Source organism: Musca autumnalis, unplaced genomic scaffold (genome assembly GCF_047663935.1).
Source record: "Musca autumnalis isolate F117 unplaced genomic scaffold, ASM4766393v1 scaffold_3, whole genome shotgun sequence".
Lineage (NCBI taxonomy): Eukaryota > Metazoa > Arthropoda > Insecta > Diptera > Muscidae > Musca > Musca autumnalis.
The window spans coordinates 171,822,687-171,894,775 of record NW_027411866.1 but is presented as its reverse complement, the minus strand read 5'-3'; positions in this window follow the sequence as shown (position 1 = coordinate 171,894,775).

Genomic DNA, 72,089 nt, shown 5'->3' with positions numbered 1-72,089 from the left:
ACACGTTAATAACAAATTTTCTTGGAGGATAGATCCGGTTATCTCAATTTTGGAACCGGATATTCCGACATTAAAACCGATTTTTGAACCGGTTTTAAGTAACCGATTAAACTTATATGTATACCGTTAAAAAGCTTATAGAATTGTCAATCAAATTAAATTAATTCGCTTCTAAAAACTTTGTTAGGTGCAATTCTAGAACAAAAAAACCGTTTTCTTAAACCGTTTTTAAGGAAAAATATCAACACGCGCAAATATGGAGATCAAAGGCTGGGGGGCGAACAATTCTTTTTGGCGATGAAAGTCGATGAATGTAATATTACGAACCCGGAAGGGCAGTTATGCCGTAGGTCAAACTTCTGAGTTATGGCGCGATCAAATTTCGTTAGGGTTTTTGTCATGTAGGTATGTATAGTTTGTCAAGAAAGAATTCATTTCGCTATAACTCAGAAGTTTGACCTACGGCATAACTGCCCTTCCGGGTTCGTAAAATTACATTCATCGACTTTCATCGCCAAAAAGAATTGTTCGCCCCCCAGCCTTTGATCTCCATATTTGCGCGTGTTGATATTTTTCCTTAAAAACGGTTTAAGAAAACGGTTTTTTTGTTCTAGAATTGCACCTAACAAAGTTATCAAAAGCGAATTAATTTAATTTGATTGACAACTCTATAAGCTTTTTAACGGTATACATATAAGTTTAATCGGTTACTTAAAACCGGTTCAAAAATCGGTTTTAATGTCGGAATATCCGGTTCCAAAATTGAGATAACCGGATCTATCCTCCAAGAAAATTTGTTATTAACGTGTTCATCATTACAATAGCTATTTGTGGTAAATATTTCAGAAGCACCCCAGATGTCTACATAAGCAATAACCAATAGTTATGTGTACATACCAATAAATACCCAATGACGAATATACAGAAAAACAAAACATAGTTTATTTCTGAACCAAAACCGATTAAATGTCAAAAAGGACAATGAAAACGGGACAAAATCGATTAGTTGTCAAAGGGAACCGTACCTAAAATCTTCTGAGCAACATTTTTGTTGAATATTTGGATGCTGAAAAATCTCATCTTGTGGTACTTTCACTACGGTTCAAGAAATAAAGGACGAAAAGGACATGAAAGGCATTGAGTTAGAAGAATGTAATGTTCTACAAAAAAATTCGCCAATCGATTTCACTGAAGACATGTCACCACAAAACGAAGCTACAACAACGCCAAACAGAGATATGGAGCTATTTTCCCAAGTATTATAGGGAAAAAATCAAAAACTTCATCGCGCGATATCTCAGAAACTTGACCTATGGCGAAAATTTCCTTTTGGGTTCCTAGTATACTCATCAAGGGCTTTCATATTCAAAAGAAATTTTCCACCCCCCAAAAATGCTGCTGCACAGTGTAATATGTTATACCTCTAAATAATGTTCCTAAAGCTTTCAAAATACAAAAAAGCGGGAGCAACGTTCTGTGGGGGCTGTATCGAAACGTCGACCTGTACCGAAATTTATGGTGGAACGTTTTATACCACCAACGATGACTAATTGCCGAATTTCATTCATTTTGGTTCGATATTTATATACTCCCAACATGAAAATTTTCAGCCACTTAGATGAGATATTGAGGTCACAACCTTCGAAATACTGAAAATCGGTAGGTGCCGTTCTATGGGGACTAAATCAAAGCGTGGAGCGATATAGAGCATTTTCAAAACCAAACATATATACCAAATTATTAATTAGCTATATCTTAAATATTGCGAGCTGTAGCTTGATTTCAGCAGATAGACGGACGGACGCACATGGTTATATCGACTTAGAATTTATTTGTGCTGATAAAGAATATATGGCGATTTTTGAGTGAAAGTGAAAACATTGGAAAACGTGGTTTTTGATTTCGTTTTTTTGCTGCATTGATGCTGCTCCTCAGCAGATTTGTTTTTTTTTTTTGACTAGCTGTTCCAGATATATCACGCCTTGAAAAGGTCGAATTATAAAGAAGTATATAAAAAGAAATACTCATAACTTCTTTAAAATTGGCTGAAATGGTAAAACTCTTTTGGTATTCTGTTTTTTTTTACCAGCTATATAGTGAAAACAAGTGGATATAGTCGGAAAGGGTCGACCGTGTGATGCCCTACACCACTACCCCTGTGTATAAGCTTTTCACTGATAAACATTTCGTTTATGGAGATACTAAGGTAAAAAAGATAAAAACTAAAGTAAAAAACGGAATGTACACCAGCCTATTTCGTATTATTTTAAATTTTGATATTTTCTTCTTCCATTGACGAGCGGAGATATTCGCACAAGAATAAAAAGTTGAATTTTTCTCCACATAAATTTTTTGCGTATTCCGACCGCTGAATAAAGTCCGACCATCAACAACCTCAAAGGCTTCTTCCTCTCTGGGACCCCCAATAAACACCAAAATTTCGTGACGTTTCGATCAAAATTGCGACCTGTAGCGTGATTACAAAAAAATTAAAAAATGGTTTGCATCACCAAATTTTGAGATATATCCGTGTTTGACCACCTACGACATCCTACTTTGCATCAATGTAATGTTGACCTTTTCTTCTTCTAATGATAGGTTTTGCTTTTGGAATACACCTATTAGAAGCAGAGATATTCGCACACGAATAAAACGTTGAATATTCCCTACATACGTTTTTGACCCATTCCGATCTCTGAGACCCCCATCCACAACCAAAATTTCGTGAAGCTAGGATCAAAATTGCGATTACGCAAAAAAGAAAAATGGGATGTATTACCGACTATTGCGATATTTCCCTTGTTTGACCAACCTACTTTGCATTGTTATAAAGCTGCAGTTTTCCACTTTCATTATCAGCTTTTAGAATACTCATAATAGAAGTGGATATATTCGTATTAAAATAAAAACTTGACTATTTTCCTCACAGAAGATTTTCGCCCATTTCGACCCGTGAATATTATTCAACCATTACCCAAATCAATATGCTTCGATCCGAACAAAATTGCGACCTGTAGAGTGGTTACAAAGTGTCTAAACTAGTTTAAACTTATATCATTGAATTTCCTTATTTACCCATTGTACCAAATTTAGTACCATTTACAATTTTTAGTACCCATAAATACGAATTTCCAAACTACCTCGATTCTACACTCCAACGCAAATCTCAATTCCACATTTCAATATTCCAGTTCTCTCCTTTCACCCACAACGTCATTGTACCAAATTTAGTACGTTTCGTACTCTAAGTAAGAATTTCCAAAACTAACTTAATCCTACACTCCAACGGTAATCTCAATTCCAAATTTCGGGATTCCAGCTCTATCCGTTCACCCAAATCCCCATTGTACCAAATTAAGTACTTTTCGTACCCGTAAGTACGAATTTCCACAACAATCTCAATCCTACATTCCATCAGAAATTTTAATTCCACATTCCCGGATTCCAGCTCTATCCGTTCACCTAAAACCCCATTGTACCAAATTTAGTACCGTTTAGTACTTTTGGTATTCATAAGTACGAATTTCCAAAACTACTTCAATCATACACTCCAACAGTAATCAGAATTCCAAATATCAAGATTCCAGCTCTATCCGTTTACCCAAATCCCTATTGTACCAAATTTAGTACCATTTAGTACTTTTCGTACACATAAGTACAAATTTCGAAAACTACTTCCATGTCACAATCCTACGTTCCTACAGTGATTCTAATTCCAAATTTCAGGATCGCTTCACCCAAATACAAAATGTACCAAATTTAGTACCATTTAGTACTTTTCGTATAAAAGAGTACACATTTTAAAAACAACTTCCTTGTATCAACCCTACTTTTGAACCTTGATTCTCATTTCAAATTTCCAGCTCTTAGCTCTATTCGTTCACATAATACCATGGTGTAAGAAAGAAGGTGATACAATAATACCAACTGATGTCTTCATTTGCTGTCAAAACATATTTTAAATCAAAAATAAATACCAAATATTTCGCTTCTATAAAAAATATCTGTGTACAACATCTTTGTTTAACCTTCGCGAATAATATTTTAACGTTTTCTTCTAAATTTTGTGGATATTTCGCGCAAAAAAATTGACAGCAAATGAAGACTACAACCTAACGTCAACTATTGGATCACCTTGTTAAATTCGCCTTGCATAATACCAAATGATAAAAAATTTAGTACATTTTAGTACATTTATAGTTCTAGTTTTTAAACACTTTTCGGTACTCCATCAGTGACGCTCATTTCAAATTTCAGAAGTCTAACTCTACTGGTTAGCCAAATACAAAAGGTACCATATTTAGTACCTTTTAGTACTTTTAGCACCCTTCTAGTTCGAAAAACCAAGCCTTATCTGACCCCTTCGGACCCCTTCGGACCCAGAATGACCCTCAGCGAACGAAAAATACTTTAAATAACATTTCCAATCGTTTCGTTTCGTATTTTCCATAGGAACAATACAAAACGAACTTAACCCACGCTGGCGGAGTTCGCTGTTTAATTTTGTTTTGTTTACATTCGTGAGTGCGAACAAAACGAAAAGCGAAAAGTACTCAACTCCAGATCATCCATATACGTTAGGGATGCACAAAACAATACATGTGATTGTATTAAAGAAGTAATTTTAAATAACAAACAATAAATTAAAAGTGTTAATACTAATGTTTTGTACATTTAAGTAAAACATAAAGAAAACACTTCGTACATCCGTGCTTGTGCTCGCCAACGATTGAGCGCAAGAGAATAAACAAGTAAAAAAGCGTTAAGTTCGGCCGGGCCGAACTTTTCATACCCTCCACCATAAAATATTCTGAACTAAAATTGAATAATTAGTTTTCATTCCTGTCCCCAACTTTAAGTGGGTACGTTAAAATGTCAGATAATGTACATAAAATGTTTCATTCGGTAGGCCCTTTTTTATGGTGCCTATATCTAACTATGTATGTTGACAATTTTTGGTGGGCTAGAAATTGGGAGGTACCGTTATATAGGGGTTTTGATGGTAGCCTTCAATGCCAAATAACTCCTAATTCGGTTAAAAATTGTAGCTAGAATCCTCAAAATACCGAAAATCGGTACATAAAGTGGGAACTTCAAATGCCATTAACAGCTAGTTCGGAGGTATGTGGGCTATACGAAAATATGAATTTAAATGAACAATTTTTGTTGGCTTTTAAATTTCAAATAACAGAAAGTTCGTCCAAAAAATAAAGCTAAGGTACGGAAAATCGGGAGGTTTGTTTTGGGGCTATACCAAAACATGGACCTACGTTCGGTTAAACATTTTAAGTAAAATCCTCAAAGTACCGAAAATCGGGAAGTATCGTTATAATGGGGCTACGTTGAAAATTGTTGTGTGGTGACCACTACAACCTTCAATTACAGTTAGTTCGGTTAAAAATTTTAGCAAACATTGCCAATTACTGAAAATTGGGAGGTACCGTTATATGGGAGCTATATCCGAACATGGACCAATGTTGACAATTTTTTATGGAGAGGTGTTGTGACCACTAAGAACTTCAAATGTCAAATTACTGCTAGTTCGGTTTAATATTGTAGCTAAAATCATCAAATTACTGAAAATCGGGAGGTACTTTTATATGGGTGGAGAGGTGTGGTGATCACTAAGAATTTCAAATGTCAAATGTTCAAATTACAGATAATTCGGTTAAAACTTGTAGGTAAAATTCTAAAAATATCGAAAATACGTTATATATGGATACCGAAATCCGTTATACCGAGATACCGTTAAATGGGGTTATACCAAAACATGGACCTACGTTCATAATTATTTCGAATATAAGTTTTTTGGTCACTAAGAACCCTAAATATCAAATTATAGCTAATTCCGTCTAGAAATGTGAATTTAAACGTCAAAATACCTGAAATCGGGCGGTAACGTTATATGGGGGCTATTCCAAAACATGGACCTATGTCCACTAGTTATATAAGTTTATTGACATTTAAGAACCCAAAATACCGTAAAACGGGAGTACCGTTATATGGGGGCTATACCAAAACGTGGACCTATGTCCACAACTTTTGTTATATAAGTTTATTTACAATTAAGAACCCTAAATGTCAAATTATAGCTTAATCGACCTGAAAATGTAGCTAAAAACCGTACCGTAAATCGGGGAGCACCGTTATATGGGGGCTATACCAAAACGTGGATCTATGTCCACAAGTTTTGTTACATAAGTTTATTGATATTTAAGAACCCTAAATGTCAAATTATAGCTACATCGGTGTGAAAATGTAGTTAAAAACGTCAAAATACCGTTATATGGGGGCTATACCAAAACGTGGACCGATATAGCTCATCATCGAACTTGACCTGCCTGCAAACAAAAGACGCATTTTCCCAAAATTTCAGACAATTTTGGTGGAGAGGTGTGGTGACCACTCAGAACTTCAAATGTCAAATGTTCAAAGTGCAGCTAATTCGGTTAAAATCTCAAAATACCGAAAATCAGGAGGTACCGTTATATGGGGCCAGGGACGTACGCAGGATTTCATTTAGGGGGGGGGGGGGGGGCAACTTGACCAAAAATTATGAAAATTAAAAATGTGATGTATCGTTACGTAAAGCTATTTTAAAGGTTTTTTGATGATTTTATGTACGAGGGGGGCAGTGTCGCCAGGAGTCATTTGACATTTTTTTTGGAAAGTTTGTCAGTTTTTAGCCTAAGCATACTCAGGTCAGTTTGGCAGTTTCTTCTTTAAAGTACATATATTACACACTAATTTCAGTGCCATTAAAAACGTTTTTTATTATTGTAAGAAAATAATATGTTCTCTTTAAGTGCATAAAAACACCAAAGCTTTACTATTTTACCAGAAGTGATAGAGTCAATGAAAGCCAACTAAACATTCAGAAAGTTACAGGAGCTGGGCGATGCAATCTACGACTCATAGGCTCCGAATCCAACTCATAGTACTGTTTGAGACTTCGCAAAAACATGATCGAAAAAATATCTCTAAAACAAGCTCGGCAACATTTTAGCTAAATCCTGAAAAAATAGGTTGAGTCGAAAAACTCCATCTGATACATCAATGGTTTCCAACAACTAATCACTTCTGTCGGCACAGCAGAGACAAACTTATAAAAATTCATAACTTTTGATTTCTGGAAAACAAGAAAAAGTAACAGTCGGGTTTCCCTACAGAGATATAGCCTCAGGCTGTGTTAGTTGAGACTTTTATATATAGACACATCGGATACGGGCTACATAGCCAATTTTTGTTCTGTAAATTGTATAGCCAGGAAGTTTCAGAATTTCGTCTCCTTTTTTGGACGTATAAACTTTCCGACAATATCTTCAAAATATTTGGGGTTTACAACTTCTCGATTGTTGGCGTTATGATCAAAAATGTGACTTCGATGAAAGCGCAAAAGTTTTGCACTTTTGTACAGACGATACCAGAAAGAATCGACTGATATAGTCCATTTTGGAAGTAGACCTAATTTTGGAAGTCAAATTATTTGGTCGGCGTATGATTTAGAGCTTTTGGGCCAATCCTGATATAACCATTGACCCACCCACGAAAAGTACAATATCGCTGTAAACAAGACCTCAAGTGAGTCGACCCATATTCGAACCTACTCTAGGTCTCGAAAAAATCGAATTGGACTTTGCTCAAGATTTTATGGAAAATATTGCGAGATCCAAATTTTGGACAAAATCTGTTGATCTGTTCGAAAGTTATAATGGGCTCGAGCCATACAGACTGAAGGACGGACGAACTGGGATAAATCGACTCCAAATTGTAACGCGGGTTACATTTTTATCATTAGCCTAACGGCTGAGGGTACAATTTCACGATGGATTCTGAAACAGCAATGTTCATAGATGAGAAAAATCCACAAACAAAAAAAATCGCTGGAGGGATTTTTAAATAAATCGCGGTCAAAGTTCACATTTTTAGGTTTTCGCGACTTTGCTTGGAAACCGCAAGTCCTATCGAAATGGGACTAAGGAAAATATTGTAGCTTTGAAAATTTGTTCCTAGGATTTATCATTTTCGAGATATAGAAGTTCCGGTCACATTTTTAGGTTTTTTGTTAGGTTTTCACGATTTGCTCAAAACAGTAAGTCTTATCGAAATGGGATTACAGAAAATCTTATAGCTGTGAAAATTCTCTACAAGATTGGAATTCGTAATTTTTTCCTCGGTTGTACCATTTTTGAGATATGCAGTGCTTCTCAAAACATTTGCAACTCAGATGCCTATATCACATTTAGACTATTTTTAAGAATTTTTTATGTTTTGGAATACATTTATTTTTACAATTTTATTCTTTATTGACCCTACTTTCAAGATTTTAAATGGTTATTCAGTTCTTAACACTTATGTTACAGAAATGTGTGAAATGTCGGAGGATCACGTGTTTTAGCCTGCTCAAAACATATGCAACTCCGTGGTTCGAATATTTATTTCCTAATTTTTGTTGAGTTTTTTGTATTGTTTTGCTTAAGATGGTTTTTAATCAGAAGAAGGGGGGCAAAAAGCTTTCATTTTATGCCGCCTATGTTTAATTTTGACAGACAAGTATGCAGAAAACAAGACATTTCTAATTTTGTATCAAAGATAGGAAAAATGTTTATTTCTGAAAATTGTGGATCCAACGCAGTCCAGAAATAAATATAAGAAAATGACAATATTTAAAATTGAGATGTATACCGCGTAAAAAGTACTAAAATTGCGGTAAGATGGGAAGGAGGTGTATGTACAACTAGATCTACTGCACGGGATAATCAAATTATGATGCGAATTATTAAGCAGATCCCTCAGAGGATATCAACAGACGTTAAATAAAGGCTTTAAATCGATAAATCTATACAAAACCCTCTGATACATACCATAGATACCGGTGTACCAATATGGGCAAATTTTAGGAAAACAGTAATTTCCAGGAAAAGTTCCATTTGTTATATAAATTTTGCAAAAAATTTTTGGAATTGAATTTGGAGTTATAAAATCTAGTATTTTTCGTCGACTTAAATCAATAATTGAGATATATGACTTGAAAAAATGTACTTGATCGCCAAGTCGAATGATAATCGAATTTGTCCCCTTATACAAAAAAGTTGACCCAAAAGGGCAGAGATGGTACTAGAGGCATGAGGTCGAGATATTTATTGGATTTAAAAACTAACCAGACAGTCGAAATCGCACCACACCACAGATGTCGTATAAAGGCGGTTTTTGGCATAATACCGCCACTAAACGTATGTATAACCACGTGTTCTTATCGGACCCGATCAGCTTAAGTGATCTGAATTTATATGAATTTACGGATAGGCCGATTTTTGTAAAATTTTTTGTCAGTTATTCGTATTTTCGAGGAGAAGGTCTTTACGGAAGAAAATTTTGGAAAATCTCTCTGGAAAAGTCGGAAAATTGGAAAAATCGAAAATTGAGTTTTTGTATGAATTTTTATTCCTTAATAGCGAGACGAAGTTCGCCGGGTCCGCTAGTGTAATATATTTATAAAAGAATATAATTTGAATTTTGGTTTGTACAAAATAGTCTAGCTTAATCTTTTATTTGTTATTTGAATAATAAATAAGGGATTTTATTAAAGCAACTAATTTTCAAGTAGAGAACATTTGGCATTGTTTCCCCAGGGGGTTAGGCAGGCAAAAATAGTTTTGGAACTCAACACATATCACAAATTGCCTAGTTTCATCAGTTATGGCGCCAAAAATCGTCACTTGATATTCATGCAACTTCAACTTTTTTCTTTCTACCAATTTCTTTCATTTGTTGGTAAAATCGCAAATTACATAATTTACATTTATGTCAAGGGAATCGGAAAATGAAAGCTGAATGTGCTTGATTTAGCCGAACATCGATTATCTGGGAATCGATTATCCGTAAACCTCCATTCTCCGGAAAAGAAACACACAGAATTTTTGGTTCATTTTACACCGGTTAAACCTGAAAATCTTTATGATTCGGGATTTTAATTCATTCGACCGAATTTCAATGGACAAAAACAATGCACAAATGAACTGTTTAGAACAGATTCAATTTTTAAGCTTCACATTAAATTCATATTTGGTGTTGTTTATAAATATTTACAAGACCGCATATTTTTTGAACAAAAATATATGAGAAATAATATTACTCCATTATCCGGGAAAATCGGTTATCCGTAATGCCTCCGGTCCCGGCCATTACGCATAATCGAGGTCCGAATAAATTTCCTATATTATGAATGTAGGAAGAATAAGTATGAAATCTTTAAAAGAAATTGTGTTTGTTGTTATGCAAACATCCGTTGAAATAGGAAATATAGCTACCTCAGAAGGTAATAAAACATCTTTCAAAATCCATAGAACCTCATCCCTCATACACTCATGTACAGCAATGCCTATTATAATTTCATCTCATGTCGATTTTATGACAGCTAATTATAAGTTGGAATACCGTAACCATCGAATATTTGCTCGTAAAAATCTTTAAGACAATCTTTATTGGGAATACCCATGGTATTGGTCGTTGATGGCGTACAGCTTTATCATGTTTTACATAACCAGAAGAAGGCTGTCAATGCATATCGTGAAATTCAATATTAATTATGTTACTACAAACAAAAAGTATATCGTTGATGTGTGTCATTCATTAACCGAATATTGGCATTTCGCTTTGTATATTGGAATAAATGGATTTAATGAAATGTTGAAATCGCACATGATCCCATGAAATGTGTTAACAGCTACGCGTGAAAGGATTTTCATGTCAGTGCGGGAATAACGTAAAATACATTGAACAGCTTTTCAAACTTTAAACTTAACAAGTAGGACAAAAGGATAATTAAAAGCTTAAAAGTGTTTAAATGTTGTGCAGTAAATTAAAACAGTTACATATCTGCCATTTACTGAGAATAAGGCTCAAAAGGCTGTGAGTATATATGAACAATTTCGAATCAGAAATTGATAAAAATTTTTTTAGATCGAAAATTTTCATTCAGAAGTTTCCTCCAACTATTACTGAGGCAGTAACATTTTTCTGAAGAAACTATATACAAGAATTATTTAAATTGCTATGATTAGTCGAATTCTTATACCCTTTTTTCTATGTATACCAAATTGAATGTCTCGACGAACAGAGTCGATCAGGATGTGTGTCCGTCCGCCCGTCTGTCCATCTAAATCATGTAATCACGCTGCAGGTCGCATTTTTGATCGAATCATGACGAAAATTTGGGAATCAAAGAGAGAGAGCCTACTGATTTTGGTGATGGTCGGATAATATTCAGGGGTTGGAATGGGCAACAAAACTTCTGTAGATAAAACGTCTCCAAAAGCAAAACAAGTAAAAAAGTTTCCGTCGGCTTTGCCGACAGATATATACATTCTAACTTTCATTTATTAACAATATCGAATCAAATACCGGTTACGCAACCAAACTCTTTTTCCCCAATAGTTATGTATTTAGGACGTTGTCAGATTTTGCATGTATGAACTTGCCGCAAAAAATATATTTGGATTATAACTCAAAGGTGTTGCGGAGGAGGTACTTGAAGGAATGGACCGATAAAGTTTACTTTGGGAGTCAGTTTTTTAATGGATATCGAGCCAACCAGTCATTTGTGTTGGTCTCTGTATAACTTAGATAGGTTGGACTAGAGCTGGCAAAAAATCAATGACACTATCGGTAGTATAAATTATTTTTTAAATATTCAATATAGATAGTTTTTGCTATCGGTATTATCGGATTAAAACCCCCTTACCTAAAATCTATTGAAATGAATAGAAATTAGTCGGATTTTCAATTTTGTAAATGTGAGAAAGTAATTCCGTAAATTGTATTTTTGTGTGTGTTTTTATTAAATAAAAGCAATTGTTTCTTCTCCTTTATATTTCTGTGAAGTACTTGTGCGAAACATCAACAAAAGTCTATGCTTTTTCCGACATTTTTTCTTTCAAATTAATGGCGAAGACAACTTAGCGACAATATCGATAGCTATCGGTCTTATTAATTTAATATCGAAAATATCTAATGTTGGGAATATCGATAGCTCTATTTCGGACCACTATGGTAGGATGCATAGACTTGCCAAGAAAAACATAACATCGCTGTAAACAGGACCACAAGGACTAACAGATCCTAACCTGCACATAAACAAAAATATTGAACTTTGGTGGAGTAGGTACCATAAGGACAAGACCAATAAGGGGGAGGTACCGGAAGGTGCTCACAGATAGTGCCCATCTTTGAACTCAGATTTGGTGTATTCAAAGACCTACAGTAAAATTGTATGACGAATAATTTTGTGGAATATTTTGATCCGATATGATCACATTTAAAAGGTGTTTTTAAACGATTTTCGAAAAAAATAACCAAAAAGACCCCTTTGGTGAACCGCATGAAGGTTAGTGTTTTTAATAAAAACGGTTTTTACATCCTCCTGAGTATAGTAGCCAAAGACACTATATACATACCTAAAATGCATGGGTTCCAAAATATCTTAACTCAAATATTTCGAAAAGAAACTAAATATGGGCGGAACTTGACCCCCTACTTAGGTTACTTCCCAACGTAAACTTTAAAAACGCCGATAAACGTGTCTCATATTTTTAACTCTAATTTCATAATATACTCGGGTTTTCCCATAATTTTGAAACAAATTCAATTTTGTTCCACATTGTAATTTGTAAAATCTTACAATGAACGTAAATGAAACTCCTGCTTACTGGAGAGAGAAACATATTGAGCATTTTTATTGTCTCTTCTTTATTTTCACACATTTTACACAGTTCATCCTTTGGCTTGGTCTTGTGAATGTAGGGATGGTATAACTGCACACATTGCCCAGTATGACAGATGGAATTAAATACAGTTAAGCTTATCTTAATACCAGTAGTGGCTTTGGTAGACAACTGCAACTGTTCAACTATGGATTGGGGTTGTTTAATTACTTCTTAGGATGTAAAGTCGTGTATGTAATTAACATTTGAAAAAGGAGACGAAAAAGTTAAAAAATCATATGTTTAAAATTCAATTGTGAATTGAGTGTTGGGCTACTATCAAAGAAGAGACTCTGAGCTTTAAGTTTATCCCAATTGTGTTACCGAACGTGGTCAAATACTACCGGGAAATGCTCACAGATAGTGCTCATCTTTGAACTCAGATTTGGTGTACAGAAAAAGACGCTCAGGTATCTCAATTTCAAATTTGTAGAATTTTATTTTATTATTTGATGGATTGAAAAAACTTCTTTAACATTATTTTGGCATTAATTAACACATTAGGGCGGCCTAAAAAACTACAGATTTGGTTTTTTATTCTTTTGGAAGCGCCTACCCCATAATTTTTTTCCATTTGATCAAAAAATCTTATATATGTAATCGGTTAACGTTAACCCGTGCCACCCTAGCGATCATTCTTTCCATAGTAATTTGTGTGGGACCAAAGGTGAATTTTCACCAAGAATGCTCCAAAGGCCGTATTTCTGGTCCAATCGATAAAAAAAACTTTACCAGTTCATTGTTGTGGATAAAAAATGGTTTAAACAAATAACCCTACCACCGACCAAAGGCCAAAGAATTTTCAGAAAAAAACGCTCTGCAGGCCGGAATTATACAAATTACTATGGAAATAAAGATCGGTCGGGGAGCTCGGGTTATTATTAACCGATATTTGTAAATTTGTGAAGAAATCGTTTTTTGCAACAACGATGAACTGGTCAAGTTTTTTCATCCATTGGACCATAAATACGGTCTTTAGAGCATTTTCGTGAAAATGCGGCTTTGGTCCAAATTACTACGTATAATTGTTCCACAAACATCCCAGACGGGATCAGGGAGACTTCTCTCATACAAATTACTATAGAAATAAAATAAAATTTCATATATAAAGTTTTTTGATAAAATGGGAAAAATATAGGAGTTATTTAAAAAAAAAATCTCGTTTTTTGGGCCGCCCTAATACACATATTTTAAAATAGCATGTAAGCCTTTTTCACAGACTGCAAAGAATATTGTTCTATAAACTGTAAAATACGAAATAAAATAAATAATCTTATCGAAAATAATTTTTCTGCTTTGTTTTTTTTTTCATTCCAATCATGGCACAATTACCAAGGTAGTGGTATCCACCAGCTGTTCGAATATGAAGTGTCAAATCCCTTTATAAAAAAAAAATATTTTTGTTGTAATTTCCCCAACAACATAAAGAAATTTTTGAAAAAACATATTATAAATATGTCGATGCCACTACCTGGTCGATATGCCTTGATTCCAATCCTATTTTTTTTCTATAAACATATCAATTATATAAATAGTATAAATTAAATGTCCAATGACTGATATCAATCAAGTACGAATTGGATAATCTTTTACTTATAAAATAGATATGACATGATAAATGATTAAAATAATGGATTCTATATATATAACAATTATGTATATATAATAGCTTATCAATTCATTAATTTCTGCAAAAGGAAAATAATAAAATTATTTTTCCAAGAAAATTTATTACTTTCGCATGCAATGATGGTGACAACAAACACTTCTAAATATTATTGAATTAATAAAATTAATCGCTTGTTATGTTAAATCAAAAGGTTGTGTAGGTATATTGAACATATAATTTGGCGATAAAACTAGTATAATTTACACAACAATAAAATAATATCACTAGTAAAAAATAAAATATGAACTTGATACTCGCAGTAAAACACCGTGGTCACATAGCTTAAATGAAAAATATATACGAGTATGGTAACTAAATATCAAGATAGGTGTATCAATTATGTTGCCGTCACAGTTCACATTTTGATTACTGAAAGATGGATAATTTTTGTGATTTCTGATATCAAATCTTAGGTACTGATTTTGTATTTTAATTTTATTAATTAACGTGCGGAGTTGTTTTTTTTTTCTTCATGTTTTTTTTTTCTCCCATCGGACGCCTCCCCAGGTGGTCGATAGGGGAACGCTCATCAGTATGGAAAATTGTACAATATGAACAATGAACAAAATACACGGCCCTCAGTCTTTGGCCAAACGAGGGCGCTAAGAATCCGCGGAGGTAAAAACAAGAAAACTCTAAACATTGGAACATGGAATGCCCGAAGCTTGTATGAGTCTGGAAAATTAAACAATACTATCAATGAAATGAATAGATTAAACATTGATATATTAGGCGTTAGTGAAACATGGTGGACGGAATGTCATACATTTAAATGCCAAAATGCGTCGATATACTCCTCAGGAAATATGGAAGGGACACACAGAAAAGGTGTAGGTGTCATTGTTAGCAAAAATGTTGCTGGATTTGTTCCAATGTCCGACAGGACTATGATGGTCAAAATAAAAGGAAAACCACTTAACTTAAACATTATTCAAGTTTACGCTCCGACATGTGATGGAAACACAGACGAGGTTGAAAAATTCTACGATGAAATCAATAAGTTGCTAAAAATGACGAAATCACATGAAATTACAATAATCCAAGGTGACTTCAACGCCAAAGTAGGAAGCCAAGAGGTATGCAGAGTTACAGGAAGATTTGGTCTCGGCGAACTAAATGAAAGAGGTGACAGATTAATTCAATTCTGTCAAGAAAATGGATTTACTGTCGCCAATACATTATTCCAATTACATACTAGAAGGCTTTATACGTGGAAATCGCCGCAGGATAACATAAATAATATAGTGCGTAATCAAATAGACTATATTATGATTAATAAAAGATATAGGACCTGCGTGACTAAATGCTCAACATATCCAGGAGCAGATGTGCCATCGGATCACAACCTTCTGATGCTGAACATTCGTACAAAACTTGCAACAATTCAAAAAAAGAAGAAACGGCCCCGAATTAATTGTGATAAACTTAATGATCCAATGATTAAAAACCAAGTCAAGGATAACTTAAATAAGGAACTTGAGAAAATCGACTTGAACGATGTGGAAACTCTTTGGCATAATGTGAAAGGTACAATATACAAAATAACAGAAAATTCGCTTGGAAACTGTACTAGAGAAAATAATGAAGAATGGATGACGGATGAAATTTTGCAGCTTCAAGCAGAACGCAGTAAATTTAAAAATGTGGATTATGAGAAATACTGGGAAGTCAACAAAGAAATTCGAGCAGCAACCCGTGCTGCAAAAAATACTCTTATAAATAGAAAATGTCGTGAAATTGAGCATCTACAAAGTTTGCATGATGATTTTAATCTTCATAAAAAATTGAAAGAAGCGGCCGGAATTTATAGAAAATCCACCAAAACCACGCTTTTAGATAATAACAACCAGCCAATTTTTGAGATGGAACAAACAAAAAACCATTGGAAAGAATACATTAAAGAATTGTTTACTTATGAAAGCAGATCGTGCAATGAAAACGTTAATATTGATATTGCTGGAAATCCAATAACGGAGTCTGAAGTAGAACAAGCAATTATAACACTAAAGGACAAGAAATCGACAGGACCTGATCAAATCCCGTCCGAAATGCTGAAGCTAGTAGATGAACGCTATATACCAATAATAGTAAAACTTTTTAATTATGTATATGATACTGGTCAATACCCACATGACTGGTTACTATCGATCTTTGTAGCAATACCAAAGAAGTCTAATGCAAGGAAATGCAGTGAGTACAGGCTCATTAGCCTTATGTGCCACATTCTTAAAATATTTCTGAGAATAATACACACAAGAATATATCCTGCATGTGAAAAAGCTATGGAAGACTCACAGTTTGGGTTCAAAGAAGGCATGGGGACTAGAGAAGCTTTGCTGTCCATGCTGATACTGGTGCAGAAATACAGAGATGTCCACAAAGATGCTTTCCTCTGCTTCATTACGAAAAGGCGTTTGACACCGTTCAGCACGACAAGTTAATCAAAATATTGAAGGACATTGGAGTTGGGAAAAAAGAAATAAGATGCATAAAAAACTTGTATTGGAATCAAAAAGCTCGGATGGAGATAAACAGTGAACCAACAGACGAAATTGAAATATCAAGAGGAGTGAGACAGGGATGCATATTATCCCCTTTGCTGTTCAACATTTATTTCCAGAAAATATTTAAGGAAGCCATTGGAAGTGAACGAATAGGAGTAAAAGTACATGGTGTAATAATCAACAACATACGCTATGCAGATGACACTGCAATAATAGCTGACAGTATATCTGGTCTACAAAAGCTCATAGACAAAGTTACTTGTGCGAGCGAAATGTATGGCCTAAAAATAAACATTAAAAAACCAAATACATGGTTGTGAGAAGGAAGAACGATCAATATAACACCACACTAAAAATTAAATATAATAATATTGAACGAGTCACAAATTTTACATATCTTGGGGTATTATTAAACGAAAAATGGGATTCGTCAAACGAAATTAAACGACGTATGGAGATGGCCAGAGATGCCTTTTTCAAGTATAAAAAAGTATTAACAAACCACGACATAAGCCTCACAACAAAAGCCAGATTTGTGAAATGCTATATCTGGTCTGTACTACTCTACGCAGTTGAGACGTGAACCATCAAAATTACCGATGAGAAAAAGCTTGAATCCTTCGAAATATGGGTCTACCGAAGGATTTTAAAGATACCCTGGACCGACCATGTATCAAACCAGGAGGTTCTAAGAAGAATGGGATTAGAAAGACAACTGCTGCAACATGCCAAATCTCGAAAAATTGCATACCTGGGACATCTCATGAGAAATGACAAATATAAGTTTCTGCAAACCATTATAAAAGGTAAAACAGAAGGAAAAAGAGGAAGAGGTAGAAGAGAACTGAACTGGATGAAAAATATGCAAGACTGGACAGGCTGCCGAGATGAAGGAAATGTGATTTCGGCTGCAAGAAATAGAGAGCTGTTTATGCCTGAATAATCATTATAATATAAATATGAAATTATATTAACACATTTAAAATTCTATTGTATGATCGCTTATATCCGGATAACGGATTTGCAAATAAAGAAGAAGAAGAATTAACGATACTTACTGGAATAATTTAAAAATTTGGAAAGAAAGCAAATGTGAAAAAATCTTTTCCCAAAACCATATACCTATGAATAACTTCAAGTTTTTTTTCCAAATGAAATGTTGACCCTTGAAAAATTTATACACAGAGATAGAGGTGTAAGACATTTTATGTTTGGCCCCTTTCCGAAAAAATTACGGCTTACGTATTTCTTGATACAATATTTGTCCCACTATACTTTCACTTTTGTATATGTTCTATACAAACATAATTATGTTGAAGCCATACGATGTCGCATAATTATTTTGAATATCCTTCCAAGAACAGATAGAATAAAACAAAATAAACTTTTGTTTTCTATTGTTGAATAACGAGGCAAATTAATTACATGGGTGAAGGATGAGCTAAAGAAGCTCACAAAAAAATAATAATATAAAAAGGGGTATCTTGTAATGTTTATAAAAACCGCAGTGATTTTATATTTGTAAAGAAAAGAAAGAAAAAGAAGAATGATGTAATTCGAGGAAGGTCAATTGTGAGACATTCTAAATGATGTATAATAAGAGCATAACAATACAAAAAATGTTACAAGGATACAGAAGGTTATTATGTTTAACGGTTAATAGTATTAATAGTGGAGAAGCAAAAAAATATATATTGTTTATTTTCAAGAAGCTATTTTTATTGTTGTTCTATTTTTTCTAATAATGAAAACAAAAGAAATTTGATATTAATAAAATTATTTAAAAATGTATGGCTTCTAATAAATTACGTTAATTTTTATTATTTGTATATCTATATAAGGATATTTTATTCATTGGCAAGGTGAATCCAATTAATTTCTAACTCTTATAAATAGAAAAGTTACAATAGCAATTATACACAGGATGTGGTTTAACGTAACAACGAGGATGTTTTATTACCAACAGACTCATCAAAGGGTAAACTTTTTTCCAATTAAATGTTGATTTTGCACGTGCTGTTGTAGATGCGCCAATATTTGAGTTGATGGAATTAGAAAAAAAATTGAAAAAATAATTGCCATAGATTTTTCTTTAACGACCACAACAGCAAAAATGTGTGTCGAGAAACACGTGTATTGGATATGGATTTTAAAACCATGTGATTCCACAGGTACAGTCAAATGTGAATGTATTTGACAATAGTATCCTTACAAAAAATTAAGAGCTAAGTCAGGGAACACTTCTCTCATATCAAAAAGTGCAACCGAATTTATATTATCTCAATGTTAACGGCGTACAATAGTTCAGAAATCGATTTTCGCGGGAAAATCTCAATTTTTTGTTGTCACCGAATGTTAGTTTAAATATGGGTAATAGGCCGGGGCGATTTGAAAACCTTAATGGGCCCTTCGCATTTCTGATTCCTGGGATTGAACTGAGCAATAAAGTCCACTATATCATATGTTTACGGTGAAAATCGAGGCTCCCGATTTTGGCTTGAAGTTTTTTATCGAAGTTTTTTTTTGGATATTTTGGCATATAACAGCCAAAATACCTGAATATGGTTGCTACAACAAAACGTGGATCCATGCCCATCATTTTTGGTGGAGACGTTTCTTGATTACTGGTTAATTGATTATAGTTCATTCACCAAAAAATGTAAAAAAACGTCAAAATATCTCAAATCTGGCGGTACCGTTATATGGGGGCAATACGAAACCATGGACCTATGTCCACAACTTTTTAGCTAAAAACCTCAAAATATATCAGATCGGGCGATACCGTTATATGGGGGCTATACCAAAACGTGGACTGATGTAGTCCATCTTCGAACATGACATGCCCCCACACAAAAAACTTATATTTCCAAAATCAGCGTCCTATCTCAATTTTTGTGGATGCTAGAGTGATTACCACAGACAAACGGAGAGGCGGACTTACATAAAAAACAAAAAGTTAAAACACAACCGATTTTTTTTTCAACCGATTTCATTAGTTTTTCCCGTTTTTGGAAGCTAATTAAATCTCCTTTTTGGCGAAAATATCAATTATACTGTGTGGCCTCTTCTAAGCACCCTAGCGCACGAGGAAACTAATTTTCCTGTTTTTTTTTTTTTGGTTCGGTTTTACACTTCAACCAATAGAACATAGTCATTTGTTACCCGATTAAATAAATACAAGTAAAAGAGGGCTATAGTCGGACGGGGCCGACCATGTGATACCCTACACCCCTTGTCACTAGTTTTTCGCAGAATTTATTTATATGATTACGAAGTCTCCCTTTTTCCTGCGGGGATGTTGTGGGAATATATACATACATGTATGTTTGCGATACGTATTATATTTTTTCCATTATTTCGTAATGGAAAGATGGAACATTTTGGCTACACATACATACATACATGCATATTCCTTCAAAAAATTAAAAAATTGTATTAAGAAAGAAAAAATGCCAAACGCATTTAGAAATAGCTTTTGGTGACTTTATCAGTTTCAATCAGTGAAAGAGATCAATATTTCGAGATATTACATAATTCCTCTATCATGTTTTAATACTTTTCTATCCTATAAAGGAAAACATACTTATATCTCACAGTGCGCCTGAACCAACTAGAAATGGAAGGTGTTTACATCTGGAAAGTTTTTGAAACTGTAATGTTCATAGATGAGAAAAATAAAAAAAAAACAACAAAATCGGCCAAGGGAATTTTAAATAAATCGCCGTCAAACGTTTTTATGTTTTTTAGGGTTTCAGGATTTTGTTTGCAAACCGCAAGTCCCATAGAAATTAGACTAAAAAAAATTTATAGCAGTAAAAATTCTCTACAACATTTTCTTTAGTCCCATTTCGATAGGGCGTGCGATTTCCATGCAAAATCCATAAAACCTAAAAAATCCTAAGAATGTGAATTTTGACCGCGATTTATTAAAAATCATTTCATCGATTTTTTGTTTTTTTAGATTTTTCTCATCTATGAACATCGATGTTTCAGAATCTGCAAAAACGTCCAAGGTGCAAGAACGTTCTATTTAAAGTTAGTTAGGGTGCACCGTGCATAACATTGTTTGTAAGGAGGCGATGCCCCAAAAATTGTAGTTTCAGAATCCGTAAAAACTTCCCAGGTGTCAGCACCTTTAATTTTAAGTTGTTTCAGGCGCACTGTGATGTTAGACAGTAGTTCCTTTGTCTAATTGCTACATTGATATAATTTGCATCAAGTGAGAGGTCAAGGATTTGTTCTCAAGTTTAGTTTTCGTAAGTTGTCCGAATATGCCCTCAGAATTTAAATTACTGATTAATAATTCAATTTGAATATTTTTCCCACAAAAGTTGTGGTCACTTTTACACGCTAAATACTTTCCAATCATTATCAACAATTATTGGCACTATCCTTGACCAAAACTATTACCCCGTGCAAACATTTGTCAGTATTGAACTACACCTGCGACCACTAGCGTGATTATGGTTACACTACCCACAATTAAAACTGAGGGATCCCTGTGTATTCTAGGCTGTAACTCTGTTATCTGACCACGTACATCAACATAATATCTCGTCAAGATATGAATTTTGGTATACCATATATACCATATATACTGCGACGAATATTTCGCGGTGTTACACAAATTTTTCGAAAAACAAACTTATAATACCTTTTTCATATTGTGGTGTAGGGTATAATGATAGGCTATTCGAAAGATTTTATTCACTACTTTAAGAGGAAAAAGGAACCATAGAAATCCGTTGTGAAAAAAGAAGATATGCCCGTTTAAATTTGAAAATGTAAGAAACCCAGATTTTCACTGCTTTAACCGTTATAAAACAATAAAACGAAGTGACGTAAACGAACCAAAGGTATTTTCGTTGTGCATGGACCCCAACACGATACAATGTTGTAACAGAACGCTTGAATATTTTTCTGGTCAACTTTTGTAGCACAGTGTCATTTGTCGATATTTGCCGAAAAATTTGCGCAGCCTCATGGCATTAACTGCTTCAAGGAGCATTCCAATACTTTTGCGATGTACTAGAGGGTTCTTAATTATTGTGTTGGCTACCATTTTGGTCTTTGTGATGGAACACAAATCTCAATGGTTTGGCTGTTATATGCCAATATATCCAAAAAATGTCAATAAAAAACTTCAAGTCAAAATCGGGAGGTTTTTTCTTTCCACACAAATCAGCCCGGCATAATGAAAATCATATTGAAACTAAGGAAACTAAACAATAAAGTCAAAATATTGGAAGGTGAAGGCGCGACGAGCGTTTTCCACCATTTTGGAAAGTACGTAATTTTTGCAAATTTCTGGAAACTATTGCAGAAAAGTGTTTATTGTTTTTTTACTAAGTTGGAAGGATAAATTAATTTAATTAAAAAATTGCAGCAGCGTTGACACATAGTGAGTTATTTCATTTTTTCTCAGGTAATAAATTTTAGTAAAATTCCAACATTAATAAGGCAGAACTTTAGGGAACAATACGGAGCAAAGTTTCGGATCCCCTAAAACATGGCTGAGAGTGTCCTTTTTCAGCTCATAAATAATCCTGTACCCGTCCCGTTCCGCCCTTTTAAAATTTATTTAAATTTATTGAAATTACATGGGTAAAAATGTGTACTTTCTCTTACCATTTCCAATATTAACTACACTGGTCAACAAAATGAAAATAGTGGGATTTTTCATTTAATTTTCTTGTGTTTCTAATACAAATTGGCGAGTTATTTTTTAATCCGGAAGTAGTTTTTCTCTTGCTCAGCACTTGTTCTCGAGATATATGACCTCATGGCGCTATTTTACGATTTTTTGCACAGATTTTTAAGTTGTACTTGGCTACTAAAAATATATTTTCAGTGTTGTTTAAACGTGAGATTATTAATATTATGTCGTGTGGTCGATACAAACATTTTTTGCTATATTCATTGAATATATTTGGGGAAAATAAAGAAGATAGTTAATTGTAGTTCCCAAGATGATATCAGTGAGAGATCAGTGTACACTTGAAGAAGTTGAAGTTGAAGTTGAAGACTTACTTACATCGACCTTCCTTTGTATATTCAACCCCTTATATAGTCATTTGTTAATTTTTAATTTTTAAGCATTTTTAAAAAAAAAATACTTTTTTTCTTAAAACTTATAATATTTCCGGAATCGGGTGTCCTTTTCAACGGACTGTGGCAAAAAATAAATTTGTGTGGGAAATTGGTGTTTTTTACAAATATGTATCAAGAAAACTTCATTTTTAGTCGTAAATGCTTTATAATTTTAAAGATATCCTCTATCTTCTTCATTTTATAAAATATTTTCCATCGTACGCGCTAAAAAAACTGAAAGTTTACTTTGCCACTGTAGCTTTAAACGGGCAGCTAAATTTGCAGTGAAATACAGAATAATTCTTGCTTTGTATTCAGAATTTATGTTTTTAGAATAATACTTCCACATCTTTTCTAACTTTTCTCTGCATTGTATGAGTGTATCTTATCTACTTAGGCGTTTTTGTTACCAATGTAAGAAAATCAAAAAATCACTTTAAGAATAGAGTTCTTTGCGACCAGACCGCGTTAAACTATACAGGACAAATGTCACTTTATGAACGGGAAAGGACAATCAGAAAATACAACAAAACCCGCAATAAAACATTTTTGTGAACATTTTTTGCTGGCGTTTAAACGACCAGTTGCTTGAAGCGCGTTAATAAAACGACAGTTTGTTTATACTCCGGAAAGACTACAAATAATAGGAGCGTTGCTATAACAACAATAACATCTAAACACAATAAACATTTTAAAGTAATTGACCCCATCCCAATCCATTGTAAAACAATTCAGTTTACTTATGAAGGACATTTGCTCTTTTCGTTAGCAATTAAAAATAATTTTCTTTTCAATTTCTTAGCTTTTTATTGTTTTTCGGGAAATTAAAGCGATTACTTTTAATGATCAAAAGTAATTGTTTGCGAACTCTTTGATGTGGCAAATGTTTGCTTGGTTTTAAAGCAAAAAATGAATTTTCTAATAAAAAATAATTAAAAAAATTATGTTCCAGTGTTTTATTTATAAATGCATTAAAAACTAGAAAATAATTTTTCATGATGGAATCTCTCAAATAAAACGCTTGCCGTTCGTTGTTGTCACCACTTTTAATTTAAATGCAAGCGTTTTATTTGAGTGATGCTTAAATATTTTGACCACTGAGAACCAAATTACAGCCAATTTAGGCCGAACATGAAGATAAAAACGTTATAATGTCTGAAAAAGTTTGGTACCGTTATATAGGGGCTATACCTAAACCTGGACGTATGTCCACAATTTTTAGTGGGGAAGTTTCAGTACAATTTGGAACTCCAAATGCCAAGTTACTGCCAATTAGAGCTATAAATTAAGATAAAATCCGCAAAATACATGAAATCGAGTGGTACAGCTATTTGGGGCCTATCGGATAAATTGGAAACTTATTTGTTTTGGTTTCATATTCAAATCTGAAAAGTGTGCAAAGTTTTAGTCCGATTGGTCAACTGCAACTGTGTTAAAATGACTTATTAGATTTGAACTAAACAGACAGACAATAAAGCAAGTTAAATAAAACACTGTAAAAAATGCATTAAAAACACAAACATTTTTAGAAAAATTGCAAAACACGAATGAAAAGTAAACGGTTCAGCGATTAGGATATATTCAAAGCATAGTAAATTTTGTATTCGCTTTCATTGCAATAACATAACTAAATCAAACTAAATCAAATGCTTGAAAGTCTGCATAACAAAAAGCTATTATGGCAGGTCTCTCTCTGGTTAATTTTGAAAATAGAAAATTTTAAAAATGTGTTGAAAACACCAAAAACCTTGAGAAAAAATAGGAAACATGAATGAAAAATATGTAATTTAATATTAAATATATATTTGATGAAAGGACGACTACTTTAATTTTCAAGTTCATATCAATTAATTTTGCATATGAACTATGTTAGTATGAAGTATGTACCATGTCTTATGAACAGGTTACTTCGTGTACGTTATTGTGCGATCAAACAATGTAATTAAAGCACTGGTAAGAACATGGCATTACTGAAACAGGCCATAAATTAAAAATTTACATAACAATATTCCAATGTTTCTTATTAATGACATATTTTTGTTTAATTTTAAAATTCATCTTACAATCAAAACGTATTGACGGTTTCAAAACTTTTATAATTAAATTTTATAACTTCGTAATTCACGTTAACGCAACGCAAATAAAAATCTGTTCAGTTCACATTTTATTACTCGCAAAGTATATGGGCAAAAATCTTTGTTGTTCAAAAACAAAGAGTTCGCCAACAATTACTTTTGATCATTAAAAGTAATCGCCTTAATATTCCGAAAAACAATAAAAAGTTAACAAATTGAAAAAATTATGAAAATTGCGTTTTGATGAAAAGGAAATTAATTTTTAATTGCAAACAAAAAGGGCTAATGTCTTTGATAAGTAAATTGAATCGTTTTTAATGGATTGTGATGGGGTCAATTATTTTAAAATTTTTATATTGTTAAGCTGTTATTGTTGTTATAGCTATGCTCCTATTATTTCTAGTCATTCCTGAGAATAAACAAACTGTCGTTGTAACAACAAATGACTACATAAGGGGTGGAAAATACCACGGAAGGAAGGTCGATGTAAGTAAGTCTGAATCTTAAGTGAACACTAGTCTCTCACTATCACAAGTACATAATTACAATTAACTATCTTCTATATTTTCCCCAAATATAAACAATGAATATAGCAAAAATTGTTTGGATTGATCACACGACATCTTATTAACAATCTCATGTTTAAACAACACTGAAAATATATTTTTGCCAAGTATAAGTGGAAAATCTGTGTAAAAATCGTAAAAAAGGGCCATGAGGTACATATATCTCTAAAACAAGAGCTGATAAAGAAAAACTTTTTCCGGATTTAAAAATCACTCGCCATTTTTTATTAGAAACGCCAACAAATTGGATGAACAAATAAAAAAGTATCAGTCGGCTTTGCCGACAGAGATATACCCTCAGCCTGTGTGGATTGAAATACTTTTTTCCCAAAAAAAAACGTATGTATTTAGAGGGGTTTTCAAAATATTGGGCGTATGAGCCGACAAAAATATGGATAAGATTAAAGGTCAAACATTTGCGGGGATATCGAAAGATAGGGCTTTTTTACCATACTAACCTACGAAAAACATAATATCGCTGTAAAAAGGGTCACTAGGAAAACCTTCGGTAAAAATGTCCAAAGGATCCTCGAACAGACCCTTAACCAAACAAAAATTTTGAACATTTGTGTGGGTGGTACCCCAAGGATTAGACAGATAGGGACCAAATTTGAAAATAAAATAATTTTCGACAATATTTAGAGATCCGCGTACCATTTTTGCGAATATTTTCGAAGCTTGATAGGGGAGGTATCAGAAGGAGTGGACCTGACGAACGTGGTATTCGGTTCGAGCTCTCTGGCTACTACATATGGTGTCATAGGGGTTCTTTACAACTTTCGGGCTGTTCTCTCAAGAAGTATGGATTTGCCTCTGAACAAAATTTTATTGTCGTAATTAAGACAGCGAATGTAAGCTGCATCAATAAAAATTAAAGAGATTCGAGAGCAGGCCTTAAAGTGAATGTACCCAAATTTTTGTGTGAGAGGGCAACTATAGTCCAAATTCGAACCTGGTCTATATCTATTAGGTATATTAGAATGTGTAAAGTATGGATCAAATAGGTCAATCCCATCAAGAGTTATCGTGCGCACAATGTTTCCGAACTTTTTGAACTTTTATGGGGGAGGTACCTGAAGGAGTGGACCGATATGGCATATCTTCGAACTTATACTAAGTTTGCACAAATATTACTAAGGCCACATTTGGGACCGTGTCGGCAGATCCTTTCGAGAGTTATCTTGCGCTCCAACCACTACACACGGTGTCATAGGGTTTTTTTTGCAACTTCAGGCTATTTTCTCTGGAAGTGTGGACTTGCGCCTGATGAAACTTGTACCGTCATATGGGGGGCAGTGAATACAAGTTCATGCAACCAAAATCAAAACAATTCAAGAGCAGGTCCTAAACTGAACTTTTTTTTTTGTATGGGAGTCGATGGGAGCCGATTGAGTCCATATTGGAACTTCATCTATGTTTGGTAGAAATTTTACGATTTGCAAAGTATAGACCAAGTCGGTCACTCCCTTCAAGAGTTATCGTGCGCATAAATTTTCCGAACATTTGCGTACATTTGTGGGAGGGGCAACGGAAGAAGTGGTCCGATAAACCCCATCTTCGAACTTAAACAAAATATTACGAAAGCCAAATTTTGGACCGAATCGGTTGATTCGTTCGAGAGTTATCGTGCGCTCCAACCAGACAGACAGACGGACGGACATGGTTAAATCAACTCCAAATTGTCTAAAACACATTTCGTCCAAACATACTTGTGGTCTAAAACCATTATTTCGATGAGGCACATTTTGCCCGTATGAACGTTTATATACCCTCGTTAGCATAAATGCTGAGGGTATAAACATTCAACTTTTTTCAATTTGTTGACCAGTGCAATTAATATTGGAAATGGTAAGAGAAAGCACAAATTTTTACCCATGTAATTTTAATAAATTTAAGGAAGTGTTAAAAAGTCGGAACCGGGCCTGTACAAAAGTATTTATGGGCTGAAAAGGGACACTCTTAGGCATCTTTAAGAGAATCCGGAACTGTGCTCCCTAAAGTTCCCTAAAAGTTATACTCCACTAAATTTAAATTTCACTAAATATTTTTGCCAGAGTTTAATAAAATGACGCACTCACGGTGCGCCTGAACCAACTTTAAATGGATGGTGCTTACACCTGTGAAGTTTTTGCGGATTATGAAGCTGCACTGTTCGTGGATGAGAAAAATAAAAAAACAAACAAAAAAATCGCCGGAGCGCTTTCTAAATTAATTGCGATCAAAGGTTTCTACGATTTTGATTGGAAACCGCAAATCCTATTGATATTGGATTAGTACAAATGTTGCAGTTTGAAAAGTCTTTACAAGACTGACATTTATGATATTTTCGTAGGTTTTACCATTTTTGAGATATAGACTATAGACTGTTTTATAAGGAGGTGATTAAATGAATGTCATGTACGGTGCGCCCCAACTAACTTTAAATGAAAGACGCTTATACCTGGGAAGTTTTTGTAGATTCTGAAACAGCAATCTTCATAGACAAGAAAAAGTCCAAAAACAACAAAAAATAGCTGGAGGGATTTTTAAATAAATCGGGTTCAAAATTCACATTTTTAGGGTTTCTTAGGTTTTCAGGATTTTGCATGAAAACCACAAGCCCTGTCGACTATAGAAAATGTTGTAGAGAATTTTCACTGCTACAACACTCAAAGCAAAATCCTATATACCTAAAAAACTCTAAAAATGTGATCCTTGGCCGCGATTTATTTAAAAATCCCTTCGTCTATTATTCTCATCTATGAATATTGTAGATTCAGAATCTGCAAAAACTTCAGTGTAACTACCATTTAAAGTTCGTTAATGCGCCCTATACATGACATTGTTTTGTAAGAGGCGATACACTCAGTTCATTCTCCCAATTTCAACTTCTGTATCTCAAAATGGTAAAACCTAGGAAAAAGTCACTAAGGTCGATCGTGTGGAGAATTTTCACAGCTACAACATCTGCTTTAATCCCATTCCAATAGGTCTTGCGGTTTCCATGCAAAATTTTGAAAACCTAAAAAACCTAAAAATCTGAACTATGATCTCATCTATGAACATTGTAGTTTCAGAATCCATAAAAACTTCCTAGGTTTAAGCACCTTCCATTTAAAATTGATTCAAGCACACCGCGACATACATGTCGCGGTTTGGTTTGTTTATAAAGAACTACGTTTAGTCCGTGTTTATACGTTCAAACTGGAATGGCAAATTTTCTTCTCAATTTCTTTTAAAATTTCCTTGCGGTTTAGACACGCATTATGATTATTCTTCACACTCATTTTCTTGTTTGATCATGCAACGGCAATACTGAGGCGATATTGTTTATAGAATTTTAATTAAAGTTCATTAAAACTAAATAAATACATATGTGTATGTTTACTATTAGTTTTTACAGATAATTTTTTGTTCAATTTATTTTTCATCACAAAAGTTTTTAATTCAAATGTATGCGTTGTTGTTAATTTGCCGACAAAGAAAATAAAATGAAAGAAAATTCAAAAAAAAAAAAAATCTGCAAAAAAATAAAGAAACAAAACAGAATTTGCGAGTATATGGGTGTGTGTATCCCCTCTTATTCCTCTCTACTCCCTCGCCCATAAACTCAATTTTATTTCCCATGCTGCAAAATTTCCCAACCATGATAGAAAAGTATTCAAATCATGATGGAGGAATTCCCAGTATTTATTATACCCTCAGCTTTTAGGCTAAAGAGGGTATTTACACTTTGATACGACCAAAAATGTGCCTCATCGAAATAATGGTTTTAGACCCCAAGTATGTTTGTACGATATCCGTTTCAGACAATTTTGAGTAGATCTAGCAATGTCCGTCCGTCTGTCTGTCTGTCCGTCTGTCTGGCTGGCTGGTGCGCACGATAACTCTCGAACGGATCAATCGATTCGGTTCAAATTTTGGGTATCGAAATATTTTGTCCAGATTCGATTTAAGTTCGAAGATGGGCCATATAAGTCTACTCCTTCAAGTACCTCCCCCACAAATGTTCAAAAATTGTCGCAAAACTTGTGCGCACGATAACTCTTGTAGGAAATAACCGATTTGGTCCATACTTTAAACATCGTTTAATTTCTACCAAACTTAGAAGAGGTTCCAATATGAACTCAACCGGTAAACTCCTTCGGGTACCTCCCACACAAAATTTCGGAAAAGATCAGTTTAGGACCTGCTCTCGGATCGCTTTGATTATTGTTTACGCAAGTTGTATTCGCTGTCCTCTTTACGACGCTTTACGTTTCATTAGGGGCAAGTCCATACTTCCTGAGAAAATAGCCTGAAAGATAAAAAACCCTATGACACCGTGTGTAGTGGTTGGAGCGCAAGATAACTCAAGAACGGATCTGCCGATTCGGTCCAAAATTTGGCTTTCGTAATATTTTGTCCAAACTTAGTTCAAGTTCAAAGATGAATTATATCGGTCCACTCCTTCCGGTACCTCCCCCACAAAAGTTCGAAAATGTTTGGAAATTTTGTGCGTACGATAACTCTTGAAGGGAGTAACCGATTTGGTCCATACTTTGCACATTATGAAATTTCTACCAGACTTAGATGAGGTTCCAATATGGACTCAATCGGTAAACTCCTTCGAGTACCTCCCACACAATATTTCGGAAAAGTTCAGTTTAGGACCTGCTCTCGAATCGCCTTGGTTTTTGCTGTAACATCTTGTATTCACTGTCCCCTATACGACGGTACAAGTTTCATCAAGGGCAAGTCCATACTTCCTGAGAAAATAGCCTGAAAGTTGCAAAAGGCCCCTATGACACCGTATGTAGAGGTTGGAGCGCAAGATACTCTCGAAGGGATCTGACGATTCGGTCCAAAATTTGGCTTCGTAATATTTTTAAATTTGTCGGAGCACTCCTTCAGGTACCTCCACCACAAAAGTTCAAAAATGTTCGGAAAAATTGTGCGCAAGATAACTCTTGAAGGGAGTGACCGATGTTATCCATACTTTGCACATCCTAATATATCTACCAGATATAGATCAGGTTCGAATATGGACTATATTTGTCTACTCCTTCTAGTACCTCTCACACAAAATTTCGGATAAGTTCACTTTAAGACCTGCTCTCGAATCACTTTGATTTTTGTTGAAGCGATTTGCATTCTCTACCTCCTTTACGACGGTAAAAGTTTTTTCATGGGCAAGTCCATATTTCTTGGGAAAACAAAAAGGTGTAAAAAACCCTATGTCAACATAGGTGGCGGTCGGAGAGCACGATAACTCTCGAACTGTTCAACAGGCTTGGTCCAACATTTGGTCTTCGTCATATTATATCCAAACTTAGTTTCATGAGGCAATACCGGTCCACAACTTCCAGTACTTTTCCCCAATATTTAAAAAATGTCACTAAAATGCTAGGACGATAACACTTGAATGGGCAACCAACTTGGTCCAAACTTTGGATCTCCAAATATTTTGTCAAAATTTAGTTTAACTTCTAAAATGGCCCATATCGTTCCTCCCTAAGGGTACCTCCCCGACAAAGGTTCAACATTTGTGTCTTAGTGCAGTTAATTCCTAATCCAAATTTTTGTCGGCAAGTTCAAATGTGCAAAAAGGGCCACAAAATTTTGAAGAGACCTTAAATACATTCGATCTGTCCGAAGGTGAAAATTTCACTCCACATTGGCTGAGGGTTTATCGGTCGGCAAAGCCGACTGACACTTTTTTACTTGTTTTTAATTGATTCGAATTACGGGGTTTTGAAACTTTTATGCTACACGCAGAAAAATTTATGTTAGAAATATGTTTAGATCCAAACAAATATATGTTTGGGACGGGTTGCAAATTCTGGAATATAATATGTTTGGGTCCAAACAAATATATGTTTGCAACATTTTGTAACATATCTCAATTTGATATGTTTGGGTAAAACATATTTTTTATGTTAGAACATTTTTTCATGGGTGGAGAGAGGATGTTTGTCAACGAGAGTAATAACAGTGCTCTCGCGGCTGTGGAATGCTGCTTTATAATAAAGAGTTGTGTGTATTGTATAATAGAAGACGTAGAAGCGAAGAAGGGGGCTTTGGTGGCGTGTATGCGTCAAACTCGTGTGTTTCTTGTTATGTTGTTGTTAACCAACTTCGCAGGCAAGAAGAAATGATATGAATTATATTTTTTTCTTTCTTCAGTGTTTTAGATGCCTTTGTAGAGTCAAGACGGTAAAGTGAGTGAATAAATCAGTGTTTTGTGTTTTCTTAAAGAAATTGTGCTTTTAAGTAAATTAAATGCCCAATACATTTTATAATTGAATCGGAAAGTTGAATGGAATTATTTTAGTGGATAAGGAAGAAATCGCATTTAATATTGGTAATTACATACATACTTAGGTATATTTGAAATATGGCATATCCATATTTATTTATTACATTACATAATCATTTGATTCTAGATGCCGATTCCCCGCTGATGATTTCAACTATGAGGACAATTTGTTTTATTTCACAGCTAAGGAGAAGCGTTCAACTACGTTTCTATATATTTTTCCTTTTTAAAAGTGTGACTATTTACAAATTATTTCAATCAGTTTTTATACGCTCAGCCTTTAGGCTAGAAAGGGTATATACAATTTCATACGGGCAAAATGTGCCTCACCGAAATAATGGTTTTAGACCGCAAGTATGTTTGGACGAAATGTGTTTCAGACAATTTGGAGTTGATTTAGCAATGTCCGTCCGTCTGTCTGTCTGGCTGGCTGGTGCGAACGATAACTCTCGAACGGATGAACCGATTAGGTTTAAATTTTGGCTTTCGTAATATTTTGTCCAAACTTAGTTTATGTTCGAAGATGAACTATATCGGTCCACTCCTTCCGGTACCTCCCCCACAAAAGTTCCAAAATGTTCGGAAAATTTGTGGGCATGATAGCCCTTGAAGGCAGTAACCGATTTGGTCCATACTTTGCACATCGTGAAATTTCTACCAGACTTAGATGAGGTTCCAATATGGACTCAATCGGTTCACTCCTTCGGGTACCTCCCACACAAAATTTCGGATAAGTTCAGTTTAGGACCTGCCCTCGAATCGCTTTGATTTTTGTTGCAACAACTTGTATTCACTTACCCCCATACGACGGAACAAGTTTCATCAGGAGCAAGGCAATACTTCCTGTGAAAAAGCCGCTATAACTCCTTGTGTAGTGGTTGGAGCGCAAGATAACTCTCGAACGGATCTGTCGATTCGGTCCAAAATTTGGCCTTCGTAATATTTTATCAAGACATAGTATAAATTCGAAGATGGGCTATATCGGTCCACTCCTTCAGGTACCTCCCCCACAAAATTTCAAAAAAGTTCGGAAAAATTTTGCGCGCGATAACTCTTGAAGGGAGAGACCGATGTAATCTATACTTTGCACATCCTAATATATCTACCAGATACAGATCAGGTTCGAATATGGACTATATTTTTCTACTCCTTCTGGTACCTCTCACACAAATTTTCGGATAAGTTCACTTTAAGACCTGCTCTCGAATCAATTTGTTGAAGCGATTTGCATTCGCTACCTCCGTTACGATGGTAAAAGTTTTTTCAAGGGCAATTCCATATTTCTTGGGAAAACAGCCCGAAAGGTGTAAAAAACCCCTATGTCACCATATGTGGCGGTCGGAGAGCACGATAACTCTCGAACTGTTCAACCGAATTTGGTCTTCGTCATATTACAACAGAATTTGGTCTTCGTCATATTATATCCAAACTTAGTTTCATGGGCCATACCGGTCCACAACTTTCGGTACTTCTCCCCAATATTTAAAAATGTCACTAAAATGCTAGGACGATATCACTTGAATGGGGCAACCAATTTGGTCCAAACTTTGGATCTCCTAATATTTTATCAAAATTTAGTTTAACTTCTAAAATGGCCCACACCGGTCCTTCCTAAGGGTACCTGCCCTACAAAAGTTCAACATTTGTGCCTTAGTGCAGTTAATTCCTATTCCACATTTTTGTCGGCAAGTTCAAATGTCCAAAAAGGGCCACACATTTCTGAAGACACCCTAAATACATTGGATCTGTCCGGAGGTGAAAGTTTCGCTTCACATTGGCTGAGGGTATATATCTGTCGGCAAAGCCGACCGACACTTTTTATACCCTCAGCCTTTAGGCTAAAGAGGGTATTTACACTTTGATACGACCAAAAATGTGCCTCATAGAAATAATGGTTTTAGACCCCAAGTATGTTTGTACGATATCCGTTTCAGACAATTTTGAGTAGATCTAGCAATGTCCGTCCGTCTGTCTGTCTGTCCGTCTGTCTGGCTGGCTGGTGCGCACGATAACTCTCGAACGGATCAATCGATTCGGTTCAAATTTTTGGTATCGAAATATGTTGTCCAGATTCGATTTAAGTTCGTAGGTGGGCCATATAGGTCCACTCCTTCAGGTACCTCCCTCACAAATGTTCAAAAATTGTCGCAAAACTTGTGCGCACGATAACTCTTGTAGGGAATAACCGATTTGGTCCATACTTTGCACATCGTGTAATTTCTACCAAACTTAGATGAGGTTCCAATATATACTCAATCGGTCCACTCCTTCGGGTACCTCCCACACAAAATTTCGGAAAAGTTCAGTTTAGGACCTGGTCTCGAATCGCTTTGATTTTTGTTTACGCAAGTTGTATTCGCTGTCCTCTATACGACGCTGTAAGTTTCATAAGGGGCAAGTCCATACTTCATGAGAAAATAGCCTGAAAGTTACAAAAAACCCTATGACACCGTGTGTAGTGGTTGGAGCGCAAGATAACTCTCGAACGGATCTGCCAATTCGGTCCAAAATTTGGCTTTCGTAATATTTTGTCCAAACTTAGTTCAAGTTCAAAGATGGATTATATCGGTCCACTCCTTCCGGTACCTCCCCCACAAAAGTTCGAAAATGTTCGGAAAATTTGTGCGTACGATATCTTTTGAAGGGAGTAACTGATTTGGTCCATACTTTGCACATTATGAAATTTCTACCAGATTTAGATGAGGTTCCAATATGGACTCAATCGTTAAACTCCTTCGAGTACCTCCCACACAAAATTTCGGAAAAGCTCAGTTTAGGACCTGCTCTTGAATCGCCTTGGTTTCGTTGTAACATCTTGTATTCACTGTCCCCTATACGAAGGTACAAGTTTCCCCAGGGGCAAGTCCATACTTCCTGAAAAATAGCCTGAAAGTTGGAAAACAAACCCTATGACACCATGTTTAAGGGTGGAAGCGCAAGATAATTCTCGAACGGAAATGCCGATTCCGGCCAAAATTTGGCTTTCGTAATATTGTTTCCAAACTTAGTTAAAGTGCGTAGATAAGCCATATCGGTCCACTCCTTCAGGTACCTACCCCACAAAAGTTCAAAAATATCCGGAAAAATTGTGCGCACGATAACTATTGATGGGAGTGACCGATTTGGTCCATACTTTACACATTCTCATAATATCTACCAGATATAGATCAGGTTCGAATATGGACTATATTTGTCCACTCCATCCCGTACCTCCCACACAAAATTTTTGATAAGTTCACTTTAAGACCTGCTATTAAATCGCATTGATTTTTGTTGAAGCAACTTACATTCGCTGCCTCAATTACGATGGTAAAAGTTGTTTCAGGGGCAAGTCCATACTTCTTGAGAAAACAGTCCGAAGGGTGTAAAAACCCCCTATGGCACCCCCATGGTATATGTCGGTCCATTCCTTTAAGTTCCTTTTCCGCAAAATTTTTGAACTTTAATCCTAATCAAAAATTCAATCAATCAAAAAACCAAAATTTTGAAACCCCCTAAATACATAAGTTTTTTGTGAAAAAGTGTTTCAATTTGCACAGGCTGAGGGTATATTTCTGTCGGCAAAGCCGACTGATACTTTTTTACTTGTTCTTTTATTAATGCGTTTGGTATTTAATCTTTCTTAATACAAACTTTTAATTTTATGAATAAATATGTATGTATGTATATGTAGTCAAAATGGTCCATCTGTCCATTACGAAATAATGAAAATAATATATAACGTGTCGCAATCAGACATATGTACATACATATATTTCCACAACATCCCTGAAGGAAGAAGGGCTATTTCGCTATCATATAAATACATTCCACGAAAAACTAGTGCCCAGGAGAAGTGGTGTAGTGTACACATAGTCGGCCCGTCAAACTATTGCGCTGTTTCACTTGTTTATTTGTTTTATTTCATTATAAAGTTCATTTAAGTAACTGTCTGCAAGTTGTGGAGCGATAAAAGCAACGCTACCTTAAACATTTTACCGACAAAACGTCAATGTCTGAACATAATGAAATTAAGTTTGCAATCAGGTGAAGTCATCACATTCAATTTTCCGGCAATATTGTGGTAGTCGTGCTCCTGGGCAATCGAACAGTGAACACGTTTCACCACTGTAAACTGCAAATTGTATTGAATGCTGGATAACTTGAATGAAGGCTGCAACAATAACAGAATTGAAAAGTTTATCATTGATTTTGCTGCTGGTATGACTTGCAAAATGTTTTCCTCCTCTCCTGTTGAGTAGACTAGTTTGAAAATATTTTCTTTTGCAAGTCTCTGAAAAACTATTAAGTGATAAAGAAAACCACAAAACGAGCAATATCGATTTAACCAACTCACCTTAAAATGTGTTTGACGTTAGAAACAGAATACGAAATTATGTTATCATCAGAAAGTCGTTGCAGAAATAAAGGGGATAAAAAGGTCCATAAGAAGTTGTTGTATACTTTAGTATATGTTTAACTTTTGAAATGTATTAAATATATGTATGTGAGTTTGTGTAAAGACAACTATGGCCAATTAGACATACATTCATACGTTCATATGTACTCGTATTTATATCTGTGAAATTTTATTTCAATAGTTTAACCTGGTTCGATTAGCAGGCCCGGCAAAATACCACTCCTCCGTGTAAAGTTGGCGACATTTCCTGAGTATTTCAGCCATGTAAAACTTCTTTACTAGTACATAGTGTCTTAACACACGCCATTTGGACTTTGACAGCGGGTCCCAGTATCATTGAGCTAATATGACTTAGGGTGCACTCATTGATAAATGAGAAGTTTCCCTTTTCCCTTTTGGGATAAATGTTATTATAATTATAATGGGTTAAAGGAGAATATTATTTATATATTTAACCAGATCCTCTGATCCCCGGGTTTTCGCTCTCTTAGACAAAACTACTGATGGGAATCGTTCGAAACCTCATGTAAGTCTAAGTCTCCCTGACATGGCGATAGGATTAGGGAAACAATTACCTCCTATGGATTCAAGCTTTAAAGTCAGCAATCACGCACTGGTTAGTAGTTAGGTGGATCCTAACTAAATAATGTGTCTATAATCCTAACTACCAGTAGATATCCAAACCCTCAGATCCTTCATTTTTCTTTTTCAGCTGAGGGTACCATGGCTTTTGATCTTGTCTTTCACTTGTTTACGCCATCAGAGTCTTGGCCTTTCAGCTTTTGCGAGTATCTTCGAAAGTCTCTCTTTAATATGCGTGTTTGCACTCAAAACGAATTTCCTGCATTTAAAGTACCACACATTCACACAAGCAATTAATGGCTCTATCGAAACAAGACATGGCAAAGGAGCATCGACAACACAAAAACCAAAACGCAAACATTTTTCATTTCCTAGGAAAACTTTAGATATTTCACCATTCAATGGTACATCCGTTTCATATCCTTCTTTGAGGTTTACAATTTGCAGAATTGGTGTTTGGGCAAAGTGTTAGAGGATTAATCTCTGGTTACCTAGAGTTTGCTTCAGGGCAGAAGTTCAATTACCTTTATTTTGGTGTAGTTCGTTGTGTTGCATAAATGCACAATTGTATAAAACCAGAAAATCTTTGAGCAAGTTCTGGTTCATTTGAGGATGACGAAAAACTTGAAAATATTTCTTAAGTGTAAACGAAGTGTGAAAAGCTGGTTATCACTCCAGACGAGTTATTTATTTGTGATTATTTCCATAAAATATAAATAAAAATAACGAGCAAGAATGGCGTTAATTTCGGCCGGGTCGATCTTTTAATATCCTCCACCACGAAGTGCCATCATGTCATTTTTCTTCTATCGAAAACATGGACCATGTATGTATATTTATTGTACATTAATTCATATATATTATACTAGCAAAGTGCCCGCTACTTCGTATGCGGAAAGCATGAAAAGCATTGAGTTAGAAGAATAAAATGTTCTACAAAAAGTTTCGCCAATCGATTTGACTGAAGACATGTCATTTCAAAACGAAGCTACAACAACGTCAAACAGAGATATGGAGCTATTTTCCAAAGTATTATAGGGAAAAAATCAAAAACTTCATCGCGCGATATATCAGAAAACTTCACGCAGAGAAAAAATATTGTTGGAACAATCATATTCTAAGAGCAAAATAGTGTATTTTAAAATTTTTAAAATATGTATTGTTGGCGCAACAATATATTTTGTGTCATCATGTTTCCTAATAAAGAATATATGGTTAAAACAAAAATATATATTTTCAGATTTTTAAAATACACTATTTTACTCTTAGAAGATGATTGTTCCAACAATATCTCTTCTCTGTGTGTTGACCTATGGCGACAATTTCCTTTTGGGTTCTTAGTATACTCAGCAAGGGCTTTCATCTCCAATAGAAATGTTTCATCCCCCAGATTTTTAGTTCCATTTTGTGTCGCAGTGTTATTAGTCGGCCAAATGGTACCAGCCACACAAATGGTCAAATTATTAGTACTTTTCGCACCCATCTAGGACTAATTTCCAAAACCCCAGCCCTATCGACCACCTTAACCCCAAAACTAAACACCACCCAAAGTTTCAAGATTCTAGCTTTAGCCGTTTCGTCTGGGCGTTGATTATTAGTCGGTCAGTAGCACAAATTACACAATTTTTAGTACTTTTCGCACCCTTCTTGGACGAATTTCCAAAAACGCAGCCTTATCGACCACCTTCGCCCCAAGATTAACCCCCACCCAATTTCAAGATTCTAGCTTCAGCCGTTTTGTCTGGGCGGTGTAGATCTAGATCTCTCATATATATAAATATATATATATATATATATATATATATATATATATATATATATATATATATATATATATATATATATATATATATATATATATATATCTATATTAATAAAAGAGTAGAGTGACTGATTCACTGACTGACTGATTGACTGATTGATTCATCAACGCCCAGACGAAACGGCTGAAGCTAGAATCTTGAAATTTTGGGTGTGGATCACTCTTGGTCCGAAGGGGTCAGATAAGGCTGAGTTTTTGGAAATTCGAATTGGAAGGGTACGAAAAGTACTAAAATGTACTAAATATGGTACCGTTTGTATTTGGCGAACCGGTAGAGCTAGAACTTTGAAATTTGGAATGAAGGTCACTGATGGAGTGTAGGAAAGATGTGCTAAAGGGTTTTTAGAAATTCTAACTATTAGTGTACGAAAAGTACTAAAGTGTACTAAATTTGGTGCCAATTCGTATTTTGTGAACGGATAAAGGTTAAAGGTTGAAATTTGGTGTGAGAATCAAGGTTAAAAGGTACGGTTGACATAAGGAGGTGGTTTAGGGAAAGTGCACACATGTGTACGAAAAGTACTAAATGGTACTAAATTTGGTACAATTATGATTTGGGCAAACGGATAGAGCTGCAATCCTGAAATTTTGAATTAAGGCTACTGTTGGAGAGTGGAATGGACATAGTTTTGAAAATTCGTACTTATGGGTACGAAAAGTACTAAATGGTACTAAATTTGGTACAATTATGATTTGGGCGAACGTGTAGAGCTGGAATCCGGAAATTTCGAACTAAGGTTACTGTTGAAGAGTGAATGGAAGCAGTTTTGAAAATTCGTACTTATGGGTACGAAGAGTACTAAATGGTACTAAATTTGGTACAATTATGATTTGGGCGAACGGATAGAGCTGGAATCCTGAAATTTTAAACTAAGGCTACTGTTGGAGAGTAAAATGGATGTAGTTTTACAAATTCAAAAAGTACAAAATGGTACTAAATTTGGTACAATTTGGATTTAGGTTGAACGGATAGACCTGGAATTCTGAAATTTTTAATTAAGGCTGCTGTTAGAGAGTAGAATGGAAGTAGTTTTGAAAATTCGTACTTATGGGTACGACAAGTACTAAACGGTACTAAATTTGGTACAATTTGGATTCAGGTTGAACGGATAGAGTTGGAATCCTGAAATTTTGAATTGAGGCTACAGTTGGAGGGTAGAATGGAAGTAGTTTTGAAAATTCGTACTTATGGGTACGAAAAGTATTAAATGGTACTAAATTTGGTACAATTGTGATTTCGGCGAACGTATAGAGCTGGAATCCTGAAATTTCGAACTAAGGTTACTGTTGACGAGTGAATGGAAGCAGTTTTGAAAATTCGTACTTATGGGTACGAAAAGTACTAAATGGTACTAAATTTGGTACAATTGTGATTTGGGCGAATGGATAGAGCTGGAATCCTGAAATTTTGAACTAAGGCTACTGTTGGAGAGTAAAATGGATGTAGTTTTACAAATTCGTACCTATGGGTACGAAAAGTACTAAATGTTACTAAATTTGGTACAATTTGCATTTAAGTAGAACGGATAGACCTTGAATCCTGAATTTTTGAATTAATTCTGCTGTTAGAGAGTAGAATGGAAGTAGTTTAGAAAATTCGTACTTATGGGTACGACAAGTACTAAATGGTACTAAATTTGGTACAATTACGATTTGGGCGAACGAATAGAGCTGGAATCCTGAAATTTGAATTAAGGCTGCTGTTAGAGAGTAGAATGGAAGCAGTTTTGACAATTCGTACTTATGGGTACGACAAGTACTAAATGGTACAAAATTTTGTACAATTTGGATTGAGCGGCTGGAATCCTGACATTTTTGATTTAAGGTTGCAGTTGGAGGGTAAAATGTAAGTAGTTTTGACAATTCGTACTTATGGGTACTAAATGATACTAAATTTGTTACAATTACGATTTGGGCGAACGGACAGAGCTGGAATCCTGAAATTTTGAATTAAGGATACTGTTGGAGAGTAGAATGGAATTATTTTTGAAAATTCATACTTATGGGTACGAAATGTACTAAATGATACAAAATTTGGTGCAATCATGATTTAGGCGAACGGATAGAGCTGGAATCCTGAAATTTTGAATTAAGGCTACTGTTAGGAGAATAGAATGAAAGTAGTTTTCAAAATTCGTACTTTTGGATACGACAAGTACTAAATTTTGGATTTAGGTTGAACGGATAGAGCTGGAATCCTAAAATTTTTAATTAAGGTTGATGTTGTAGTATGGGATGGAGATAATTTGGAAATTCGTACTTCTGGGTTACGAAAAGTAATAAATTTGGTGCAATTAAGTTTTGGATCATCGGATAGATCTGAATTTCTGAAATTTGCAATAAAAATTGCTGCTGGAATATAAGATTGGCTACTGTTGGATTGTAGAATGGAAGTTGTTTTGGAAATTCGTACTTAAGGTTACGAAAAGTTCTAAGTGGTACTAAATTTGGTACAATTTGGATTTAGGGTGAAATTTCGAATTAACATTGATGTTAGAGTATGGGATTGAGATAATTTGGAAATTCGTACTTCGTAGACTACATTTGGAGTGTACAATGGAAGTAGTTTTGAAAATTCGTACTTATGGGCACAAAAAGTACCAAATTTGGATTTGAGTGAACGAACAGAGCTGAAATAATGAAATTTAGAATTAAGCTTGCTGTTAGGGTGTAGGATGGTGTTAGTTTTGCAAATTCTTACATAAGGGTAAGTAAAATACTAAATTTGGTACAGTTAGGATTTGGGTGAACGAATAGAGCGTGAAACCTTAAATTCGTAATTGAGATTAATGTGGAAGTGTAGGACTGCGGTAATTTTGGAAATTCGTACTTATGGATACGAAAAGTACTTAATGGTACTAAATTTGGTACAGTGGGTATTTGGCGGAACGGATAGAGCTGGAATCCTGGAATTTGGTAAGACTACGGTTGGAGTGTAAGATTTAGATAGTTTTTGAAATTCGTACTTATGGGCATGAAATATACCCAATGGTACAATTTGAATTTGAGTGCACCGACAGCGCTGGAATCCTGTTTTTTGGAATTAAGGTTACTGATGAAGTGAAGGATTGAGGTAGTTGTAGAAAATCGTACTTATGGGTACGAAGAGTACTTAATGGTACTCAATTTGTTGTTTGGTGTAGGGACAGTGCTGGAATCTGTATTTTTTGGATTTAGTGTGAGTATTGGTGTGCAATGTTGGTCTCGCTGTTGACATGTAAGGGTGAGATACGGCTTATTTTTTGAAAATCGAACTAAAGCGGTACGAACAGTACTAAAATAGCAATAATTATTGATTAAAATTGGTATAAGTACAATAAAATTTTCAGGGTTCGCCATTTCCATGTTATATATTGTTTATTTGTTTTATATATCCTTTCCGCATACGAAGTAGCGGGCACTTTGCTAGTATATATATATATATATATATATATATATATATATATATATATATATATGAGGAAAAGTCAAAATTTTTTAGTTTCCATGAAGCCAAGGTTTGCACTATTATAATACGCGAACTATTGTAGTTTACCAGTAACTATGACTATTGCTGGATTAATTTAGATGTTTTTGTACAAAGCTCAAAAATTTAGCAAAAAAATTTAATTTACGTGGTAGTTACGACCGCGTAAAGGAAAAAACATAGGTAAAAACACGTTGAAGCTAAACAGGTTTTTTACATTGCTATTCGATTTCTGATTAAACCATTCAAATGACGGACATCTGTCCAAAGTAAAAGTAGGAGAATACAAAATTAAGATTACACTTCTAATGTATCACTTTCCAAAATTTCCACTGCATCCACCTTTTATGGATGCTGACATTTTGAAGCCGGATTTCAGGTGTTTTTTGTATTTTTTATGTAACTGGGACGCGCATTCGGATATTTCGAAAAAACCAATTATAGGATTAAAGAACTCGCAATTTCGCATAATCTGATATGTATATTGAGTATGTAGCCCACACAGCAGCAGAGTAATCTACTGCCAAAGGCCAAAATTTAGTGTGATATTTTTTCTAAAAAACCTATTTTTTGGGTACAGTACTTACAATATCGTTTTGAGTGTGCTGGTACCCCGCGATATTTTAGTTTTTCGACGATCCGAATCATATGAATCACAGATCGTAAAAATCCATCTACTAGAACGGCGGAAATGGCTACTGCAAAAATTGAAAAATTTGCGAAAAATGTTTTTGAAAATATCGCGGATTAAATCGCGTTTCCTGTGGATCGTTTCCTTTTCAATGAAGAAACTGACACATCACTCGAGTTTTTGCGAAAACAGTGGTTTAAAAAGTTTAGAGCCATGGGAGCTTTATCCGATTTATCCCAAAAATAGTGTGTGATGCTACATCCACGGTTCTTGATGGATTTTATCGAAATAGGTTTAGATCGATGTATTTTTTCATGGATGATAGTGAAATCGGATGCGCATAAAAAGTATATGCACTTTGTGCAAATTATAAGCGTTATACAGTTTGTTGCACACTAAAATGCAAATGATGCTACATCTTAGCGGCCAAAGTAAATCCTAGCACATGTGTACAAATTAAAAGAGAAGAATTCGCTGTGTTGTTAAACCGCATGCGCATCAAGTGATTTTGAGGATTTCGCGATTTACACGCATTTCAAAAAGAACATTACTCGATACAGTTTTATTTCAAGAGTATACCCCATTAAAAGGAACCCAACATTTATTTGAACGACACCCATATCTTCCGCTAGATGTTAGTGTGTATTCGAGAAGTGATTAGAATAAAAAATTCGATTTTTTGCGTGAAATTTCTCTAAAATAGAAGAATAACTCTGACAAATTTTTCCTACATTTTTTCACCTAACTCACAAAATAAATTTTAATAAATATTTTCTCTTACAAAAATTTTATAAATTTCCTCAATATATTTTTTTGTTTTCGCTATAATATGCAAACCATTAAACGGATTTGTATAGTTTTTGTTTCATTTGAATCATCGCGATGTTTAGATTACGTACATATTTTTTTAAATTTTATTTTTAGGATGCGTAAACAGCTTGAATTTTATTAAAACAAGTTGCAGAGTACCAATTTTTTTAACTCTTTCTCAATTTCCGCGAAAACTTAAAACCTTTTCACTAATGTTATGGGGCCTCAGTAATCATATATTACGTAGGGAGCCCCTAATTAAGAGAGTTTCTCAATATAATGATTAGAGTCTTTTAAAGATTTTTTCTTTTTATCAGAATTGAAACCGCCATAACTTTTGTGCGCAAAAACCAAAATTAGTATCTCGAACAGATTTAAGAATGGGTTTTTTTTCCCAATGTATGTACCAAAAATCTTTCATGTAGCTTAAAAAAAATTTTTTTAATTTTTTTCTATGGAAAACTAAAAAATTTTGTCTTTTCTTCATATATATATATATAAGGCAAACTACCAAAATTCATTTAATCCGGTTGAATACTGTGGCAAAACTTTCAAAATACCAAAAATAGGAGGGTACCGTTCTATGAGGGCTATTTGAAGACGTGGGCCTATACCGACAAATGTCAGGTGGAAAGTTTTGAACCCCCAACGAAGACAAAATACAAATATTCAGCAATTTCTGTGTAATATTTGAGGTGGAAAGTTTTGTACCCACAACCAAATTTCCACCATTTCGGTGCGACAGTGAGGAAACTACCTTCAAAATCGGGAGAACCTATTCTATGGGGCTATATGAATGCGTGGACTATGCCGACAAATGTCAGGTTTAAAGAAAAACTAACTACCAAATTTTAGTCATTTCGGTAGGATATGGAGGACACAACCTTCAAAATACCGAAAATCGGGAGGTACCGTTCTATGGCGGCCATTTGAAGACGTGGGTCTATACCGAAAAATTTCAGGTGGAAAGCTTAATACCTCCCAAGTAACACTAAATACTAAATTTAAGAATTCCGACAAATATCAGGTAGAAAGTTGTGTACCCTCAACGAGGACTAAGTACCGAATTTCAGCCATTTTGGTGTGATAATGAGGTTAGAACGTTCAAAATACCGAAAATCGGGAGGTACCGTCCTATGGGGGCTATATGAAGGCATAGACCGATATAGCCCATTTTCAATACAAAACACCCTAGGAGTAATAGAAACTTATGTTCTAAATAACATAGCTCTATCTTAAACAGTTTTGGGTCATCCCGACCAAAAAACATAAAACTTTATAATGCTGTGTAGCTTTACGTAAAACTATTTTAAGTGGTTTTGGCCACCTATTGAGCATAAAAAAATATTTTGCATGAATTTTTTACAAGAAATCTACCAAACATTTGTATACCCTCAGCTAACGAGGGTATGTACATATATACACTTTCATACGGGCAAAATGTGCCTCATCGAAATAATGGTTTTAGACCCCAAGTATGTTTGGACGAAATGTGTTTCAGACAATTTGGAGTCGATTGAGCAATGTCCGTCCGTCTGTCTGTCTGGCTGGCTTGAGCGCACGATAACTCTCGAACGGATGAACCGATTCGGTTCAAATTTAGGCTTTCGTAAGATTTTGCCCAAACTTAGTTTAAGTTCGAAGATGGGCTATATCGGTCCACTCCTTCCGGTACCTCCCCCCACAAAATTTCGAAAATGTTTGGAAAATTTGGGCGCACGATAACTCTTGAAAGGAGTAACTGATTTGGTCCATTCTTTGCCCATCATAAAATGTGTAGCAATAGACTAAAATGTTTCAATATAGACTAAATCGGCCCACTCCTTCGGGTTCCTCCCACACAAAATTTCGGAAAAGTTCAGTTTAGGGCCATCTCTCGAATCGCTCCGATTTTTGTTTTAGTAACTTGTATTCACTGTCCTCCATACGACGGTACAAATTTCATTAGGGGCAAGTGCATACTTCCTGAGAAAATAGCCTGAAAGTTGCAACAAAAAACCCTATGACACCGTGGGAGGTGGTTGGAGCGCAAGATAACTCTAGAACGGATCTGCCGATTCGGTCCAAAAATTGACCTTAGCAATATTTTGTCCAAACATAGTTTACGTTTGAAGATAAGCCATATCGGTCCACTCCTTCAGGTACCTCCCCCACAAAAGTTCAAAAATATTCGGAAAATTTGTTCTTACGGTAACTCTTGAAGAGAGTGGCCGAATTGGTCCATACTCTACACATCCTAATATATCTACTAGATATAGATCAGGTTCAAATATGGACTGTATTTGTCCACTCCATCCGGTACCTCCAAAATTTCGGATAAATTCATGTTAAGACCTGCTATCGAATCACTTTGATTTTTGTTGAAGAAACTTGCATTCGCTTCGTCAATTACGATGGTAAAGGTTTTTTCAGTGGCAAGTCCATACTTCTTGAGCAAACATTCCGAAGGGTCTAAAAACCCCCCTATGGCCCATATGTAGTGGCTGGAGATCCAGTTAATGGTCAATGTAAATCCATTCCTTTTAGTATCTCCTCCGCAAAACTTTTATTCTCTAATCCTAATGAACATTTTTGTCGGTTCAAATTCCCAACATTTTTAAAAACCCCTAAATACATACGTTTTTTTGGGAAAAAAACGTTTCAATAGATACAGGCTGAGGGTATATCTCTGTCGGCAAAGCCGACTGATACTTTTTTACTTGTTGAAGATGTTTTTTCATCTGAAAAGTCACACCTTGAGCTACCTTCTGAATTTTTCTGTTGACAAATCTTGCATAGTTTTATGACAAATGCCTGCCACTGTTTTTACTAAAGCAGTTTGCGGTACCTTGTCCTTTAGCGAAAAGAAATTAAAATGTTCCATTTTTAAAAAATTATTAACTGCTAAAATCAAGATTTCGATTTTAGCGAAAAAAATTGATATTTTTTTGGCATCCGCCAATAGTTTTTCTACAAAAACATACGAAAAGCACTCGTAGTCGAGCCACAGTGGACACAGCTTTTAAAAGTGCCACTTCGAGGAAAACACGTTTCTAAGCTACATACAAAACACAATAAATGTTACCCTTCTAACGCTCATATCTCAGTCAATTTTTGTCCAATCGAATCAAAAATTTTTGCAATATCGATTTTTTAAAATTTTGCCGTAAGGGGTTATAGGTATAATGGTTGTTGTTAGTTGTTTTTGGAATATTGGTACAAAAAAATATCTATAAAATTCAATAGAGAGAGTTCACAATATTTAGGATACAATTTTAAATATTTACACTGAAAGAAAATTACGTTGTATCAGTGAAATTTGTCATTGATTTTGAACCAACGTAAGACTTCATTGTATTAATGAAGAGGTTTCATTGAGTTTCATAAAATAACATTCATTATTTTTCATAGTATTAATGTGAAAATTTCATTGAAATAATAGAATTGTGACTTCTTACTACTTTATTGAATTAATAAGGAAGAATTATTGCATAATTTAGGAAATTTTATTTAAATAATGAAGAAAATCATTATTGTTTTTTAATGAAACTTTTCATTTATTCAATGAAACCCTACGTTGGCTCAAAATCAATGAAATATTTTTCTTTCAGTGTACAGAGTAGGATATAGTCGCAATGAAAAATGAGTTATAGAACTCCACTACCGACATAATATTTTTAAACGCAGATACTCATGACTACTATTTTTAGTCCCTTCTTCATAATCCACGCGATTTTTCTTACAGTTTTAAAAATAATTAAATTTTGTTACACAGTGTTGTTTTGGTTCAGTTAACTTTAAATCATGTGCTACAATTAGGCAGGATGGCGATGTAAACCATTCACATAACGTAATAATGAATTTTTAGTTACTTCTAATATCAATCCTTTAATAGATTCTGGAAGGAAAATATATATGACATTCATATCTAAGACAATTGGAATCACAACACTACAACGGCGTTTTAAACTTTTACTAAGTAAATTCACCACATACATACATACATATGTATTTTGCATCAAAACAGTTAACTGCCATGACAACATTAAATCGTACGAAAATCTATCAAAACCACATTTTTATGCATATTAAATGTTTAATCTTACATCTGGGCGCTCTATAAATAAATTCAATTAAAAATGCCTATTGTCAAGCACATTTGAAAGCTAAAAATTATTCAATAAAATTATAATGGAATAGTGAAATATTGAAAAAAGACTTTAATTAATTTTCCATTGAATTTAAATGTGGTATCTGCATATGTACATTGATATAATGAAATTAAATTCAATTAAAAATGTGTTGTTATTTATGAAAAAATATTTGATTAATTTAAACAATTTATTGTGGCTATGATTAATTATCTCCAATTCAATTCCCAATTCAACATATTATTATTTCTTTAAATAGCGATGATTTATTTACCGTAGAACTTTTAGAAAAAAGAAGTTAAGCCGTAGTTTATAACTTATCTTAGGCCAAACTTAGAGTAGCGTGTGAAATAGTAGCAGTGCGGTAGATGTCAGCAAACGCCGTATATTGTTCCGACTAATGAATGTTAGACGTTAATTTCTATTTTATTTACTGATATATATTTTTTAATTTCACTGGCATATTGTACATGTTCCGATACAGGCGTATTAATTGTTCCACAAACATCCCTGAAGGGACAAGGGAGACTTCTCTCATATCAATGAGTGCACCCCGATTCATATTAGCTCAATGATATGGGACCTACTGTTTATCGCCGAGTCCGAACGGCGTGTCTTAAGACACCACTTTGTAGAGAAGTTTTACATGGCTAAAGTACTCAGGAAATGTCGCCAACATTACTGAGGGGTATTTTGCCACCGCTGAAAAATGTTTGATGTTGCCTGGCCGGGGAATCGAACCCACGACCTTCAGCGTGCAAGGCGGGCGTGCACACCATTGCACCACGGTGACACCCAAAAATACAGCCGTATTAGGGTGTCCAAAACCGAAACCGGTTACCCGGTTTTGAGTTACAAAACCTAAACCGATTTTCGCAAAAAACTTCATTTTCGGTTAATCGAAATGCATACACCCTCGTTAGCATAAATGCTGATCCAATCTCAACAGTGATCTTTATAAAAATTTCATTTATCGGTTCACTAAATACAAGTGCTTCAATATTTAGTATTATTTAATGCTTCTAGTATATTATTGTTCACTACTAACAGTGAATCTGGCAAATAAATAACAAATCAGAATTCCACTTCTATTCCTTGGCCCAACAAATATTTATTGTTCTTTAGTATAATTGCAGCTTCATTTTACAACCAACGCCTAATTTAGAACCATTTTGTACTTTTCGTATTTCCTACACTCAGTAAATCAGCCCTCATAGACCTTCTTATTGTATGAATTTCAAAACACCAACACATACCCTTTACCAAAATTCGAATTTCCAATTATATCCCTTTATTCAACACCAAAACGTTACCAATCTTATCTAATATATAAAAGACAATGTGTGTATGTTACTATGTTTGTATGTTTGTATGTTCCGAATAGACTCAAAAACGGCTGAACAGATTTTCTTGAAAATTTCAGATAATGTACAGGGAACACCGGTGGTGAAAATAGGCTATATATTTTCTTGAATGGTCGTCGCGGAAGTGAAATATCGCGGTCATTCCAAATTATTCAAAAACGAAAAGACTCGAAAACGGCTGAATAGATTTTTTGGAAAATTTCCGATAATGTACTGGGAACACCGGTGGTGAAAATAGGCTATATATTTTCTTAAATGGTCGTCGCGGAAGTGAAATATCGCGGTCATCCTAAATTATTCAAAAATGTACTATTTCAGAGAGTATAGCAAATTTTAGTAAGCGTGACTATAAAACCGCTATAACACTGGCTTCTATGTGTGGGATAACGCGGTCAACGCCATATTTTGGAATACAGTAAAATCCCGATAACTTGAGATGTCACGATAAAGCAATTCCGAAAAATCGATTGGGAAATCTTATAAAATTTTGTATGTGAAGTTTTTAGGTCTGAGAATAGGTCGTAATCTATTTATTTAACCCGCTAAGTGTAGTGACCGGTGGTCCTCCCCACAATTTTTTAAGAAAACCGCGAAATTCATGATACTTTTTAATATATTGTTTACAAATTGTTTGCAATGCTATGGTAATTACTGTCTTGACCCTGAATGGTCGTCGCGGAAGTGAAATATCGCGGTCATCCCAAAATTTTCAAAAATGTATTATTTCAATTAATTAGAACGTTCGTAAGCTGTTTTTATACGACTGAGAGTAGTGACCGGTGGTCCTCCCCTACAATGTTTTTAATAAAATCTGAAATCGCGGTCATCACAAAGTTTTCAAAAATGTATTATTTCAATTAATATACATAATTTTAGTAAGCGTGACACAAAAATGATATAAACACTAGCTTGAACAAGTGGTAGTAGCCGGAGGTAGTGACCGGAGGTTCTCCTTCAAAATTTAAAAAAAAAAATCTGAAGTCCATGATATTTTTGAACGTATTGTTTACAGATTGTTTGCAATACTATTGTAATACTGTCTTGACCCTGAATGGTCTTCGCGGAAGTGAAATGGTCATCACAAAATGTTCAAACATTTATTATTTCAGATAATATACATAATTTCTAAGTGTGCATAAAAAACGCTACAAACCCTGAACACTTAACAATAAGTGGGATAGCTCGATCAACTCCACATTTTGGAATACAGTGAAATCCCGATAACTTGAGATGTCACTAGACCGAAATTCCAGAAAAATGATTGGACATCAGACAAAGTTATTGATATACAAAACAATATCATCATTAGAATCAGAATACCGCGATAGTGTCCGATTTTTGAAAATATTACAATTACGGATAAAATCTCAAAATGTGGGAAGTGAAACTTCATGAGCATTGATTTCAGTTTATAGTTTATAGTAGTAATTTTTTATGAATTATATAAATGGTGCCATACATATACCGAAGGAACATACATTTCGCTGAGGGGTATTTTACCATGCAATAGTGGTAAAATAGAGCGCGTAGAAAAAAGGCGTTACGTTCGATCGGGCTGAATGAGGTTAAATCCACCAAAAATAGCGAAAATTAGTCGCCACCGTTCTATGGGACCTATGTATATCAAAACGAGGACGTATACTGAAAATTTTCTGCAAGACTGTTTACGACCCCCAACAGTGGCTATATCTCCGAACTGTCGAAAATCGGGAGGTACTGTTTTTTTGGGAGATATATCAAAATGTGAACCTATAGCTGTTGCATACCGAGCGCAAAGAAAAAGGCGTGTCTTTCGGTCGATCCGAATATTTATGCTCTCATCTTTAAATTATATTAAAACCAGATTACAGCCATTTTGGTGTGAGAATGATGTTAACTCCTAAAAAAATAGTGAAAATCAGCCGGTACCGTTCTATGGGAGCTATGTATATCAAAACGTGGACCTATACTGACAATTCTCTGCAGTAATATTTATGACCCCAACCGAGACCAACAAACCAATATATAGCAATGTTAATTGACCTGCACCGACCATTATATGTGGGTCACAAAGCGCTTTAAACTGTCCATTTATGGTGAAGGGTATAATAAAAGAGATTTTATATCTTAAATTTGGGAGATACCATTACATGGAATTTATGTCAAAACATTGACATCAATACTGGACGGATAACTAAAGTTTACACAGAGAACCCAAACAACGGGCCAGCAACGCGGACCGGGTCAGCTAGTTACTTATAATTAATAAATTTCAAAAATTACAACCCTATATCCAAAACTATATCCCAATCGCGGTAATCATTTACAGCTCTATCCGTTCTCCCGAAATCAATTATTTAGTAATTTCCGTATACATAAGTACGAATTTCCAAAAAAAATCTACCTTATCTCCACTCTAAAGGCCAATTCCTATCATAATATTTAATTTCACAATTTTAGCTCTACTCCTTTACACAATAGCAATTAAAACCAAATTTTTCGTACACTCATGGTACATATTTATATCACACTAGGGGACCCGGCGAACTTCGTCTCGCAATCTGTTAGGTACTGAAGTTAAAGACTTTGGTTCAAACCTATAATATTATTATTGCTATCACCTTGCTGAGACCTTGCTATTTAGGACGATCTTTGTTGAAGCAGATGCACATTAGACAATTGTACTTTTGATAATTGTCAGTTTGTTGAAGAGAGATGGTACTGAGAGACAAAGTATTTTCCTCGAATCTCTGTCCCATAAACTGACAATTGGACAACTCTTAATTGTTTCATAATCGATGGGTTTCTTCTTATCATTTGATAATTTATTATTGTGATAGAAAATTGTAGTGCTTCATTACTAATGGGTACTTTACACGATATTCTTTTTACATATTTGCTGTCACTTTGTGTATATGTAAAAAAAACATATCATGTTAGTAGCAAAAAGGGGGGATTTTGGATAATTAGAGCTGATTTAAATTTGCGTTTTAATCAATTAACTTATTTCGAACAGAGGGAACGATTACTCCGATACATGATAAAAGTAACTATCTTCGTCTGCTTTTCTTTCTGACTTCTCTGTTGAAAGTGTTCTCGTGCATTGCAAGTTCGGAATTAGATCAGAGGGAACACGGAGAGTGCATTTGTATGTAGAATCGTAATTTAAATTAGAGTCGCGCGCTCTTCTTGTTCATCTCTGAATTAAATGCGATGGCTCTAGTAACACGGACAACTGTAACACGATAATTGTATTTTCACTGAGACTACATATTGCAGTATTTGGTACATTTCTCCTTGATATCAGAGCTATTCCATCAGTTGACGTTCTTTGTGTGTTTCAAATGCTTGAAATCTTGTCACACTAACACGTGACTATTCTCATGCGATTACTTGGTCACCCTGTATTTAATTTCGAGGTCATGATACATTACAGTTTAAGTTCGAAGTTTTCCCATATCGGTCCACTCCTTCGGTTACCTTCCCCACAAAAGTTCGAAATTTTTTGTAAAATGGTGAACGATAACTATCGAAGGGAGCAATCGATTTGGTCCAAACTTTGCTCATCGTATTACTTCTTCCAGACATAGGTCGGGTTCGAATATAGCCTATATCAGTCTTCTCCTTCGGGTACCTACCACACAAATTCGGAATAAGTGAAGTTTAGGAGCTCGTCTTGGATGGTTTAGAATTTTACGACGGTAATTTTTTTTTCTCAGAGTAAGTCCATACTTACTGAGATAATGAATGACCCAAAACGTCAAAAAAATCCTGCCGGCACATACAGCAGTATGAAGGATAACTCTCAAAATGTTCAACAATTTTTTTCCAAACTTGTCTTAAACTTGTGTTTACTTCTTTTTTGTTTTTGATCAGAGGCTGAGGGTATATCTCCGAGGGTATATCCCCTTCAGCACAGCTGACTGATACTTTCTTACTTGTTTCTTTCCAATTTTGAATATCATACTTTTTTCGATATACACATATCGTCACCTGAAATGCCCAAAGACGTAACCCTCAGAGGTTACGTTGAGGGTTACGTCTTCGGGCATTTCAGGTGACGATATGTATGTATTTGACCATTTGCAATTGCCTTCCAGCTCTGGGGGAACTAAACTGAATAAAAAAATGTCTACACAACTTTCAAAAATTGACAAAACAGAGTCGTACAATGGACCCTCACAGCTGGTGCATATACAATTTTTGCCAAAAAACTATCCAAAAAGTGTCACGGTATACTCCAAACGCGAAGCTCAATAGAAATGTGTGGAAAAATTGACTTTCTTCAAAAAACATTTTTGCAATTTTTTCGCAGATTTTCGCGATTTTTTTAGGTTTTATCCTTCTCTGCCATGAGACCTTTCTGAATTGGTGAGAATTGTCAAAATCAGTTCAGCGGTTCTTGAGTTATAAGCGTAGTAACTAACATCATCCTTTTTATATATATATAGATTTAGTACCATTTAGTAATTTTCATACACATATGTACGAATTTCCTAAACTACCTAAATCCTCCGCTCCAACAGTAATCATAATTCCAACCATCAGGATTCCAGCTCTATCTCAATCCTATACTCCAACTGTAATATTAATTCTACATTTCAGGATCCCATCTCTAACCGTTCACTCATACCCAAATTTTACCAAATTTTGTACCAATTCTACACTCCAACAGTAATCTTAATTCTAAATTTCAGGATCGCAGTTCAATCCGTTCCAACAGTAATCCTACACTAATACCTCGTTTTGCGTTGTTTCGTTTTTGGTAGGCAAAGAATAATAGATTTCTTTTGCTTTACGCTGCTGAATCGATTTGCGTTATTAAAAAGATAATATTTGTGGCTTTGAATTTTGTGAAGAGATTATTCAAAACATGTGGAAACTTGTGTATTGATTTGCGTTGTTTCGATTTGCGTTGGAACCAATCATTAACGCAAATCGAGGTATTATGGTATTTTCAAATTTCAGAATTCCATCTATATCCGTTCAATCAAATCCAAATAGTATTAAAATTAGTATTTTTTAAAAAGGAATTTCCAAGAATACCTCCATATCTCAACCCTACACGCCAGCGGTAATCTTAATTCCAAACTTGAAAATTCCCTCTCCATCCGTTCTCAAAAATCAAAATTGTATTAAATTTAGTACGGTTTAGTATTTTTCGTACTCATAAATACGAATTTCCAAAACCACCTCCATATCTCAATCCTACACTTCAGCAGTAATCTTAATTTCAGGTTTCCAGCTTTATCCGTTATCCATTTAGTACTTTCCGTGTATATAAGTACGAATTTCCAAAACTATTTCCTTACATCAACACCAATTCCCAAACTTGATTTCATACCAAATTTCAAGATTCTGGCGCATATAGTTATATGCAATTGGTACATAATTTAGTAACTTTTAATACTTTTCGCACACTTATAAATCGAATTTCCAAAAAACCTTTGGTACATCTTTCTAACTCTCCATCAGTGACCCTCATACCAAATTTCAGAATTCTAGCTCTTCGCGTTTTCCTAATACAAATGATACCATATTTAGTAATTTTGGTACCCTTCTAGTTCGAGTTTCCAAAATCCCAGCCTTATCTCACCCCTACACACCAACAACAACAACTGACACTCAAGCTTCAGTCACTCACTTTATATATACGAGGATCACTCAAAAAAAACCTTCAGGCCTAGGCAACACACAGTGTCGCCAGGCGTCATTTGACATTTCTTTGAAAAATTGACAGTTTTTAGCACAAGAATACTCAGGACAGTTTGACATACACTATGTGTTGTGTTGTTTAAAGTGACTTGAGGTGTCTCAACCAAAAAATGCTTTTTGAACGTTTTTACATCATCTTCTGGCGATTGCTGCAATTTTTCGGGTTCATACGCATAATTCCAAGTGTTCATGCAATTTCAAATGTTAGTTGGTGGAATAAATGTCCAAGGATGCCTCTATCTCACAGTATACAGCACTGCGTTCTTGCATTATCCTTTCACACACGGCTTAAATTTGGCCGACACTCACGAACTTAGTTGTTTTTGGTGAGTGTCGGCCACGACTGAATTCATTAAACCAGTTTTTTATAGTGCTTTAGGATGGTCCTTTATCGGCATACAAATACATATAAGGCCAAAGTCAACTGCCACTTCGATTTAAGGAATTGTAAATAAATAGACTTCGGAGTGTTGCTCTATAAATAAAGTGATATATTTTTTTCAATGATCAAACTTACAACTATTTACAAACATTATTACCTATAAATAAAGAAACGACAATTAAAGTCTATTACTTCACTTTCAATTCCTTTTTATGTGCTCCTCACTTTTATCTGACTTAAAACTTTGTGTTAATCCAAATTTGTTTACTTTTCTATCGCTCTCTCATTTTCTCTCTTCATCATTTTATTATGTCTCAGTTGTTTATTCCACATATGTTTTTATCTGTCTTTTGTTTATTATAATTTAAGGAATTGCCGGCAGAGTGCGTTAGTGTCGTTTCTTTACATCCCCCCCAAAGGGAAGATGATTTTGAATGTTTATTTTCATTTGTGTTGCGAACTTTTTTCCATCTTGTTCGTGTTGTGTATGAGCTGGAATAAGTTTTGTAATATGGAACATATTAGACTCGGACTTTTTGTGACCAGTGTTTATTTTGTATATTGATTTTGATATCTTCTCTGTAATTTCATATGGTCCTATTCTTAATTCATCTAGTTTTTTCCTATTCAATTTGTTTCCATTTTCTACATACACAAAATCTCCAATGTTGAACTCGAAATACTTCCGGCTTTTATCAAAAAGACTTTTGTTATAATTATGGGATTTAATGGTATTTTCCAATGCTATTCTTTTATCTCTTATCCAATGGTCTTCTGTTGTTTCAAGTTTTAGTTCGCTTGGTAATATAGTTACATTTTCGCCATACAATAGATATCTGGGAGCAAAACCAGTAACTGAGTGTTCTGTATCATTATACATATTGACACATTCTTTTGCTATCGTTGACCAAGCTATCTTTCTATCTCCCTCATTTATTTTACATCTTATTTTATTTACCAATGTTTGATTAAGTCGTTCATTTAATCCGTTTGAGAACGGTGCATTAACCGCAGTAAATATAATTGGTATTGATTTCTTATTCAAAAAACTTTTGAATTCATTTGAATTTATTCCAGGATATTGGTCAGTTAGCAACATACCAATGTCCTCTATATCTGCTATTCTATTTACTAGTTTTATAAAATCATTTGAGTTCTGAGTTTTTGATGTTAATATAAATGCATATCTAGTAAAATGGTCTACTAGGAGATGTAGATATTTCTTTGTTGACCTTGAACCTCCAAATCCTCCAATGGTATCTATAGAAATTATTGCAAAAGGTTTTTTGGCTGGGCCCAAATGAGACATGAGACCCAGTCTGTCATGTCCTCTTGATTTATTTTTTATGCAAATATCACATTTTCTGCAGATTTGGTTGATGTTTTTCATCATATTTCTCGCCGTGTATAATGGACTGATCTTCTTTTGCAGTTGGTTTACACCAATGTGGCAAAAGTGTTCATGTATTCTTTTTATAAGTTTGACACTAAAATCTTCAGACAGAATAATTTTCTCTTTTGTATTGACTCTTTTAAAATATACTTTTTGCCTCTGAATTAGCTTATTTTTTGTGTTCAAAACTTCTTCGTTGTTTTCTTGGTCTGCCCAAATTTCTTCTAATCTTATTAAATTCACTATTTTTAGTTTTTCTTCTTTATTTTCTCCAGTGTTTAAAACTGGGTTTCTGCTTAAACAGTCGGCTTCCATATTATTTTTTCCTGGAGCATATTTTATTTTAAAATCATATTGTGACAAATAAAATACCAGGTCACCCAGCTCTTCATCCGTTCTTGACTTCAAATTCATATGTTCAAGTGGTTTATGATCTGAATAAACTGTAAATGATTTACCTATGAGCCAATATTGCCAATATCTTACCGCTTCTTTGATGGCTAAACATTCTAAATAAATAGCTTTTTTCTTCTTTTGGACTTCATTCAGTTTTTTGGAGAAATATGCTACTGGTTTTTCTTTGCCGTCTGGTTGTGTCTGCTTCAAAATTGCACCCACTCCTTCCAATGATGCATCCGTGTAAATATTTATTGGTAAATCTGGATCAAAAATGTGAAGAACTGGTTGTGAACACAGTAATTCTTTTATTTTATCAAATGCATTTTGACAGTCTTCAGACCAAATAAATGTCTGGGTTTTCCTTAACAGATTATGAAGTGGGTCTAAAATTATAGCTCTTTCCCGTATGTATTCATGATAAAAATTTATTTTCCCTAGAAATTGTCTCACATTTTTCTGATTTTTTGGGACAGGAAAATTCCTTATAGAAATCAAGTTATCTTTTATTGGTCTGATTGAATTATTTTGAATTATATGACCAAGATATCGTACCATGTTTGATGCAAATGTGCACTTTTTAAACTTCAACCTGAAGCCTTCAATTTTTATTGCTTCCAGCAATCTTCCTAAATGGTCGACGTGTTCCGAAAAAGATTTTGAAAATATAAGAATGTCATCGATGAAATTTACTGCAAAATCTGTAAGTTCATGTTTTCTTAATATGTTACTCAGTATTCGCTGAAATATTGCTGGCGATGTTTTTAGGCCAAAAGGCAACACTGTCCATTGATAATGACCCTCTTGTGTTACGAAACCAGTTTTTTGTCTGTCTTCAATTCTTAGGGGTATAGACCAAAAAGCCGAATTTATATCAAGTGTCGAATAAAATTTACAATTTCTTGTTTTTATCATTAGATCTTGTATCAAGGGGAATGGCTGAGCTTGAGGCACTACAATTTTATTTAGATCTCTGAAATCAATACATAGTCTTGATTTTTTATTGTCTTCCTTTTTAAACGCTAAAGTCACTGGTGCAGCAAACGGGCTGTATGACTCTTCTATTAGATTCCTGTCCAACAACTTTGCTATTTGCTCTTCTATTTCTTTCTTATCATTTATTGTACATCTGTAAGGCCTCTTGCTACAATATTTGTCCATTATGAGGTCTATCCTTGCTTCATAGTCTTTGACTGTGCCAATATCATACTTATCTTTGGCAAAAATCGATTTATATTTTTCAATTAATTTATGTATCTCCAGTTTCTTGTTATCATCTACGTGATCTATTTTTACGACAAAATCTTCTTTTTCTGTATGTTCATTGAAGTTTATTTCAATTTTTGTTTTGTCAGACGTTTCTCCTTCTTTTCCTTTATTTTCATAATCATCGCAAAGTCTTTCAATTTTATTTTGTTCTTGTAGATATGGGAGATCTTTCTGGGATATTTTTAAGTTTTCATCTTGAATCAATTTAAATGTTTTAATCATATCTAATCCAATCAAAAATTCATATTGAAAATTTTTATCATCTATAATATAAACATTCACATTTTTCTCCATTTCAAATATTTTTATTCTCAAAGTTGTCAATCCATTTGTTTTCTTCACACCATTAATCGTTATTATTTTGTCTTGATTTGAAATATTAGCTTCATTGTTTCTTAATTTCAGCAACTTTGAATTTATCAATGAAACATTAGATCCTGAGTCGTATATTCCAAATACTTCAAGTTTATTTTCTAATAATAGTTTGACTTTTATTAATGGTGTGATTAATAGTTTTTTTCATCGGTATTATTTAATTCAGCCTCAATTACAGAATTATTCACATTTTTAATTTGGTATTTTCTTCCTTTATCATTTTCATTTGATTTAAACCAACATGTTGATTCAGAATGGTAGCGATTATTCTTGTTTAGGCCCTCACAAATTCTGCATGGCTGTTTATTTTCAACTTTCGGTTTATTATCAAATTTCATATTTCTTTTATAGCCAAAACCTCTATTATTTGCCAAGTGCTCCAGTCTTCCAATATTATTAAACAAATCCTTTGTTTCCAATATTTCTTCTCTATTTATTCTGTCAGAAATATAGTCTGGTAAACCAGCTGCTATTATGTCAATTAATGTTCCTTGATCTATTGAGGATCTCACTTCAAGCATAAGTTTTTCTTTTTTTAGCGCATATTCCAGTAGAGAACCTGTTTGGTATTTAAATGATAAAGCGTACTTGCTACTTGACCATCCTTTGTTAGCATATGTGGCACAAAAGTTTTCTTTCCAGGTATCCCATTCCGAGTTTAAAGTATTTTTTATGATCATTGCACTATACCAGTCTAAGCAAGATCTGTCCAGGAAAACCTTTAAAATTTCGATTTTCTCCTCGTTTCTTGAAATTTCTAATCTTTCACATTCTTTTTCAAAATCATCTAACCACTGATTTGCATTACCTTTTCCACTGTATTTTTCGATAACAATTTTTTCTGCCAATTTTCTTAGACATGGTCTCTCGTTACTTTTTTGGTTATTCATTATCATTTGAAAAGCCTTTGCCATTTGATCTGCTATTGTGTTCTCTGATATACTTGTATTACTCTCTCTATCGTTGTCAGTTTTTTCTTCTGGGTATGCACCCCCAATCACCAAGTTTTCATCCGCATCACAGTATTCTTTTTTGATATTTTCTGTCATCTTAATCCACACATTTCTTGTTTGATATCTTTTCTTTAATGTGTTTTTGATATTTGCGTAAACCGCCGATCCTAAAATGCTCGCATGTTGTCCTATCGGTTGCAGTTCTCTTGGTACTACGTAACTTTTACCATCTTCAGTCTTAATTGAGGTTATACAAATCACGTTTGTTTTTCCATCATCTGCTGCCTTTACAACAAATGTAAAATGTAACTTCTCCATGTTATTTATTCCTCGACCAAAATTGTCGTTTTATAAGGCCAAAGTCAACTGCCACTTCGATTTAAGGAATTGTAAATAAATAGACTTCGGAGTGTTGCTCTATAAATAAAGTGATATATTTTTTTCAATGATCAAACTTACAACTATTTACAAACATTATTACCTATAAATAAAGAAACGACAATTAAAGTCTATTACTTCACTTTCAATTCCTTTTTATGTGCTCCTCACTTTTATCTGACTTAAAACTTTGTGTTAATCCAAATTTGTTTACTTTTCTATCGCTCTCTCATTTTCTCTCTTCATCATTTTATTATGTCTCAGTTGTTTATTCCACATATGTTTTTATCTGTCTTTTGTTTATTATAATTTAAGGAATTGCCGGCAGAGTGCGTTAGTGTCGTTTCTTTACATACATATTTAATTTGATCGATGAACACTTGCCGTGATTATCCACGTCAAAACTTGTGAAGTAAATTCCATTTTTTTGCAAAGTGATTTTTTCAAGTCACTGTAGACAACACAACACATGATCGTATGTGAAACTGTACTGAGTACCCTTAGGCTAAAAACTGTCAAACTCAGCAAAAATTCCGATCCGTTAGTCATTACGTAACCTATTACAAAGTAATGTAAACAAGCTTCATTTCGCATTACAAGTAATCTGAAAAAAATGGGTTACTTCTTAAAAATTTACAAGGCAAATCTACTTACTTTACTCCTCACTAAGTAATGAGGACGGTGGTACATTATGTGTGTGTTCGACTATAAATCCTAGGGTTGTGTGTTCAACGCTCGCCGTCGGCACGCGAGTTTTTGTTAATTAAAAAATAACAGTTCGTTGTACACATGTGCACTGGACATTTAAGTTCTTTAGCAACCCTTAATATTCGTGTGCGTGGCACAGTGTGTAGTGTCTTTGGATGGTTCGTGGGTTCAATTCGGGCAGACAGCGAAATAAAATAAAGTAAAATAAAAGTAAGAAGTGTGATGAAATTAAAAAAAAATTCTCTACATCAACTGTTCTAAAAATAGAATTTTTTTCACCTTACTTTTCAACTTCTAGTGGCCACAGAATAACTAGTTATTCTAGTGGTCATAAAATAACTAGAAACTGATTGCGACATGCCCTTGTAAAAATAATGGGGAAGAAAGGGAGTTTGTGAGTAGTTACGGCTGCCAAAAATCCCCATGATTTTGGGAGGACTTTTTTTTGCTGAGTAAACACAAAGTCAGCCAATGCTGTTTTGTGCATGTTACATGAAAACATCTACTTTCGATCAAATGGCAAATTCTTTTCTGCCTTTGCTTTCGAAAAGTAAGCATAAATGGGGGAAATGACCTCATTACTCTTTAGCATTGCAAAGTTTTCTCATTTTAACAATTTAATTTAAATACAGTTTAGTAATAAAATGTTTGTTTGCCAAATGCTGCAAAATTGTGGAACATTTAAATTGCAATTTGTACACTTTTAATTAACAAAAGTACTGACTGAGTCATTTAAAATGTGATAAATTAAAGACGTAGAAGAGAAAGGGTTACCATGAAAATGAGAATAAATTCATGTTGAATATAAAGGAAAGTTAAAAAGTTTTTTTTTTTCGAAAATAACTCTTAAGGAAATAAATAAACTGGATTTTTCAATTCTTTAAATGAATTCAAGGAAGTAAACTTTTCAGCTATCAAAATCCTTTTTGGCTTAAGCAAAACAGATAGGATGGCAGAACATTATGTTAATTATCTTAATTTGTGTAAAAGATTTCAATGATTGCGGCACATGGTTTAAGTTTTATGGCCGAAAAATGTATAAAAGAAAATATAAAAGGGATAAATATATGTACGTAGTCATGCAGATACACAATGAAAGTAAATAAGTACATACATACACAACCACTCAGTAAAGTTATTTCATTGATAGTGCGATATGTACATTAGTACACTTTATCTTAATTTAGTTAATTATCTGAGTTTGCTTTGATTCATTTCCGTACGTTTTATGTCAAATAGATACCAATAATACTCTTGTCCAGTAATATATTTTCCACCAGGATGTTGAAAAGATTACATTATATAAAGTATTCCCGTGTAAAAAAATGTTCGTGAAACTGTGCATATGTACGAAACTCAGGCATGGTTTGGAACACATTTAACCATTTAGGACTATCAAAGTATACAGTAAAGTGGTTGAATCAGGAGTGCAAGTGATTTCAGAGTACACTTGTTTACGTGATTGATTTTCTTGATTATATCCTGCACCACTATATGTGTAGGGTATTATAATTTTGTTTGTCCCAAAAGTTTGGAAAAATAATAATCGTAAACCTTTTTTTATATACGGAAATATTTTCAGTTTCTTCATATTTAATTTCCAAAAAATTTAAATTTTTCTTTCGCGCTACATCAACGATTTTTGGTACATAGTTTAAGAAAAAATTCCGCAATAAGAATTCCCTCTCGAGGTTATTTTTTTTGCTTATCGCGGTTTTATTTCAGATTTCAAGAATAGATTATTATAAAAAAGATAATTATTTCAATGAGCATAATTGTGACTAAAAAGTTATTGTATAATATTTGTAAAATATTACTCAGTATTCACGGAATTAAAAAAAATCAAGTAAAAAAGTATCAGTCGGCTTTGCCGATAAAGATATACCCTCAGCCTGTGTGGATTGAAATACTTTTTTTCCCACCATCTTCGAATTTCATCTAATATTCGAAGAAATATTACAATACCCAAAGTGTGGACGAACCCAGTATACTGTTCGAGAGCTGCAACCACTACATATGGTGCCATAGGGGGTTTTGTTTTCTCAAGAAGTATGGAATTGCCCCTAAAAAACTTTTACTGGCGTAATTGAGACAGCGAATGCAAGTTTCTTCAACAAAAATCAAAGTGATTCGAGAGCAGGTCTTAAAGTGAATTTATCCAAAATTTTGTGTGGGAGGTACCAGAAGGAGTAGAGTAATATAGTTCATATTCGAACCTAATCTATATCTGCACACAATTTTGCCGAACATTTTTGAACTTTTGTGGGGGAGGTACCTGAAAAGTGGACCGATATGACTTATCTTCCAACTTAAACTAAGTTTGCACAAAATATTACGAAGACCAAATTGTGGACCATATCGGCAGATCCGTTCGAGAGTTATCTTGCGCTCCAACCATAACGCACGGTGTCATAGGGCTTTTTTGTAACCTTCAGGCTATATTCTCAGGAATTATGGACTTGCCACAGATGAAACTTATACCGTTATATGGGGGGCAGTGTATACAGTTCCGAAATTTTGTGTGGGAGGTACCCGAAGGAGTGGACCGATTGGTTCCATATTGGAACCTCATCTAAGTCTGGTAGAAATTTCACGATGTGCAAAGTATTGCCAAATCGATTACTTCCTTCAAGAGTTATCGTGTGCACAAATTTTCCGAACATTTTCGAACTTTTGTGGGGAAATACCGGAAGGAGTGGACCGATATAGCCCATCTTCAAACTTAAACTAAACTTGGACAAAATATTACGAAATCCAAATTTTGGGCCGAATCGGTTGATCCGTTCGAGAGTTATCGCCAGAAACACATTTCGTCCAAACATACTTGGGGTCTAAAACCATTATTTCGATGAGGCACATTTTGCCCGCATGAAAGTGTTTATACTCTCGTTAGTATAAATACTGAGGGTATAATGATACATTTTTGAATGTTACTTAACCGGCCATAAAATTCCATAAAAATTGTTTTGATTTAAAACTTCGCGGCCAATCTAAAGATACCAACACTATAAAGGTTGGTATCATAGTTTGGATGGTAAAGCCAAACAATCCAAACAATGGACTGAAGCTGGAGGAAGTGCCCCAAAGAAGGCAAAAACAATTCAATCGGCTGCACAGAGGGGAAATTTGTGTTAAAAGTTGATCAAAAGCCCTAGAAAGCTCATTTACAGTCTGATTGATATAAAATTTTGCACAAAGCATATCTTCTGTACAAGGATTAATCCTACAGAAAATAATGAAAATTGGTCCAGATTTGGATGCAGCTTCCATATATATTCGCATCTGATATGAGATAAAAATGCACCAAAATCAGTGAAATTTGACACATGCAACCTGAACTAGCATAAAAAACATTGAGCCAATTTTCAAACAAATCGGTTCAGATGTATATATAGTCCCATATACATAAATTTCATTCCAAATTTTATTTTTTGAAACGTACTTAAATTAAATTTTTCTCAATTCACATGAGAAAGGCCGTGAATGTTTCTGAATAATGCAAACATATTTGATAGGTGTTGGTTTAGTCTGATAAATAAGAGCCCCGGTTATAAGGCGGAACAAAATTTAGTGTGAGTAAACCTTGCAATTCTATATAAAAATATTTCATATTTTAGTTGAGAAAAATTAGATTTTTTCGGAATGGCGCAAATATGCGCAATTTTTTATGATTGAATCTGATATTTGAGACTCAAGCGCATAAAACGTTAGAAGAAACTATGGTCGGGAAACGACGGGGAAATAGACTTTTTTACTATTGAAATTGTAGTAATTTTAAAAATTATCATAAAAAAATTTCATAAAGAGGATATGTATCACCATTATTAAAGATCAAAGATGTAAAATCAATCTGAAAATATTAAATGCTAATCTTGTTCGGAGACTGTACAAAAACAATAAATCTTGAAAAATATAAATTTTCGCGAAAATAATGTCATTTTAATGTTCACCTAATTTCTTAGTTTTCGAAAATTTACTTTTTGTTTTCAGTGCTGCATTGGAATGGCTAATCTTACAAAGTCAATGATGGTTATAGCAAATGTAGAAAAGAGTCCGGTTGCCGTTTATCAACATTTTTTTCATTAAAAAACGATTTTCATATTTTGAGTTTTGAGCAACTTTAGGCCTATGTTTCCCCTCTGTGGGCTGGTAAGGTTATGGCAACGGTTTTTTGGGACTTCAAAGGTATTTTATTGATTGACTATCTGCAAAAGGGTAAAACAATAAATTCAGAGTACTATTGCAAACTTTTGGATCAATTATATGTACAAATTCGAGAAAAACGTCCTGGCTTACAACACAAAAAAATAATTTTTCATCAAATCAACGCACCAGCGCACAAGAGTGTTTTAACAATGGCTAAAATCAACGAATTAAAGTACGAGTTGCTTGACCACCCACCTTATTCTCCTGATTTAACTCCCAGTGACTTTTACTTGTTCCCAAATCTAAAAAAAATTCCTTGCTGGCAAGCGTTTTACCTCAAATGAAGATGCAATTACAGTTGTAAACCACTATTTTGAAGACCTTGAGGAAAACTATTTTAATCAAGGGATAGAATTGCTAGAAAAGCGTTGGACTAAGTGTATTGAAGTTTCAGGAGATTATATTGAAAAATAAAAATATTTTTGAAAAACTAACTATTCTCTTTCATTGATAGGCTAAGAAGTTTCCGAACCGCCCTCGTAGTTGGGTAATGTTTTTGTTTATAAAAAATAATTTTCACATGCAATCTAGAGTTGCAAATATTGATATCTCCCAAAAAAAATTTAACTATTGAGGGAAATAAACGGGTTCAGGTTTGGATATATGTAGCTCCCATATATATTTTCGCCCCCTTTCAGGTATTCGCTGCACCAAACATGCTGTATACAAATTATATCGAAATCGGTTCAGATTTGGATATATTTGATTTGATTTCGATGAAATATGGAATGTGTGACTGTATTCGGTCTAAAGGGAACGGCGGAAAAGAGAACTGATGAAGTTGTTTGTTGACAACTGAAACTATAGTATTCCCTACCCTCCGTCCGCAACTAATCAATTTCATATCCACTGTAAAACATTTTGTTGTTATTCAAATACTTGAATTCAACAAAATATGGACTCAAGCTGAAATAAACACAAAGATGTAAAATTCTGCAGTCCAACAATAAAAAACGCCAACAACATTTATAATTATAAATAAAGGTCTTGAGTGTTGATTGCCAACAAATATTGTGCAAAAAATGTGTGTTAAGGTCTTAGAATTTGATGAAAATCGATGCTTAGAGCTCCTAATAATATTCTTATGAAGAAAGCGGTAGAGATGCTTAGAGCTCCAAAAAATATTCTTATGAAGAAATCGGTAGAGACAATTTGTAAAGTCAAAAATTGATACTGATTTATGTTCAACGTTTTCTAGACTACAATAAAACTACAAAAAAGTCACGTGTGATAAGTCACATTTGATAGGTTTATCGAGCACATAAGTACGAATTTCAAAACTACCTCAATCCTATACTCCAACAGTAATCATAATTCCAAATTTTAGGTTTCCAGCTCTATCCGTTCACCCAAAAGCAAGTTGTACTTAATTAAGCACCATTTGTACACATAAGTACGGATTTTGAGACCTATCTCAATATCTCAATCCTGTACTCCAACAGTAATCTTAATTCCAAATTTCAGGTAAAATCCAAATTGTACTACATTTAGTACCATTTAGTACTTTTCGTACACTTAAGAACGAATTTCCAAAATATACAATTGGTACCAAATATCGTCAATTTTAGTACTTTTCTTACACTTCTGGTTCGAATTTCCAAAAATCCTTTAGTACAACTTTCTAAGCCTCCATCAGTTATCCTCATTTCAAATTTATCTCCTTCCGTTCGCCTAATACAAAGGCTACCCTATTTAGAGCCTTTTAATGCCCTATTAGTTAAAATTTCCTTATCTCACCCCTAAACGCCACCAACTACCCACACTCAAAATTGCAAGTTTATAGCTTCAGCGGTTTTTGATGGGCGAATTTCTATCAGTCTTATCACTAAACTCTGTTATATAATACGATTATCGGCTGATTTGAGGTATTTGATGCACCAAGCTCCATATATCTATCCACTTTTGATGAAATTTGGTCTAGAAATAAATGTGCAATATTATATCGATATCAGTTCAGATTTAGATATAGCTCCCACATATACTTTCGGCTGATTTGAGGTATTTGATGCACCCTATATCCGTCCAATTTTAATGAAATTTGTAGCGTTTGACGGAATTTAATCTAGAAATAAATGTGCCAAATTATATCGAAATTATTCACAGTGGTCAGTGATCATAAAGCCGGCCCCGGCCAAATAAACTATTAAATTATATTTGCATTTTAAAAATATTTTTAAATCGCTTAATTAAAAAAAACTGCTTTGTACGCATGTGATTTTATGTATTTTTCAAAATTTAATTTATAGGGTAAAATATAGCACCAGCTGCATCTCAGTTTCCAAAACCATATAAAACGTCGTTAATTAGCGCAAAGTACATACACTTTTTGTCCGTATCTCATTCCAGCGTCCACCATCGAAATCTACATCGACAAATACGAGTACATATGTATTTCAAGACGGTCAATGAAGAATCGTGGGGTTAGGATTACACACTATTTTTGGGATAAAATGAGTAAAGTCTTTGGATATCTGTTTCCGCAAAACCGAAAATACTGTATTAGTTATTTCATTGCTGTGGAAATGAGCAGCAGAAAAAGCGATATTTTCAAAAATAATTTTACGTGAATTTCCTATTTAGACCCGTTATGTAAAATTCTATAATGTGCAATTAGTATGAAAAAAAGAATAACAATGGTAAAAATTAGACCCGAAAAATATGATTTTTAGAAAAATGTTCGACAACATTTATGCATTTTGATGCAGATTTCTGTGATGCTGTGCTCACTACATTGACAATTTTCATATCAAATAACTCACAACCGCGAGTACTACAATCCTATGAATATTTTTTTTAAAAAGCGTGTTTGCGGAACGCCTTTAGAAGAAAATATCTAAAACCACTTTAAATCAGATGTAAATCTTTAAATCAAAATGTCTGCATCATTTAACGGTAGACGCAGATCAAATTTTGAAAAGTAATATATTAGTGAGATGATCCTTATTTAGGTTGCTTCTTTTTTTACTTTGACATGAAAATTGTAAATTAAAAAATGTGGAGAAAGAGTCAACGTTTTATTCTTATGCAAATATCTCCGCATCTAGTAGGCGTATTCCAAAAGCAAAAAATGTCAATGGAAGAAGAAACTATCACCTTTACAGTGATGAAGTAGGTGGTCAAACCAAGGGGATATCGCAAAAATCGGTAGTATATCCCATTTCTGTTCTGTTATAGCCCCACCCGGTTTTCGGTATTTTGAAGCTGTTAGCCTCATTATCACACCGAAATGGCTGAAATTTGGTACTTAGTCTTCGTTGGGGGTATAAAACTTTCCCCAGAAATTTGAGGGTATAGGTCTACGCCTTCATATAGCCCCCGTGTTTCAACCCTACACCTAGTTCCACCTCTCGGTTCACCTAAATACAAGTTGTTCAAAATTTAGTAATTTTCGAACAAATAAGTAGGAATAGCCCCCATAGAACGGTACCTCCCGATTTCGGTGTTTTGAATAATCCACCGAAATGGCTGAAATGTGGTATTTAGTCTTCGTTGGGGGTATAAAACTTTCCCCCATAGAACGGTATCTCCCGATTTTCTGTATTTTGAAGGTTGTGGCCACAATAATACACCGAAATGGTTGAAATTTGGTATTTAGTCTTCGTTGGGGGTATAAAACGTTCCCCCAGAAATTTGGGGATACATAGAACGGTGTCTCCCTATGTTATATTTATTTTTAAGGTTATGGCCTTCCACCGAAATGGCTGAAATTTTGTATTTGATATTCATTTGGGGTATTAAACGTTCCATATGAAATTTGTCGGTATAGGCCCACGCCTTTACATAGCCCCCATAGAACAATTTGGAGGTTTTTAAAATTTGGTACATTGTCTTCGTTGGGCGTATAAAATTTTCTCCCAGAAATTTGTCGGTATAGGTCCACGCCTTCATATAGCCGCCGTAGAACGGTACTTCCCGATTTTCGGTATTTTGAAGGTTGTGGCCACAACAACCCACCGAAATAGCTGAAATTTGGTATTTAGTCATTGTTGTAGGTAAAACCCTTTTTGACTGAAATTCGACGGTATAGGCCCACGTTTTGATATATCCTCCATAGAACGGTACGTCCCGATTTTCGTAATTTTGAAGGTTGTGACGTCAATATCCCACCGAAAACTGAAAATTGTTGTTTAGTCTTACATGGGGTTATGAAATATTCCAGAGTAGAATTAAACGGGTAGGTGTGCTGGTTCCTTTATCCCCTATATTCATAATATCAAGAAATTGGTATTTAGTCTTCTTTGAGTATAAAAACATTCCGCCACAAATTTGTAGGTATAGGTCGACGTTTTGATATAAACCCCATGGAACGGCAACTCCTAAATTTCGGTATTTTGAAGGTTAGCCATATTGTTTTACCGAACTTGCTGAAATTTAGTATTTAGTCTTCTTCATAAACGAATGGAAACTAACTGTCCCATTTTTCTTCAATACAACTCGTGGTGGGGTATAACAAGTTCGGCCGAACTTAACACCGTTTTTACTTGTTTGTTTTTGAATTTGAATTGTAATGGCGAATATCCTAGATTTGGTTGAACGCATTTCATAGCCGTTGCTATAGTTGATTTCAAAAATAAATCAATTCGTTGAATAGGCGGTTGAACATTCTAGTATATATTCCTTTAAATTGCAATCTAAGAACAACTTGTTGTACTCCTTTTATTCAGTGTTCGGTGAAGCATAACAAACCTTGAAGTTTCACACAGTCCTGTCACATTTTTTTCTTTTCACTTTCTTGAGTGTTTCCACCATTTTGGACATTTCAGAGATACACCATTATCCATGTTTTGGTAAAATATGTTTTAAACAAACATTATTTCCACTTTTGTGATTCAGTTTATGTAAAAAGAAACGACCCTGCTTAAGAAACATTGCAGATTCGCAGTGTTTGAACAACTGTTGAAAATTGTTTACAATTGTGTTAAAAGCAATTTTAAAATAACTTTGTGTGTTATACTTTCTTATTGTTGTTGTTTGGTGCATGGGATATTGATATGACTCTTAAAGACACTTCAAATTCCTTTTAAGCTTGGGACATAAAGAACAAAGGATATCGAAAGTGGTGAAAAAAGAAACAGATATTGAAGTGATTTTCGTTGCAGTCACATAAAAGCTTAAAAAAATTCGTGAGTTTGTGTTACAGTTATATTGAAATAAACGCATGGAAACTGATGAGATGCAAGTCCAACTGTTTATAACAGGTGGCGACATGCGATGCGAAGTATGCATCAGTTGATTAGACAGAGATAATTATACACGTTGATACAGTTAGAAATATGTTTAGTTGAAATAAGGATCATAGATCTTTGTATAACCTCCACCACAGTACGGATAGCATAATAAGTTTGAGTGTCTTGATTAGGATAAAATTCTGAGTCGATTTAGCCATGTCCGTCTGCTCTTATCACTCTTGCGTCCGCAATAATTGTGCCAGACCTATATGTTTTTGCACTCGAGTGTCTTTTTAGCTATATTTTTTACCGAAGTATTTTCTTCACTAAAAGTTATTAACATAGGTCCATGTTTTGGTATAGCCCCCGTACAACGGTACATCCCGATTTTCGGTATTTTGAGGATATTAGCTAAAATTTTTAACAGAACCTTCTGTAATTTAACACTTGAAGTTTAACACTTCTTCACAAACAATTGTCATATTAGGTCCATTATGGCCCCAATATAACTGTACCTCTATAACTTTTATACCCTCAGCCTTTAGGCTAGAATGGGTATATACACTTTCATACGGGCAAAATGTGCCTCATCGAAATAATGGTTTTAGACCCCAAGTTTGGTCGAAATGTGTTTCAGACAATTTGGAGTCGTTTTAGCAATGTCCGTCCGTCCGTCTGTCTGTCCGTCTGGCTGGCTGGTGCGCACGATAACTCTCAAACGGATGAGCCGAATTGGTCCAAAATTTGGCTATCGTAATGTGTATTCCAATCTTAGTTTAAGTTCGAAGATGGGCCATATCGGTCTACTCCTTCAGGTACCTCCCCCACAAAAGTTCGAAAATGTTCGGAAAATTTGTGCGCGCGATAACTCTTGAAGGGAGTAACCGATTTGGTCCATACTTTGCACATCCTGAAATGTGTGCCACACTTAGATAAGGTATCAATATGGACTTAATCGGTCCACTCCTTCGGGTACCTCCCATACAAAATTTCGGAAAAGTTCAGTTTAGAACCTGCTCTCGAATCGCTTTGATTTTTGTTGTAGCAACTTATATTCACAAGTCCAAACTTCCTGAGAAAATAGCCTGAAAGGTGCAAAAAACCCCTATGACACCGTGTGTAGTGGTTGGAGAGTAAAATAACTCTCGAACGGATCTGCCGTTTCGGTCCAAAATGTGCCCTTCGTAATATTTTGTGCAAACTTTAGGTACCTTCCCCACAAAAGCTCAAAAATGTTCGGAAAAATCGTGCGTACGATAACTCTTGATGGGACAGATTTGGTCCATACTTTACACATCCTAATATATCTACCAGGTATAGGTCAGGTTCGAATATGGACTATATTTGGATAAATTCACTTTAAGACCTGCTCTCGGATCACTTTGATTTTTGTTGAAGCAACTTATATTCGCTGCCTCAATTACGACAGTAAAAGTTTTTTATGGGCAAGTCCTTACCTCTTGAGAAAAAACCCGAAAGGTGTAAAAACCCCCTATAACACCATATGTAGTGACTGGAGAGCTCGAACCGAATACTGTGTTCGTCCACACTTTAGATATCGTATCGGATATTAGATGATATTCGAAGTTCGAAAATATTCGCTAAAATGGTACTCTAAATATTGTCGAAACTCACTTTAAAAAAGCCCTTGCTATCGATATCCCCATCCATATTGTTTTGAGAACCCCCCTAAATACGTAAGTTTTTTTTGGAAAAAAAAAGTATTTCCATCGACCCAGGCTGAGGGTATATCTCTGTCGGCAATGTCGATTGAAACTTTCTTATTTGTTTTGACTGAACTACCCCTTATTAAACGTTTAAGTTTCCCTGTAGTCATGAAATTTCTCCAGTATCTCAGAAAATCTCAGCATAGGTCCATATTTAGATATAGGCCGAATTTTTAAAATTTAACAATATTTTTTACCGATGTACTTGTAACTTGGCATTTGAGATTACCAGTGGTCATAAAACTACAACTGATCTACCTGTATTTTGGCATTTAAGATTAGCAGCGGTTACAA